Source organism: Sceloporus occidentalis, unplaced genomic scaffold, assembly GCF_023333645.1.
Source record: "Sceloporus occidentalis isolate IW3139 unplaced genomic scaffold, rSceOcc1.0.p SCAF_31, whole genome shotgun sequence".
Taxonomy (NCBI): Eukaryota; Metazoa; Chordata; class Lepidosauria; order Squamata; family Phrynosomatidae; genus Sceloporus; species Sceloporus occidentalis.
The window spans coordinates 4,567,341-4,628,528 of NW_028317011.1; the positions used below are offsets into that span (position 1 = coordinate 4,567,341).

A 61,188-nucleotide genomic window follows, 5' to 3' on the forward strand; every position below is an offset into this window, starting at 1 on the left:
AGCTAATATGCTAATTTTAGGACTTGCTCACAAAAATATATTTTTTATATATATATATTTATTTTTTTTGTCTTTTTAAAAAAAAAAATTTAACATTTTTTTTCAACTTGGAGGTTCCCCTGATAGTGACATCAGTGGGAAATTATTTTTACATTTTACTAGTTTTTTACTATTTTTTTCTAATTATTATAAATTTTATTTTATTTTTTAATTTATTTTTACTAATCACACTGTGATTAGAAAGCTGGCTTCCATTGACTTGCATGGTGAATGCAGTACCTGTATTCAACCTGCAAGTGGAGCCAAAGTTCTCTAGATGGTCTGGACTGTCTAGCGAACTTTTAAAATTTGTTGGTTCCTGTTACAGGGCAGCGGCCATCTTGCTTGATGGCGAAGATCACTGGCAGCTGCGGCTGCGGCTGCGGCCGCTCTCCGGAGCGGTCACAGCCCATCGAAAGGTAAGTGTTTGGTGTCGCTGGATGCCTCCTGATCGAGGCATTCCAGCGACACCATTTAAGTTTAGGAGGCAATCGCTGATCGCCTCCTAAACGCTTTTAAAACGGGCGTCCGCCGCCATACAAAGTATGGCGGATGTTGACGCCCCGTGGAGGGGCCAGAGATGGCCCCTTCGTTCCGATCGCGGCGTTGCTGAATGCCTCGAGGTCGAGGCATTCAGCAACGTTTTTTGGGTGCAGAAAGCGAAAACAGATCGCTTTCTGCACCCGTTTAAAGACGTGCCGGTCCTGGCACGTCAATTGTCGTAAAGCACATGCTTTTCCGTGTCGTGCCAGGACCGGCAATTGTCGTTAAGGGGTTAAAGAAAAAGTTTTTTTCTTTAAAAAAGCACCAAAAAAACATGCTGCCACTCTGTCCTCCCTCCCCGAGATATGCTACCACTGTGTCCCCCCCCCGAGATATGCTACCACTGTCCCCCCCCGAGATATGCTACCACTGTCCCCCCCCGAGATATGATGCCACTGTCCTCCTCCCCCCCGAGATATGCTGCCACTGTCTTCCTCCCCCCCCCGAGATATGCTGCCACTATCCTCCTCCCCCCCCGAGATATGCTGCCACTGTCCTCCTCCCTCCCCGAGATATGCTGCCACTGTCCTCCTCTGCCCCCCGACTTACCGGAGCTGACTCCCGGGTATCTTGCGAGGCCGGCGGGGGACATCTACGCAATACGCGTATACAACTTCCGGTGCCGGATGTGCCGGCACCGGAAGTTGTTTACGCGTATTGCGTAGATGTCCCCCGCCGGCCCCGCAAGACACCCGGGAGTCTGCTCCGGTAAGTCAGGCGGGGGGCCAGAGGTAAAACGCATCGTGCGGTTAGACAACCGCACGATGCGCTTAGACAACCTCCCGTGCCGGCACCCCCCCCCGTGGGAAGTGCTGGCAGGGGAGGCTGTCTGAGCGTATCGGGGAGTAGGATGCAGGTCCCCTGCATCGCTGCGGGGGATCTGTATCCTAACCCCGCTGCCTGCCCGGCAGGAAAAAAGTGCGGCCTATATTCGAGCCAATACGGTATATATATATATGTTTTTTCAGTGGTATGATTTAATGGTGGAAATTATTAATGCCCCTCCAGTTTGACTGTGGTATCTTGTGTGCCCCCCGAGTCGCCACTACATGCATGGGACTTAAATGAAGAACAGGACACAAGTTACTCTTGTTCTGACCCTGATATAGGCTCAATTTAGATGATGTAAAGTCTTATCTGAGTGGAAAAAAATTATTTTCATAGTAAATTAATAGAATGGATTCCTTAGAATTATGAAATGTGTTACGATTTCTCTCCTATTCTGTTTACCCCCTGGCATCTATTTACGGGAATTGAACCGGCATATCTCTCTGTCCTACGCTAACCTCAACAGATAGTTTCCCAGCGAATAATTACACATGAAAAGATATCAACAGGCCAGACTATAAGCTGTTGGTGTGCTACAGCCCCCATCACCTTAGCCAGTTTGTAGTAAAAAATGAGTTTTCCGTTTCCTGTCAAATTGGGCTAATTGATCATTTTATGGAAACATGTTTGTTCTGGGTAGTATTGATATAGAGATAATGATTTATCCCCAGACCCCTAGCTTGTTAAGCCAGACCCCTAGCTTGTTAAACCAACAGCTTGGCTCATTAAGCCTGACTCTTTAAACCATTACAGGAGCTCTTTGTGGTTTATGCACTATAGTCACAGTTGACTGGAGAGTTTATAGGGGAGTTGTGCTTCAGCTCCTTGACTTCACTATACTTTGAAAGTGCAACCACAGTGGGCATCTGCTGTAAGAAGCTTTTGGCTGGCCCTGTATAATCTGTAGGGCCAGCTAAACCCTTCACTAATCATTAATGGCTGTGTGTTGAGTTATTTTGAGGGGACAGCAAATTTACACTGTTATACAGACCGTACACTCACTACTTTGCATTGTAGCAGAGTGTCATTTCTTCAGCGTAGTCACATGAAAAGATATAATAAAATATTTTCAAAAATGTGAGGGGTGTACTTACTTTTGATACTGTACTATAAAAATACAAATGCATATACAAAAATGCATAAAATAAGAAGTATGACTCATAAAATGTACTGAATGGGGGGGGTTCCTCCAGACACATGGTAAAATGCTGGCATGAATAATAGCCATTGATTCATAATGTCCTTGATACAAATTCAAACACCTTATAAATAAACCGTATCACTTGTGTAAAGTTTTTCATTTGGAAAATTGTTGAATATGAGGATCCTGTTAGTTCTAAGCATTCTGTTGGTTCCAGCCTGGAACCAAAATCTCTATGTTGGGTAAGTTTTGTCTTTGATTTCAATGTCAGGCAGATAAGGGGGATCTTCACATTAAACCACTTGCTATAGTAATGATAGCTATATATATATACACACACACATACAGTACTGTAAATGTGCAAATCATTTTCAACAGGCATGAGATCTGTGACAACAAAGCATTTGTAGGTGATAAAATTATTTATGGAATAAAACCATTGCATATTAAAGATGATCCAGTTATGCCACAACCGGCAATACATTTTATTTGTCCCATCTAGTGCATGTGCTGATATTAAGTAGTCTGCAATTTTCTCGTCAACCAGCATATCATCAGTACAATGTCTCCTATACTCGTCTTCATTGGCATGGTGTTCTAAGCAAGATTATTGAGTAATTTTCTCACTTAATTTATTTTATCTAGACAAATAATTAATCTACGAATAGCAACAATCTTTCAATTGGCTGCATGCCAACAACCCCCCCAGTGCTTCCCGTTAGCAACTGCCTATATGAGAAAAGCTGCCTAAGATGCCAAAAGTGTTAAGCTTTGTACTCTCCCCCCTCCCACCTTTATGTCTGTATATTAGCACTTTATTGCACAAAAAACACTTTATATTTATTTCTTGTTGTTTTTCCCACAGAGATCAGGTTCTGCGTGTACATGCCAGAGACAACATACAGCTGGAGCTTCTAAGGCAACTGGTAGCCACCGAACATTTGCAGGTGCAAGCTTTAATCAATACTTTGATTATATATACCGTATTTTTCGCTCCATAAGACGCAGTTTTTTTCCTCCCAAAGTAGGATGAAAAATCAGCCGCGTCTTATGGAGCGAAGATGCAGGCAGGGAGGGGGGGGGGGCAACGATATACCGTATTGGCTCGAATATAGGCCGCACTTTTTTCCCCCACTTTAAGACTTTAAAGTGGGGGTGCGGCCTATATTCGGGGTCTAGCGCCCGACGCCCGGGACATGCAGTCCCGGGCGCCGGGCAGGCAGCGGGGTTAGGATACAGATCCCCCGCAGCGGTGCAGGGGACCTGCATCCTACTCCCCGATACGCTCAGACAGCCTCCCCTGCCAGCACTTCCCACGGGGGGGGGTGCCGGCACGGGAGGTTGTCTAAGCGCATCGTGCGGATGCGTTTTACCTCTGCACCCCCCGCGGACTTACCGGAGCAGACTCCCGGGTGTCTTGCGGGGTCGGCGGGGGACGTCTACGCAATACAACTTCCGGTGCCGGATGTGCCGCACCGGAAGTTGTATTGCGTAGATGTCCCCCGCCGGCCCCGCAAGACACCCGGGAGTCTGCTCCGGTAAGTTGGGGAGGGGGGGGCAGAGGGGGACAGTGGCAGCGTATCTCGGGGAGGGAGGACAGTGGTAGCATATCTCGGGGAGGGAGGACAGTGGCAGCGTATCTCGGGGAGGGAGGACAGTGGCAGCGTATCTCGGGGAGGGAGGACAGTGGTAGCATATCTCGGGGGGCGGGGGGGGGCAGAGTGGCAGTATGTTTTTTGGTGCTTTTTTAAAGAAAAAAACTTTTTCTTTAAAAAAGCACCAAACTTTTAGGGTGCGGCCTATATACGGGGGCGGCCTATATCCAAGCCAATACGGTACTCACCAAAAGTGTCCCGGACAGTCTCTGTCTCGCTTCGCCGTCCAGGGGAGGTCTTCATCTGGAGACCGCCGCCTCTGTCGCCGCCTCTCCTCTTCTCTGGTCCGTTGCGACGGCTAAGGGCGGACTGGATGGAGAGGACGGGGGGATTTGACGCAAGCGCCGTGTCACGTATGGCGCCGGCGCATGCGCAGTACGGCGCTTGTAGTCCAACTACACTTCCCATCATGTCTGACCAGCTTTTTTCTGTGCAGGCATGACGGGAGGATGATGTCCTTTTTTTATAGCCCATTTTTTAGCTCAAAATATTTTTTCCTTTTTTTTCTCCTCTAAAATCTAGGTGCGTCTTATCAGCAGGTGCGTCTTATAGAGCGAAAAATACGGTATATATATATATACCGGTATATATATATATATATATATATATATATATATAACACTCATTGCAATGTTTTTTTTTCCCAACGCAGATTGACATTTGGCGCAGCCCCACTAAACTTTATCTTTCTATGGACGTGAGAGTTCCTTTCACCAGTCTGCAGGGTGCGAAAGTGTTTTTGGAGTCCAACAATATTCCCTATTCCATTATGATAGAAGATGTGCAGGTACCTTATACTATAGAATAACACTTTTTGTAATTAGCATAACATTACTATATACCAGAGAGACTGAAAAAATGTTGGCTTACTTTAACTCAGTATGTATAGATGTATGGACAAGCATAGTTACTGGACAATTACTGGATCAATATAAAAACACTGGCACTTGTACTGGACGCAGACACTTGTGAATGTTTTTCCAATTCAACCATTTAAGTGGCAGGTAATATATATAATGGGAGGTAACATATTATAAGACAACGCTATATGCTACCTCAAATTACCAATTCTTGCATGTTTAAAATCCAAGACATTACTTTTATGAAACTCTTGACACATTTACAGCTACTTTAAAGCTTATGTTCTTCCTCAACTGGAGGTGCGAAGGTTTGCGTTGATTTGGTCGGGAGTGTTTTTGATGTAGAATTATCAGACTATAATCTATGATTAAGTTAAATATTTACATGCCTTTTGGCATTGAATTGACCCCAAGGTACCTTCTAGGCTGGTCGGGCCAGTGATAGATGTCTGTCGTATTTAAGAATCAAGGGTAAGCTTGTTTGAGCTGGGCCCATCTCACCTGTTGTTTCTGTAAGTCAAATTGTTCTGTACTTTGTTATGTCCTGTCTGCCCATTGTACAGCGCTACGGAATATGATGGCGCTACATAAAACAATATATAGAATAAGCCCCACTTGTTTGCTTTTTTTAATAAACCTGGCAAGAAGGGTGAGCTTAAGTATCAAAGCCAAGAATGAAAAAAAACAACCTGAAAACTCAGTCTCATACATAAATTTATCCCACGAACTCCACACTGATCCCTGACTGAATTTAGTAGGAATTGGCCAGTATCTCAGAGTCTCAGCTAGGTTACCAAACAGCGTTTGTCATTGAAATGCAGCTTGGAAACTAAAGCAATGGGACCAATGAAATGAACAGTTTCTTCATCTGGTTTCTGTAGGAAAATGGACCTTACTACAATTTTACACCAATCTGAAAATCCTATTTATACATTGCTTGTTTATCTCTTTCTTTCACTATTTTCTCTTGATTTGGTAACAGGCATTACTTGACCAGGAGCAGCAGGATATGAAAGCATCCAGGCTACAGGAAAGAAGAACTAACAGTTTCAGCTATTCTACTTATCACACACTGGATGAGGTTGGGATATAGTTATATGCAAATATGCCATAACCAAATATTTAAATAGTAAACATGTTAAGACCACCCTTAAACTTCATGTGAGGTCTGCCCACCTCCCCTATCTTGTTATACACTGTGGACCATACCACCCCCATGCCATGACATTGCAATCTGCATGCTCATATGGGGCATTCTATTGTTTGCTATGGTGAAAAGATCACTTTGCAAACATACCCCATGCCCACTATATACACTAGTCCTTATATTTATTTTTCTGCCCTGTATATGTTTTAGATTTACAGCTGGATTGATAACCTGGTGTCTGAATACCCAAAGCTTGTCAGCAAGATTAATATTGGTCACAGTTCTGAAGGTCGGCCCTTGTATGTCCTAAAGGTAAGAGAACCTGCCCTACACTGGTGCAATTCATGTCACTTTAACTGATCATATATAACATGCATTAGTATTAGAGGTGGGCTTGCTGGCTGGTGGCACAAAGCAAGCCGCGCCTGAGACAAGCCAGATTCTGTCTTGGCCCGTCAAGCCGCATGCGTGCCACGGTGGACTAAATTGCAATATAAGCATATGTTTGAGACAACATCTTAAAAGAATGAAATAGTCGGAACCAAGCCAGCCCCAGCTCGCAGTCCTCCACTCGTAGCCATTGCCAGCTTTACCAACTACAATTAACACAGAGCTTTATGTTATATGAGAAATCATAAGAAAATAAAACAATTGCTATCTATGTTCAAGTTAAAATAAGACATACATGTAACATACATATAACTATGGTTTGTTTCATCACAGCTCACTTTCTAATGTAGTGAGTTATGTTGGGTTTATATTAACTTGAATAGAATATAAGCATCAGCTCTATGTTTATAAGACTGTTGTCTTGTGTCTCATCTTGTAACTTGTAAGTATGATTTTTTTAACATTGGCAAAGTTGATGCTCCGTGCTAAAAATTTTGCAGTTATGAGTAACTTAAGAATTTGACACTACTATTTACTGGTTGTTTCAGTTCAGCACTGGAGACAATAAACCAGCGATCTGGATTGACAATGGTATTCATGCTCGAGAGTGGATTACACCAGCCACCGGTATCTGGACTGCTAAAAAGGTTATGAACAAAAGCCAGTGAATAGATTTGTTTTGCTAATCTCTATGCAATGTATGCATTTGTGATTCTAAATCACAATATATACCTAGATGTACACATCTTCCTAAAGTTTTTGGTTCAAAGCCCCAAAGCAATATATTTTTTTTATTGTTTATTACAGATCGCAAGCAGCTATGGCAAAGACTCGCTAGTGACAGATATTATAGAACAACTTGACATCTTTCTACTCATTGTCACAAACCCAGATGGCTATTCATATACTCACTCTACGGTAAAGTGTTGTCATTCTAAAAGAGACCTCTTTCTAGATTCAATCCTATCCTTCTACCCACCTTCCTCCCATAGGGATTCAAATGTTACATATCTTTTTGTCTTAATCTGCACGTTTCTGCCTGGAATTTTTAAAATGTATTCAAAACTTGTCTCAATTGGAATTTTTTTAAATACATATGTCCATATTGGCATAAGGGTGTTGTATTTGATATTGGTATACAACATACCATTCCCAAGAGCTACCATATGATCATTAACTAAATGGTTACAGCTGTGTCTTTGATGTTTATGTTCTTTAGAATCGCATGTGGCGGAAGACCAGGTCCATTAACGTGGGCTCTCAGTGTGTTGGTGTGGATCCAAACAGGAACTGGAATGCTGGATTTGGAGGTGCAACAATACAGTATATATATATATATATATATAATGTCCAAAATTAACAATTGCACACCAATCACCACCTTTTTAGCCCGGTGCCAAGTAGCTGCAACAGCAAATCATAAAACATCCAAAAATAGTTACCGGCACTCCAGGGACTTCTTTAAATAATCACTCCAGAAACTGCAGTTTTCCAATCAACGTTTCAGTCTATTTATTAGACTTTCATCAGGACATCCTGATGAAAGTCTAATAAATAGACTGAAACGTTGAGTGATTATTTAAAGAAGTCCCTGGAGTGCCGGTAACTATTTTTGGATGTTTTATATATATATATATATATATATATATATATATATACTTGTGTGAAAACCATAATCTTAATAGATTGAATAGGCTAGTGCAACAATTTCATATGTATGCATAAAATGAAAGTGTGTTTACCAGAAACTCAGAAAAGGCGATAAAGTAATAATACGATAGGAGTGATTAAACACTACTTTTTTTCTTTCACCAATTTTACATTTCACAATAATAACTGAGGAAATCACAGTTGAGGTTTGAAAAAGTTGTTGTAGGAGTTGTGTATGGGATATAATATTCCAATAATAGTATAACCGCATATGATATGGAAGTAAAAAGATCAGGTTCTACAGGGTTCTAGCAAACACTGTTTAGCTGGCAAATATGTATTTCTTAAACAATATAGCATGTATGGTATTTTTCTTGATCAGGTCCTGGTTCCTCCAGTAATCCATGCGCTGAAACATATCATGGAGCCTATCCTCACTCCGAGCCAGAAATTAAATCAGTAGCTGACTTTATTTTGGACCATGGGAATGTTAAGGCCCTACTCACCATCCACAGTTACTCTCAGATGCTTTTATTTCCATATGGATATACTAATTCACTTGCCCCTGACCATGATGAGTTGGTAAGAGTATGACAAGTGATATATTTCCTCGCAGAATGTTTGCACAGTTTAATCTATTTTGGGCATTGTAAGTGTAAGAACATCATGGGCTGTTACATAGACTGCGTCATGAATCTGCTTTATTAAATTCAAACACAATGACTGCTCCCTGCTACACAGACTCCAATATACTGATGACCACTCAATCATTTATATATCACGCTCAGCCTAACACACAGTATTCCTAATCAAAACAGATACGCAAACATACACATCTCTGCCACACACATAGACTAGATTTCCATTTCACAGCATGACCACTCTTCTCACTTTCTATGAAAATCATTTAGTCGTGTAACATAATCTGAATATATATATATATATATATATATATATACTGTCGATATCTCTTAGCACCACATGTATAAAACTAGTGTGTATTTGAGGGAATGGAAAGAGCAACACAATTCTATTCAATGTGTTTATCTTTGTAGCTGTAAGATTAATGATGGTAAAATATATCTCATATATATTTCCCCTTTTTGGAAGGCTTTGCCTATATTACTTTTTACATAAATTACATCTAATTAAACATATTCTGTTTACAGAATGAGTTGGCCAAAAAAGCAGCAACCGCTTTATCTTCATTGTATAGGACCAGATACACCTATGGAACAACTATAGCTACTATATGTAAGTACATACATATTCTATAAATATATTAATTAAGACTGTATGTAGCTAACAGGTGATGAATCTTCATCTTCCCAAAAAAAGAAAATGTTCTTATTATTTTTCGAAATTGTTAATGTATTAAATCTGTTGCCAATTATATACAGTGCTGTTCATATCCAGTATTAGTGCTTCCATTTTGACCTAGTCTGAAATACTATTTCTTTTCATTCTCTTATCCCATACATTTCATTGAATCTGATATGTCCAAGTTAATTAAGTAAATTATCGTGAAACAACGTATTAAAAGAAAAAGCCGGTGCAGAGAGAAAATAATCCTAAAATCATTTATCTATTATTGATGCATTTTACACAGTTTTAACAATCACAAAAATGTTGACCAGAGGACAGCCTTAATGACACACAAATGTCGATTATGTTGGCCATAATTCTGTCTTTATGGATAATGCTTTCATTTGACTTTGCCACTCTCTAGATCAAGCAGATGGTACAACCACTGACTGGGGCTACGATAACGGGATTAAGTACTCCTACACTTTTGAGTTAAGAGACACTGGGAAATATGGTTTTATTCTACCTGCCAGTCAGATCATCCCAACTGCTGAAGAGACATGGTTGGCCCTCGTGGAAATAATGAAACATGTTAAAGACCATCCATACTAACCGACCAGAAGATTCTCAGTTATGAAAATATCTTTTGAAAAAACTGTAGCACAATAAAAGAATCTATATTAATTTGTTGATTCATTAAGTATAACTTATTTTTCCTGATTTCTGTAATTGATCAAGCATGCATTCTAATATATTTCAAGCCCTTGATTGTTATTTTTGAGTAATGTTGTTTACTGAGAGGGTGGTGGATAAGTGCAACAGCATTCCAGCAGAAGTGATAGAGGCTAATACAGTGAGGGGATTTCAACATGCATGGGATAGGCGTATGGCTCCTAAATGGGCCAAATGGGTAAAAGGGAAAAATTCCAGGTACATTTTGCTACCAGGTAGGCACATAATACTGGGGACTGAGCTATATATCCCCTTTGTGACAACGGCTGATTTTATTTTTTGTACCCTTTGTGTTCGTGCTGTTTTAACATTTCTGCGGTGCTCGTGTTTAGCTGAACCCACACAAGTTATATATTGTTTTTTTCAGGACAAGAAGGGCTTTTATTCTTTTTTGATTGAATCATATAATTTACTATAAAAAAGTATTAAATATGGTGAAAAATTTAGAAAAAAATGACTTTACTCATCTATAAAAGCTCATGGAAAAATCTGCTAAAAAGATTCTACTGTTCGTCCTGAGTTTAGAAATACCCAATGTTTTTATGTTTTTTTCTGCACATTATGGGGCAATAAGTACAAGTAGCGTTTTGCTATTTCAAAAACATTTTTTCCAAATCTGGTAATTGTTCCCCCAATGTGCCATTTCAGGTATCTTTGAAGCCGGCCAATGCAATTTAGCCCATCAAACCATATATTTTCCATGTTGCAGACACAAGGCAGTTTATTTCAAACATGCATTGCAGCTAGGGTAAGCTCGTACTCATACATGTCTTAACATTTCCCCACATATCCTGACTCTCAGTCAGTCTGGTATGTTAAGCATCATAGAACGTGAGTACTCAACTGGAGTTCCAAAGGTAAGTTTTATCAATATGGATTGGCACTGCAACTGCTGTGGAATGAGAATCTCATGATTCTCGGCCATCCATTTGGTTGGCTGAACATCATGATAAATGTTATAACAGCACTTTGAGTGCCAAACGTTAGCCACAACTGCCGCAAAACTACTAAGATGAACACCATAGGAGTTATAGACTGGAATAGTTGTGGATAATCTATACCTACCCAGATATTGTAAACTATAATCTCACGTTCTCATGTTGCGCTACTACTACTACTACTACTACTGCTACATATACTTTTTCCTATTAATGGATAACTAACATTCGCCTCCCACCAGGAAACCACTCTCCTGAGCCAACAAAATTAGGCAATTGATAGGATGTAAGGGGGTATTGGGGTGGAAGAGGCGAGAAGTGAGGAGGATATTTTGCCCCCCCCTCAGATGCTCATGGATACACATCTCCTGGACATAAAACCACAAATAGAAGATGAGGTACCTTTTGGGGAGTTAATTGCTGAAGACCTGGAGGGAGGTGTTGTGAAAAAACACAGGTTTATCCATAACATCTTCATATGTAGGTTTAAGAATAAACAAGATTTTGATAGAGCTACAATCACTAGACATACACACATGAGGCAGCATCCTCTGGGAAAGTTTGATGATGGTGTTTCAGACCATGCTACTAATTTCAATATAAGACAAATACAACATTAGTAAAACGCAGAAGACATGGTTGGATGAGTTTGGCGTGGAAGAACTTGACCGGCCCTGACCTCAATCCCATTGAGCACCTTTTGGATGAAGTGGAACAGAGATTACAAGCCAGGCCTTCCCATCCAACATCAGTGCCTGGCCTCGCAAATGCTCTACTGGATAAATAAAAAAATACTTTTGTTCATATAGTGTACTTTTTCACAGCAATGAAGTTGTGTAGGTAAACAGCAGCGTTGCTGAGGTAATGGGAGTCTGAATACTCTAACAATACTGATTGAAAATAAACAGAGTAACAATGTAAACCTCTATACACTTGCCACATGTTGATCACAACGGAATTAATGGAGGCCATCATGATTATTATCATTGAAATAAATGCTTCTCTTTATTTAAGAAACAAAACATATGAGATGATGATGTCATCTTCAAATTCTCCTTTTAGCTGGCTGCTGGCTACTGTGTGTGACCTTGGCAGGAACTTGAGGGTCTGCGCCAATGTCACATTCGCAGAATAGGGGGAGGATTGTGCCTACCGCTGATTCGTCTGCTACCATACAAGTATCTCTCGTTCCAGGGCTACCAGGCTAAGATTTATACCATGGCGGTACTGCTGCACCCCCTTTGATGACTGTGTTTCTACCTTTCATGCACCAGTTGAATAAGGATCTATTCTCTGTCAAGGATGCTTGGTGGAGTAGGTGGAACAGTCATTGGTGACATTTTGTGTGGCTGCTGGTGTAGCTGTGGCAGAGGGTGGTGCATAGGTAGATGCTGCAGAGGTGACTAGTGGTGTAGCTATGGCTGCTGCTATGGATGCTGCAGAAGTGGCTGGTGGTGTAGCTGTGGTAATTGCTGCTACAGAGTTGGCTGGTGGTGAAGCTGTGGCTGCAACTGGGGGCATAAAAGGGAAAAGGTGGGAATAGGTAAGGTCAGTGGTCCATTGCCAAAATATAAACTACTTGCCATCTTGGTGATCGTTGCTCTGGCAGTTTACATCTGGCCTTTGGGTTCATAGTAGTGTAAGTCCTCTCCTACATCAAGGATGGACATGTGAGAGAGAGATTTGTGGCTGTCAGGCATGCTAGGTGGTAGCCACCCACATGACAGGCTGCTGTAGTGGTGGTGGTAATGGTGGAGATGCCCAGTTTCTGGAAACAGTTTAATTTACTGTTCAGTGCTCTACTCCTATAGCCACTGTGTCAAACCCCTTCTGTTTCTTTCTCTCTATCTAATTATCCTCGGATCCTTAGTCCTGTGTTGGAGCTCAACAAACACCCACACACAGGTCATTGTCTAACAGTTTTGCAGGATTTTTTATAGCTTATTTGGAAAGGTGGTTGCATGTTTCCCATCCCAGGATTGGATATAATCAGCATCTCCCAGGGCTGATTTTTTAGTTTTCCTTTAGTGGTTAAGTGGTTTGGCTGTTCTCACTGTGCACATTGTGGTATAATTATGTGGAAAGGTTGTTTACTGCCAGGGCCGTAAGAAGGGTGAGGTGAGAGAGGCACTCGCCTTGGGTGCAGCTGTGAGGGGGCGCACAGCCTCCTGACCAGCAGCTGCAGCCTGCAGGACTAGTTGAGAAGATCACGGATCTCTTTTACCAGCCCAACATTAAGGTAGCCATCTAAACGCATGGGTACACTGGGTAGTGAATTGCTGCCAGAAATATTTTTCACAACGAAGCCTCTATAAAAACAATAGCACATCTATAGGGAAGAGCAGAGAGACTGCCTCCCCTGGGCCGAGGCAGCTGGAGTTGTGTTAGGGTAGTGTGTGTGTGTTTATGGGCAGGTGTGTGTGTAGGCAGCGTGTATGGGCAGTCATGTGTAAGGGCAGTGTATGTGTATATGTGTGTTTACTGGTACACAATAGAAACCCTATTGGACAGGTTTCTAATTCATTCATTCATTCAGATTTTAGGGTTGAATTGCAATCTAAAGAATCTAGGGCTCAATTCAATGACTTGACAAAATCAATTATTAGTCTGAAAATACAGAACATAGCTCATTAAAATCTGAATGAATGAATGAATTAATTAATTAATTAGAAACCTGTCCAATAGGGTTTCTATTGTGTACCAGTTCATTTTGATGATTATTGGTGGATGTTGGTTGCCAGGTGAAGCCTGGTTATCTGTAACCAGAATGCAACACATTAGAGGGCGTGAGATGGTTCTTTTAATGCAAAATCCTATACAGTAAGGTTTTTTTTTGTTTGTTTAAAGATAATACATGTGCTGCAGGTTTAACGTTTGTCAAAAACAAAATTAAACGTTTGGGGCAAAACAGTTTGCTTGATTAGTTCACCCATAATAGTACTATATTAGATGTCTTATCTACAATTTGCACTCGTGTGGGAAATAAGCAAGTTGTGGCTTTGCACTTGGCTTGCAAATTCTAGTGGCCTTGTTACTGCAGGTCATGAAAACAAGTTACTAACTGATAAATGAATAAACCTCTTTAATTTTCCAATACAACATCTGCAATCAGACATCACTTTATGTCACAAGACAAAAGTACAGGGAGAAATCATATTGATTCATACCCTGTGAGTGATTGTTTGCTTAGAAGAGCAGATACTATGTGACCTCTGTACTTCACATGGGAACACTTAATGCTGTTTCTGTAAAAAACATGCCAATCATACCCAGTGTCACGGTCAGGACTACTTGCCAAGCCGTGACTGTGTGGAGGGCGTGGGCATGAAGGGGTTAATAGCACCAGGCCTCTGGATTTACTAACTTGACCCCTTAACAAGGCATAAGCTACACCAAATTAACCCCCAAATCCTGCCTGTATCCCCCCAGGTAGTCTGCCACCACGATTTTGATACCGGATTCGTGAGAAATCCGAATTAGAACCTTTGTCTCTCTATATATATATATATTAACCCACCCCGGGCAACCAACATATATATATCCCGTAGAACTTAATAACAATACGGTAACGTGTTATCCTCTCTTAGGGTTTGTGGATATCAATACTAGAGCCCAAAGACAGACTTGGATTTTGAATATTTTAATAACAAAAAGACAAAGATTACACGGTGCCACAATTACAAAAACAAGACATACAAAATAAAAATAAAACAGCAAACAGTTCTTAAAAACAATGGGACTTAAACACAGGACCCTCACTCACGAGGTCGCTGCATTGTCCCTAAATCAGACTTTTGCAAGCAAACGCCCCTCTGACCACATGACTGATTATATGACACCATCCCCAAGAATCGGGTCCCATCTTTGATGTGCCAATAAGTTATGGTGGGGTAAAGGTGATGGAAACCCCTCCACTTAAGATAGGAATGGAATTCCTATAACTAAGGATCCTTATCTGTTAGGCCATGAATCACCACAGGGGTCCTTCGGGGAGATGACACCTCTAGCCAGAACAGATACAGAGGGCATTCACAAAGAAACACATTTAATCAACCTCAGATTAACTCATTGAATGCTTAAACAAAGAAACTAACCACCTCTGCTGGGTTACCCTTCCATGCATCCACTACGTTATATGAGTTAATCATGACACCCAGTGATCTCAATGTTTTACAGCTAAAGTGGTATCTATGGTGGATGTGCAAAAAAGAAAATGTTTCTTATGCTGTAAACTCTTAGCTTTTCTTTCAGTCCCTCCAGCTGTTTAGAGTTTATGCCTTCATAGCTGTTCTAGATAAAATCCAACCCTAAAAAAAAAGATCATATTCACCTTGGGATATCACTTAAGGTACCGAACAGCACTTCATGTGCGGCAAACTCAGTGGTATCGTTTGCAACCGCATACCAGTACATTTTTGGGCCACATATAAGAGAAAGCATGCTTACTGTATGTGAGATTATTAGGAGAGATTAAATAAAATGTTCAACCAATAGTGTTACCAATTATATGTTCAGGGTTTTCATAAATCCTTTTCCACTTGTCTATGTGAACAGATTTCTCTGTCATAGTGCCTCGAACATAGTTTAATGGCCCTTCTGTTTGTTTACACAAAATAAATGTTATCTGCCACTTGGACATTGAGGCAGGTGCAAAAAAGAAGGTAGGGCCATGTCACCAAGCCAACATCTCCAACATTGCACTTAGTATCTGGTTAAAGAATTTTCACACAGGGTACCGAGTATGTGTCAACTCTCATAGAAATCGTAGTCAGGATGCTGGATGTTCCGCAACTATCCCTGTGGCCCCCATAGAATAGGGCTGGGGGATCTGGTGCTCATTGTAGCCCTTAATGGACACGTTTGTTTTCACTGTTTCTCTTTTTTCACATTGAGGCACTGAACTTGGGGCTTCAAAAACAAAAAAACAAAAAAGTGTCTGCTGTAATATGTCCTCAAATCCCGTCAGTTGGTGCTGGAGAACGCTTTCAGGCTACATTCCTGCTAATGCATGGGAGATTAGGATTTCAATTGGTTGGAGTCAAAAATGTATGGCCGCAAGCACATCGATTTAATGTGAGAGTGCTCCAAATGATGGGTATTTTAATGCCCAAACAAAGTTTATAAAGACCTCAAATGGGATATCTAGCCATAGTGCACTGCTTACAAAAATTAACAAATAATATTATTAAATTATTAAAAAATAAAGAAAAATGAAAAAATATTAAAAGTGTAAAAAATTAAATAAAAAGTACACAAAATAATCACCTGTACCACCCAGTACCCCTCCTCTAACAAATCAAGAACATATAAAAAATATTGCACATTTTTTTAAAATGCATCCCCAAAACATACAAAAACCTGTGAGGATCTATGAGCACTATTGGAGTTAGTGCTTCAGAACCCCAAATTTGAAAATATTATGCCCACTTTTTAATATTTGCCCTATAACTGACAAAATAAATAAAAATCTACATTTATGAGTGGTATCTCAATATATTTTAAGAGGTAAAACTGTAAAAAAATTATTTCAAAAGTTTTTAATTTTTAATATTTGTTTCATAGGAAATGCTGAAATATAAAGCTGAATATTCAAAAAAAAAAAGCCCTATTTGTCCTGAAAAATCAATATGTAATCTGTATGGGTATATTAAATGAGGAAGAGAGAAATTAAAGTTAAACAAGGACATAATAGAAAATAAATTATTGTCCTGTTTCCATGACAGGTGCAGAATTTAGCCAGCAACTTCCGTTAAATGCTTTCTTTAACAGAGTAACAAGAATCGGTATTTTGCATTCCTTTACTTTACGTAGATATGCCTTATTGGGACATTGTATTTGGGTTTATAAATAGGGCTCTGTACACATTGCATTATATGCAGTTTATTGTTAGAAAAGTTTGTTGCTCTTTAAAGTGATATTTATATTTAGCCAGGTGTTTTGCAGATGGTTTGTTCCCTACATAGTAATCAGGTATAGGTGGGAAAGTGGACAGATGTAGAGGAGCTACTATCCAATCATTGTAGAGAGTCACTGAGCACTGTGATTGAGGCCAGTATTTAAAGTTGTTCCTTCTCATTTAGAAATCCACCTTTTTCCAAGATGAAGGGCTTTTTGGTAATATTTGCCCTGGTGGCAGCTGCCTCCAGCATGGAGGATTTCAGCGGGTAAGTGGAACACTTAAATGCCAGACCTTTTCCTTCTTTACTGCAACAGGTCAAATCATCTTCCCAAGGTTAAGTTACTAAGACAAAAGGTACCAGGTCATTTGAATGAATTGCCCCACATGCTTACCGCTAGTCCGTGTTCAACAAGGTCTGATGCATGCTGAGGAGCACATGGTTGCCTCTAAGAGGAACCTATTTGTCTTAAAACCAATAAAGCATCCAGCCACAGTTAAAATAATAGATTCACAGAACAATCATTATTACTTATTGATTTATATAGCGCCATCATGTTCCGCAGCTCTGTACAAACAGATAAACAGAACATAAAAAGTAATATATCAAATAAAATTTGGGCATAGTCGAAAGATGATAAGCATGAGTATACAGTCTACAGTGATGCCAAAGAGCACCTTGCTCTTGTTATTGTACACACAGATATGACAGAAATGTATAGGGAGATAGGCAGGAAACATTTATGTAAGTTAATTGGTTATTTTTCTAGGACAGGGGCGTCCAACCTGCGGCCCTCCAGCTGCTGCAGGACTGCATCTCCCATCCTCCTCAGCCAGCCCCTTAGCTGAAAGAGCATTATGGGAGATGTAGTCCTGCAGCAGCTGGAGGGCCACAGGTTGGAGGGACCCTGTTCTAGGACATGCAAAACAAAGGGATAAGTGCAAAGTCTAGTACTGTATTCCACACAATTTTCTTTTATAAATATATTGCAGCCTATAAAATAATGTAACATTGAAATATATTATCTTTATTTCCTATTTTAGTCCCTAGTTCCTTTTATGAACAACTTGGCAAGGTTGATGATGTTTGTATCCATGCCTAACCTATCTAGATATAAACACATGCTCCTCGGGTGTATCAGCCGGCCATTACTGTGTATAGGACATCATTGATCAGTCGAGTATCCTAAAAATCCTAAAAATATGGAACTCGTAGTGAGATCTGGAACTTGGTATTTTTTTAGGAAATGATCCCTGTAACATTAAATACTACCTTTCTTTTTAGGGCCTGTGGAATAATTGTAAGAATGCTTAATGTTGGTCACTGATTAGATGTTATATTAGTACAATATTTATAACATAAATAGCCTTAATACTGAGATCAGGGTGTCATGTTAACACTGGAACGCACTACCCATAGAGGATGAGCTTTCACGTTCAATAGATGATTTTTTAGCAAAGAAGAACATACATGGATATACCGTAATTGATTACAAGTACATGATTAGTTATAGCTTGTTGATCCATTAAGATATTAGGATGCCATTTTGGAGTAAAGAAGGATTTTTTTCAAAATTGCTTTAATGTGGGTTCTTTTGGGGTTTTTTTGGCTTCTTCTTTTTAACCTAAATTACTATGTTACTACATGCAGCTTCACACCTATTATTGATATTCATTATTTTGCACATTATATACATTGTAATAATTATAAATCATAATAGTTGTTAGCTGAAACCCTGCATTTATTAGTGCATTGTTGCTTAATTAATGGGAAGAATACATTGCTTTATGAAAAATACATTGTTGCTTTAATATTTGGTCAATTAGTTTGTTCTCCAACTGACTACTACAAAACTGCCAATTGTAACACAAAGGATGCAATGGAAATAGAGAAGAGCCATGATTACTGGCCAACTTAATATATAACTAATAGTGGTAATCTAATAGTACAAATAATACAATGTTAGCTCATTAAGGATAGCGGTTGTCACTATGTATGTATATATAGCTATGTTAAGATTTTCTGTAAATGTTCCATAATTTCTATCTTTATAAAATAGAAACACATGGTGTCTTTCAACAATATCAATGAATACTTGCAATGCCCAGGTATGAATCCCTCTAGAATACCTGAATTTATTAAATAACCAGATTCTTTCTTTGCTTTGACATTTAACAAGGGAATTTATTTTAATGAGTACACATAAGGTCTATGTAACTTTTAACACACATTCCAATGTGTGGAGGGTGACTACTTTCTCTACTCTTTCATACATTTTACATATTACTTACCAGCACGTGTAAAGTGTTGTCCTGCAGCGTGTGATATGTATGTATAAAAGAGTACTTGGTTCCCTTCAGTAAGCTTGTACATCCCATGCAAGGCAGCATGTTAAAAAAAAATCAGAAGGAAATCGGGTTTTTAGGATATTGCACCAAGAAATAGTACAGAGTTCCAGCTCCTTTATATTTATTGAATTTGAAGCCTGCAAAAGATTCTATTAAGTATGAGGTTTAATGTATGCAGGTGATTTACAGATATCTTATGTACTTTCAGACAACAGGTCCTGCGAGTCCTGCCTGCTGATGAGGATCAGGTGAATCTGGTGCGAGAACTGGAAAATTTGGAACATCTGCAGGTAAAATCTCTGAAATATTCTGCTTCATATCAATTTATCCTTCTTTTTTGGCTATATGTTATAAGAAATATGGCCACTTACTCATAAGGGTATCTTAGTAAAATCTGTAATGCCTGTTTGCCTTATGGGAAATCCATCCTCTTTGCGTGGAGGAAAGCAAAAACAAGTATAAGGCTACCAATGTCATCTAGGCAGCACCTTACTATAGATGTTATAATGAGATAGAAGAAATGAACAGTGTTTTATAAATGAACTAATGATATTACCCATGGGTACTTTCAAAGGCTTACAATACAATATATAATACAACAGAAAACACTCTCTCTACAGTTGTGTTACCCAGTGAGCTAACTAATTTATGTTTTTTAGCTGGATTTCTGGAGGGGCCCCACAACAGCTTTCTATCCCATTGATATCCGTGTGCCATTCCCCAGTCTGCAAGCTGTCAAAGTCTACCTTGAGTCCAACAACATCCAATACAACATCATGATCCAAGACCTGCAGGTGATCAGCAAATTAACCTTTTTACATGAAGAGAGGTCTATTCATCTAATGATTTATGGATTTTTTAAATATATTTTTGGGTATTTGGGAGGAAAAGAGAAATACAGATTGCACAAGATTTTCATTGTTTGATATATGTCATAGGGTTTGCTGGAAGAAGAGAAACGGGAAATGAAAATTGGTCGTTCCATGGAGAATGCACGTGCTACCGACAGCTTTAACTATGCTACTTACCACACACTAGATCAGGTGACATAAGTGATATTAAACTAGTTCAATAAAGCGTCAAATTTTAATTATATAGTAATATGGCCCTTTTTTGTCCAAAACATAAATCTATAATTTTGAGCAGCATCTGCCTATCTTGCAGAAATTGGATTTAAATACCTCTTTGGCATTATAGTGGTTATTGCCATAAAAAGTATGTGCTCAGCACTACCATGAAGGCCTTTAATGCTCTGGATCCGCCAATGCCAGAAGAATATATAGGAGGTCACATGCAAGAATGCCTTTGTAGGGCGACAGTGTATTGTACATATTACTTGTATTTTATTAATATTACATGTAAAATAAATATTGGTCAATTCTATAGATTAACAGCTTCATTGACACTTTGGTGGCTGAAAACCCAGGTTTGGTGAGCAAAGTTGTCATTGGCAGAAGTTATGAAGGTCGTTCACTTAATGTTCTGAAGGTAAGCTGGATCTCATTGCTCAGTAATATCTTGCCATGTTTTTGCTTGTTTATTTCACCCATATATTGGTCAAGTATATTGTGGTTATTACAGTGTTAAGTTCCATAGTTCTGTAGAATTATTTATAGCATATTAGATATAATCAGGCTTTATTTAGGATAAATAGGATTTATGTTTTTTGTAATATACATTATAGAACATCAGTCTACACAGACCACAGAGGATCAAATTACAAAGATACCACTTTACTAAGACAGTGTCTTATTCTCTCTACAATAGTTCAGCACTGGATCCAACCGCCCAGCTTTCTGGATTGACACTGGCATCCATTCCCGTGAGTGGGTCACTCAGGCCAGTGGAATATGGTTTGCCAAAAAGGTATGATATAACTGTGGCTTACTTTGAGGTAAGACATCTATATGATTTCATTGCATTTTACCTAAAAACCACCAGCAGATTAGGTAACTTTGTTACAATGAGGGAAGTAGCACAAATGCTGTAATGCATAATCATTTATCACTTAGATAAAAAGGACATATCACTTATTGTAGATTTCCATAGAGCTACATCAAATGTTCCCCATATTTTGAGAACAATTAGTTCATTAGTCCAGTCTGGTAAAAGTAGCCCTTCTGGTAACAGATAATTAAACACACAAAATGTGAATTTATTTTCAAAAAGTAGGTTTCCAGTTTTCAACAGTAGGTTTTTGGTATTCATATATGATATTAACAATAAATATTTTCTTGATAACAGATTGTTTCTGATTATGGCCGGGATGCATCTTTGACTGCCACCTTGAATAAACTAGATATCTTTTTGGAAATTGTGACCAACCCTGATGGCTATGTTTACACTCACACTACGGTAATGTGAATTAATCTATATAATTATTATTTATTGTTTTATATAGCGCCATCATATCCCACAGCACTGTACAATGGGTAGACAGGACATAACAAGCAGTATATAACATAACAATTTCACTTACAGAAGTAACAAGTTAGGAGGGCCCTGCGCAAACAAGTTTACAGTCTAGATGATTAAGTCTGTGCTTTGCTATCATATGCATATAGATATTTAGGTGAAATCATCCTAGGTTGGATTTGATTTTCTAATACTCCTGTAACCCCTTAATGACAAAGCCTGTACATGTACAGGCTCAAAATGCATTGTTTTCAATGGGTTTAGGGACCACCCATTGTCCTTAAGGGGGTAAATAACATATAGAATTATAATTATCACAGTTAGGAACTCACTGGGTTTGACCCAGAGTCTGCAAGGAAAGCCCTGCTTACCTGGGTCTCTTGGTAAGTTTCTTCTTTCTTTGGGTAGAGGAGCAGCATTTGGCCATGCTGACTCCCCATCCACTAACCACCCAAAAAGGCATTCTGAAGCTACCCCAACCCCTTGATGAAGTCACTTTCCTTGAAGTGAGAGAGTTCTAGGTGGCCTAACACGGAAGGTTCCCAGGTATAATAATCACTTTTGATGAGACAGAGGTGTGTTGACTAAACTTACATTTGTGGGCGAGTAGCATTGACAAGAACATTTTTACAGGGCAAACTTGGCCTAGTTCCTCCTAGGACTGGCATTTCATGTTTAGTGTTTCAACTCACTGCAACACTGTACTAGAAATGCCTAGAGACTGAAAGGGGCAAAACGTTTCTTTGCATAAAACTAATTTTTTATAAAGTCCACCAGCGTGGAAGTTATACACCATGTATAAAGCCATTACTGCAGTTATCTTTTTTTGATAACCAGAATATTCTTCATTATCTAAATGTGTATAATGACATTTAAAAACAAAACAAAAAACAGTGGATTCTAATTCAGGAATTATTGCATATGACATTAACAATCTAATACATTTTACACAATGATAAGCCATGAAAACAAATTTCTGAAATAATAAATTATTCTTATTACACCTTACAGAACCGTATGTGGCGTAAAACCAGATCTCCCAATACTGGTTCCACTTGTGTTGGTACAGACCCCAACAGGAACTGGGATGCTGGTTTTGGAGGTAACATCTAACAAATTATGAATATTGATCAATGTATGACGTATCAATGCTAGATGTACAAATTAGTCTGTATACATGGTTTGCTTTAATTGTAGGGAGCATGAGGAATCCCAAAGAAAGAACAGTTAGAAATGAAAGCATTTTGGTGTGAAAAGGGATTTTTCCCCTTTTTGAGGCACAGATGGAAATATCTTTAGTGTGAGGGTTTTGTCTTCTTCTGGATTTACAGCAGGGTTGAACTTGATGGACTTTTTTTCAGCCTGAATTACTAAATTACCATGTTACACATCTAGGTATTTATAAATCTTTAGTCTGAACCAGTAAATTACTTTTAGGGAGTTTAAAATCTAGCAAACCTATGAGACTTGATGCCACATGCCTGAATGACGTGGAGCCATTGATGTTCTGCTTCTTTAGTTAGAAAACAGCGATAGGAAATGTACCAAGTATCAGTATGTCTTTGTTTTAACTTTTAACAAGGTAACGAAGGACTTCTGATATCCAAAACCCTTTTAAAGTGTCCCACAATGTAAATGTAAATGTAATGTATATTCAATGTGTATTTTGCCAGGTGCTGGATCTAGCTCAAACCCCTGCTCTGAGACCTACAGAGGACGTGCTGCCCACTCTGAGCCCGAGGTGAAATCCATTGTGGATTTTGTCAGAAGTCATGGAAACATTAAAGGATTTGTCTCTATTCACAGTTATTCCCAAATGCTGCTCTACCCATATGGATATACCAGTGCCCGAGCAGCTGACCACGTTGAACTGGTAATATATAACTATTATTAGTAGTAGTATTCTATTAGTATTACTGATACTCAGTTCTATATGTTTGAGCTATAAAACATATTTTTCCCCACAAGGACAATCTGGCCAGAAGTGCAGTAAACGCCTTGACTTCCCTATATGGTACAGCATACACTTATGGCAGCATCATCACTACCATCTGTAAGTATCTAACTTCGTACACCAGTCATTTCTGCTTTGTCATTAAAGTGAGTAACTCAAGAAATCTTCCACCATTGGGCTTGATGTTCGCACTTACACACAATTTTATATACCTCAAATAATTGAATTACTACCATTATGGTATTTAACTTAAGATTTCTGTCTTGTTGATTGTTTCTCACAAAATTCTATAGGCTGCTATAGAAACTATTAATCTTAGTGCATTCCTTTTGTAGACCAAGTTATGTTTTTTTTAATTGTGTTTGTGAAATTCATTAATAATATTTCTTTATTGTAGACCAAGCTAGTGGTGGCACCGTTGACTGGACCTACAATCAGGGCATTAAGTATTCTTACACCTTCGAGCTGCGTGACACTGGACGTTATGGCTTTGCTCTCCCTGCTACCCAGATCGTACCCACCGCCCAGGAGACCTGGCTGGCTGTCACTAAGCTCATTGAGCACACCCGAGACAACCTCTACTAAGCCCTGTATTAACAAAGCTTGTTACTTACATTTAAGATATTTTTCTCACACATTCAGTATATAATCTGTATCGATGCTCCCTTTGCTCATAATTAATGTGACTTAAATGTTAAATCAAAATAAATTAATTTACAAAATAAAAAATGATAAAAGATAGAAAACATGAAGTTATTAAGCAGACCATTAACATGTATCACCGATTTGTTTAATTTTACATCTAAGGTATGAAAACAATCTATCAGCCAAATAATTCTACAAAAATTATGTTGCAAGCAAGACAATTTTTCCACATTTTTAAAAACTTAATACGTAAAAAGTGCAAGAAGTAGTGTACTCCCCTGTACATGCGTCATCGGCATGTTGTACAGGAAATCACCTAAGGAAAGTTCTCACTCTTTAGCCGTGACAATACATGGAAACTTTCTTAATGAGCTGACCCTGAGACTCTTGAAATATTAACCTTTAATAGCCAATGATGAGTAATAACCCAAACGGCTCCAATGATGCCCCCCCATGGACGTCATGGAGTGAGTCACCTGCATTCTAGAAGGGATTTTTTCCATAACATACCAGTAGCAAAAGCACAAATTTGGAGTCTTATATGATCACATCAGTGTAGGATAATAAGTAGTAATTTCCTGACTATGTGACCCTGTGAATCTGCCCAGTCACCCAGAGATTGGGTCGAAAACCCTGAGGGTCAAATACTAAGACACGGGTGTCCAAGTTTTTTCTGCAGTGGGCCACTTCATCAGAATTGTATACGTGCGAGGGCCGCGTGAAAATATGGCCTTTAATTAGATATGCAGATTAAAATAAAGTAAATGACACAAAACCTTTACTTTTCCTCTCACTGATTTCTGGGCCTAGAAAGTTTTGTGACTACAAATTCAGGATTCTGGATAAGTTAAAATAAAATAGTTCTATTTATTTTATGGATACACCGAAATTAACATTTTGGACCAAAACCGAAAATTCAGGGTTCACTTAGCCAAAACTGAAAATGACCCCCCCCACATACTTTTAATAAAAGTAAGTTGCACACTAAAATTGTACCAAAAAAATTATATATTATGATTGTTAACAGCAATCTCAGGCATACCCAGATTCTAGCATGTACTGGTTGGCTGGGCATTGTACCAGTAATTTTTGTCCAATTTTAGTGTGTAACCACGCTTTTATTAAAAGTAACACACCACAATTGGACAAAAAAAAAATTCAACAATATGACTTGGCATGATAGGAGTGTGATTGCTAACAGCAAACACACTCTTTTCATACCCAGGCAACCAGTAAATGCTGGAACCTAGGCATGATGGGACTGTGATTGCTGTTAGCAGATTGCTGTTAGCAATCACACTTCTATCATGCCAAGTCAGCCAGTACATGCTGGTACAGGGTGGCTGTAAGTGCAGACCCCATACTGCTGGCAGCATCAATACACAAGGGGGGCAGCTAGCCAGGTTTCAGCATGTACTGGCTGACTTGGCATGATAGGAGTGTGATTGCTAACAGCAAACACACTCTTTTTATACCCAGGCAACCAGTAAATGCTGGAACCTGATGATGGGACTGTGATTGCTGTTAGCAATCACACTCCTATCATGCCAAGTCAGCCAGTACATGCTGGTACAGGGTGGCTGTAAGTGCAGACCCCATACTGCTGGCAGCATCAATACACAAGGGGGGCAGCTGGCCAGGTTTCCGCATGTACTGGCTGACTTAGCATGATAGGAGTGTGATTGCTAACAGCAATCACAGTCCCATCATGCCTAGGTTCCAGCACTTACACACTCATTCATTCATATACTTATTCATTCACACATTCATTCCCTCACAGGCATACTCATTCAAACAACCTCCCCCACCCCCTTACCTACTACAGCTCTCTCGATGCCGCTCACAGACTTCAGCAGGGGGCGCGGCCTCCCTCGTTCTCCCCACAGAGGAGGCAGGACTGGAGCAGAGAATGGACCGTCCCACAAGTAAGCGGCAGGGCTTGTGATCCTGGCTGCCGATCTCACGCGGGCCGCATTTGGCCCGCGGGCCGCATGTTGGACACCCCTGTACTAAGAGTTTGTAGGTATGGTGATGCATTTAAACATGGATGGTACCGTATTCTGTTAATTTGTTAAATGCTAATGTCTGGTATTCTTGGGTTGTCAAACAGTAAGTTAGGAAAGAAATCAGTTGGCTTCAGAGATAGTTCTGAGCTGTGGTGCACTGCGAAATGCTCTGGATATAACCATGGGCAGACTAGATAGGCCGGATTAGGCAAACATATGAAACATCTATGGTACCTGACATGAAAGCAAGTTTCACTGAGTTTGACCAAAAAACGCATACAAATTGTTCCAGTGATAATAATTTGAAAAACAAAATGATACTTGGAGACCTCATAATTTGCAGTATCTACACAGAGACAGAATACTGAGGTTGTTGCCTTGCTTAAGTGCACACACAGGAACGCCTGAGATTTCATACCTACTAAAGCACTTAAACGCAAAAGGCTCAGCTGCATTATGCTGCCCTGGTTTCAATGACAAAGCAGCACTTGGTCTGGAATAGAACCACAAGATCATCTCAAGAAATACAACCAAGTTGGAACACATAATTGTACATGCAATAAAACAAACAGCCAATAGTTATCAAATATCAGGAAATATATGTGTAAAAGACAATTTATAGAATTGGTTTGTAAGAAGAACATTTGGCTTAATATGTAAAAAAATGTTTATAAGGTGGATTAAGATGCAGTTTTACCTTTCATAAGTATTTACCTTTTCATAAGTGTTTTACTAATTCCAAATTGTAAGCTTGTTTGAGCACGGCTCTCCTTACCTTTTGTTTCTGTAAGCCCAAAATGATGTGATGCATCACTTCTGTTTACCAATAGTGCAGTCCTGTGGCATATGATGTCATCATATAAATTAATAAATAATAATAATTCCCCCGACAACATTTCCAGCACACTCTGGGTGTTCAAGATGTAATTTGCAAATAAAGCCATCGTCGGCATAAGTTGATATTTTGAAGAAAAGAGGACCAATTACAAAGGATTAGACAGAGGAGCGGACATTTAGAATTTTTTTTATAACGCAACCTGTGCACTAATGTCACCAGAACTCAAGATTCTATATCAGCTAGCCACTGTACACAAAATGCGTTGTACTGTCAAGTGAGGAATCAGCTTCTGTACTGAGGTTTAGAGAAAATAATAAAACTATGGCCAAAGCCCCAACACACAATAGAGTGCTGTGTTCTTTGTTGAGTGGGTGGGGTAAAGTGGTTGGTGGCTACATTGGTGGCCAGATATAGTTATGATGTATATTGTTGTGTTGCATCTCACGTATTATTATTATTATTATTATCCTTTATTTATATAGCGCCAACAGTTTACGCAGCGCTTAATACAATACATAAATTCAAGGGATATGACAAGACAAGAATTGACAGACTAAGACAAACCGATACATTTGGTGGAGAGAGCCCTGCTCGCAAGCTTACAATCTTACAGGATAATTATCTCCGGGACAGACAAGACAAGTTAGTATTTATAGGTTAACAGTCATAAATCAGTGACTAAGTCGTGTTTGTTAGGTTTGTTATATCTTTATATTTTTTGTCATTCTTAAAAAAATGTCATGTATTATGATGGTTCGATCTGGTAATTTTCATGCAATAGATCGTTTTTTTCTGTTTCTGCATCATGATGAGCAGGAGGTCTTACTAGTTCTTGTGTAGGTTAGATGTTTATCTTTCTTTCACAGAAATAAAACAAGGACCTGCTCCTATTTCATAAGGTTTGTGGTTTTCTGCATATGACCAGTGTCTTAACATGAACAACTCATCCCTCTATGCCTTCAGATTGTTACTAGTTATGGCTTGACTGCAACCCTAAATAACTAGGCATATTTATAGGAACCAATCCTAATTGTTATGCCAATACTCAATGGCCACACCATGGTGCCATAAATCCTCAAGTTCTTCAAACTTCGCCAACCAAATTATCGAGTTGTCCATTGTAATGTCCATTACCAACTACTGCGGTATAAAGTGTTTCCTTAGAAGTGCTCTATACTTTAACCATTACCTAAAATACCATCGATCTGACAAACGAAACAGATATTGAAATATGGAATGGACCCCTCAATGGACACTAGAAGATAAATAGGAAATATTGCTGTATATAATGTAATTATGTTACTTTATCATAAAATGTTTGTTTGCCTGGACCTGCAATATTTAAATAGATATTTTGGTTGGTAACATAAAAAAGTTTGGGTTAGATTGCACCTTTTTAAAGTCTTCTGTAAGCATACCTTTTCTGATATTTGTCAATGACTTCCGTTAGTCATTTTTATTATTATTTTAGGATCATTATTGACCCCACAGAAGGGTTCTGTAAACTTTCTATTGCCTTATAAATTTAATACATCTGTAGTGCTGGTAACACCATAAGACAACAATAAGAATGTTGGTGGTTTGGTATTGATTTTTTTTAATTATTATTTTGTAAATTTTTTTTACACTTTTTTAAATCAGAAAAATGGTTGGAGTTTATTCTTGATGGCTTTGCCTGATTCCTTCTGTAGAGCTGATGGACAAAAGTGTAAAAAATAATACTAAATAATTATCTGATTGTAAATATACTTGGTGTTCAATATTTATCACAACTATATTGGTTCAAACGCAATCGTAAAATAAAATAACAAGGGATTCCTGGTTGTTGATGAATAAAATGCGACAAAACAGTACATCTAACCCTTATGTGGGCATCTAGAGACATTATTTAAAGTGGAGCAAAATATTAGCCATGTCAAAGGGGTAATATGGGGTGGCCCCTATATTAAATGGGGGAAGGGCAAGTTCTACTGCTTGCAGACACAATATTTTAAAAGATGTCCTAATTCATTTAATTGCTTAAACTGTAGCCATGATGCCCTGCTAGACTCATACAGGTGCATATTGTTAAATAACGGTATGGCTTGAAAATGAATGTGGGGCATTGTGATATATCGTACTGTATAAGTCCATCTGGGTCACCAGTTACCTTTAAACTCCTAAACCAGACAACTTGAATGCCAATTGAAATGGCTTCATATAAAAAAACCCCCAAACCTCTCAGGCTGGCGGGAACCGGACTAACTACCCGCACGAATGGACACGGCGTCCATTGTCGCCTAGCAACCACTGCGAACTGTCACCAAATCACCAAGACACACCCCCTACTCAAGTAAGGGCAAATGCGATTGGTTTTATATCAACGGTCGACCAATCACAGGATGGATTGTTTGTGGATGTGTTGAAGCTGAAGCGGCAGAGCGGAGGTGAAAGGTGAACGGTGAGCTGTGCGGGCTGAGATTGAATTAAACAGATCATGTCAGCAAGGAGGAACATCGGGGACCCTGAGGTGAGACGTGGGGTCAATTGTGTGACTGCCGTCCCCTTCCCGTAATTAGAGACATGTTTGTATTTGATGGTTAATGGTCGCCACGCTTCCTATTAGCTTGTATGTATCGGTTGTTATGTGCAGTACATTAGAACTTAGACCAAGATATATCGATAATCCCCCGTTTTTTTTCGGTTGTGTAACTACCGGATACGTGATCATTGCATATACGCAGTTTCACATCTGCTTTTAATTCAGTATCCTTTGTTGATACCATGGAGGGTAATATTGTTTCTGTATTTACTTTTGTGGGCAAAAATATATGTTAGAGCCTTTCTTATATGTTTTGTAGAAACCCAAAGTTTTTAAGATCCCCGCACACAAGAGGGATTATTAGTAAACTTGAACTATTAATATTCATTTATTGTATTATGTGACTGAAGCAGACGTTGCATTGGGATCAAATATTATAGGTTATTGGGCTTAAGGGCTGCTGTTCGGTTCTAATAAAAACAGATAATTGTCATGGAAAACAACAATTAGAATCCCAAAATAGGTAGCGATGATGTGGAAGCTGCTACTAGCTGAAACAAACCCTAAAGCATTAAGTATTTTGTTAGGGGTCACTCCAACCATCATATCCACTTTAATGCATATGATGTCTGGTGTCCTCCTTTCAAATACATTGGGGTAGAGTCCCCCTATATGCATAGCTATTTGTTGTCCAGGAGATGTGTTTTCTATATGCATGAAATATTCTTACCACCGGTAAACTATAGCGGGGCTCTAAAGAGACCTCTGTGAGCATCTGTGGTAAATGTTCCCATTGATTTCATTGAGAGTGTTTTCTGCCACCAATTGGCTGCTTCAAGCAAACCCTTGGACAGGGATCTGCAGCTTCTCCCTAAGGTATTATTATTTTTTTTGCCGATGATAGCAGTTAAGTGGATATACAAAGTACTTTTGTTGTTCAGGGGGATTCATGGGATAGTGGAGTATGCCTTTAAAGGGGAATACATACCCTTTTTATATAATATCATCTTCTTTATCAGAAAAAGTTAGTTTTTGTATAATGTTTTTAGACATTATTATTATTATTATATAGAGAGGTATGACAAAACTAGAATTGACAGATTAAGACAACCTGTTCTGCTCATTATTCAGGACCCTGTCCACAAATTTACACTCAACAGGGAGTGGGGTATGGAGAAAGGGGGGGATAGTGCCATAGATGGATGTTTGGGTTGTAGCAGCAGCATCTGTAAAGATTGTTTGTGTCTCTAAAGAGTGGATTTTGAGGTTTTCTTGAATATTGAGAGGGAGGTTAGGGATGCAGTATTATGAAGGGCTTTATATTTTAGAATTATGTAAAATGTAATTTATTGAGGCAATAGGTAGCCAGTGGAGGGCTTCATAAAGTGGAGAAGAAGAGCGACATGCAAGGAAGATAAGTCTTTAACCACTGGTTTAACAATGAGAGTAACAAACATAAATAAAACAAACAAAAAATAAAAAAACAATGTTGAAAACTGGAATCTGCTGTAGTCCAAATGAAGTTCTGTTGATAGTAATGGTGCTCTATATCGGGAAGAGAGAACATCATGGATTCTACATTGCAATTTATTTATTGCACACCGTATCGATTTTACTGGGGGGGGGGGCAGTGAAATTTGACAATAACATTAACACATTAAGACATTGGGGCAGAAAGAGAAGAGGGTCCTGCTCTTGGAGCCTTTTATGTAGGATATGCTGTTTTTTTTATTTATTTTGAATGATACAGATCTACTCTCTACTGATCTCTGGATGCAAATTACAATGGAATGAATTTCTATGCAAAAAAAGTAAACATTGATATTTACCCTTTGTTTTCAGGTTTTGAAGAAGAAAATACCCCAGAATCCTAAGTACCTGCATATCAAATCAAGACTTGATACAGGTCAGTAGATCTTCAATATTATGGAAATTAGATAACCTGATTGTTTCTTGTAATAGCTTTAAAGTGGACCTTACATGTAAAATGTATGCTACCTGTATTTTGTATTAACATTTTAGACCTACCATATGGACAGTGCTTTTTTTTTTATTAAGAAGAACAGGGGCAACCCGGATGAGGCATTCCGTGGATTAGTGTTTCACTAGAGAGAATCATCCTGTCTTTAAACTTCTCTCGTCTTTGGTACGGACTCCCTCTTTCCTCACTGTTGAGAAAGCATACATAAACCCCTAGTGCTTCCCACCGGATTGAAATAAGATGAAAGTTCAGCTACTGGTATTCAATGTTTTGGAGCTTGATAGGCAGGCTCGCAGGCAGTGTGAAACGCTGGTGCTTCGTACACGGCCTGTTCCTTGTGCACATGGGGGCATTGATTTAGCCTTTAGAGGTTCCAGCAGGGTGTGGAGTGGTATGTTTGAGTATATGTTGGAGTGCTCGTTTTGAGTGTTCATCGGTAGACGTGGGAGTGTGGTCTGTGTAGTGAGATGTGGTTGTCGTTTTTGAGGCTGCATCAGTGTGGCAAAGAATGGTCATCATAAGTTTGCTTCAGTGCTGGTAGTGAGTTGGTCTTCTTCCTTCTTTTGGGGGGGAAGCTATAAATTCAAGGACAGAAGCCTCCCTTTTAAAGGTTAGTGAATGTCAGGCGCTGATCCTGTAAAGTGTGATCTTTTAAGAATCCAGTCTGAGAAACATGGATCAGTTTCCGTTCTGCTTGGTTGAAACCTTTGTGGGAACTGCTGTTGATGTTTTCTAATAGTCACTAGTTACCGTTGCTAGTTTAAATCATTAAAGAGTCCTGTAAATGGGGTATAACTGACTGCAGAGCAAAAGTACACATATCCTACTTAGCCTTTTATTGTAGGATAGCTTCAGTTCTGGAGTTTCTGCCAACAAGTGACTTAAGAAATGATATCTCTTCGGTTCAGCTTTTTGGCTCCTAAATAAAGCACCTGTTGTTTGAAATGTCAATACAAAGATGTTTCTTTTCTTACTGCGGGTGCCGGATAAAGTTCTGTTTTATGGACTTTGTATGTTTAAAGTGGGAAAATGTTTGTTGCTTGCATAGAAAATGTAGGAGTACAGCGGCATGAAAAAGTATCATATAGACACACACGATTTCCTAAAGCCTTTGGAATTTTGTTGAATGCATTTATATAATGTCTTCATTTTAAGGTAACAGCATGACCAAGTATATGGAGAAGATTGAAGAGATTAAGAGAAGTAAGTGAATCTATCCACAATTTTCATAAGAATCCTATACTGCTTGAATTGTCTCTAAGAAGACCTTTTATTATTTAAACCTATTGGGGGGGAAGCAATACATCCCATGGATGGGAACCATTTAAAGGGAACAAGTTAACATGGTCACCTGGCTGCAGATTGTTCTAGTCAATAAAACTAAAAATCCATGTTTTTGTTTTTTTCTGAAAAATATACTCTTCAATTAGCAATTCAATTCCCAGAGCACAAATCCATGCGCGCTGAGCCAGCGTGTCTCAGAATCACAACGCAGCGATTTCAAGTGGAAACTATTAAGATAAAAGCAAACCAATAACATCAAAGTAATAGACAAATTAAGTTCAAGTTTGTTAGGCTGTAAAAATACGTAGAGCTTCTCATTGTCAGTCTTGGGTTTGTTTTTTTTGTTAGTCCTGTTGTTAAACCTTTTAATCAGAATTTAAATTGTAATTATACTGATTGGTGATGATTAGGTAGCGCAAAGATGAAGCTGATACTTATACTATGATTTATTGTCAGCAGGGTAATAGCTAGCGTGCCTCCTTCCCTGGTTCCTCATTATACAGAGCCTGGAATGGGAGACTGGCTATATGGTGCTGGGTTCTTGAAACCAGTTGCAGGGGAAACTCAGTGGAAGGGCATGTAATATACCTAGCACTGCCTAAGTTTGGTGTATTAACTATTCATTTCATGACTCCCAATGTCTTGGAATCTTCCAGGTGGTCAATGATCAGTGTCGCTGTAATTTAGACAGGGACAGTGGTGCACACATGGTTTACATAGAAACATAGAATGTGACAGTAGATAAGAACCATTTGACCCATCTAGTCGGCTCATTTTTCCTGATGCAAGTCATTAACCTTGTCTTAGATTCAGGTTTTATGCCTATCCTATGCATGTCTAAATTCCCTTATTGTATTAGCCTCTACCACTTCTAATTGGAGGATGTTCCATGCATCTAGCATCCTGTCAATTAAAAGGGTTTGATTCTCTGATCCCATAATAAATAAATAAATAAAAAATAGTGGCTGTTCCCAGTTGTATTCATAGGATACATGGCAAATGGAATTTTTTGGGTCTTTGTACCTCAATGAGAAAAAATATGAAAGGCTGACATTTAGTGCTTTGCTGTGTGATTGTTGGCCATCTTGCTCGGGCTGCTACTTGAGGAAATTGCTGAAACTTGCTGTGCTGTGGGACATTCTTGAGTGCTGAGCCCGTGGATGGGAAGCTTCTGACTGCCCATTTATTTAATTGAACTAGATACATAGATACATCTATAGAATGAGGCATGTTGTATGTGTTTTATTTTTTTTCTCTTAACGCGTACAACATTTTTATGACATTCTCCCTTTAAGGTATCATTTCAGTTAATTGTTCCTCTGTTTATTTTGCCAGACTCTTGGTGAATCTCCCATTAGTTCTCGCTTAACAAATGATGTTTTGTTGCTGTCCAGAATCTAATTCCCCCAGGGCTCATCCAATCTCCTTTTTTTCAATTTTGGTTCAGCAGTAGACACACAAATCTTTGTCTTTTCTGTTTTCGCATTATAATACAGGATCTCTGGACCTGCTAGAATGGGTAATTTTGTACCTATTGGTTAGGGTTCCCCATATCTATGTGAAATCAAACCCCTGGTACAGTTATTGTCTTTTTTTTTTTTTTTTTTATGAACACCTCTGATAATATGATGTCTAAAAGTATACGGATCTGATAAGACTGAACAAAAGACCCTACTGTCCTTGGGTATGCCAGTATTTGAGAATCTGGGACAATTTTTAGATCGTTCACTAGACTCGTAGTTGTGAGGACTTCTCTGGGTTTTGACTGTTCATTAGGGTTTTCTACACTTTGCAATCAACCATTAAAACTAATCTATGATGTCCCAAAATGCTAAAGAAGCTTCTGGTCATGGAGAACCAGGTAGGAGTTTACATTGGATTAATTTTTTTTAGACCAGTATTCAGACTGTTGGCTTTCCTTTTCAGTTGTGATGGGCTTAGTTGTTTTGTTATTGTTTTGATCCGGCGGTAGACTGCACTTGGACAACTGCAGCTCACATGTTTCTTAGACAACCTTTGGCTAGGCACAAGCTGGCTAAGGGTGCTAGGTGTTTTAGGTGTGTGTGCGTGTATGAATGTACAGTGATACCTGATGACTTAGTATTCAGGTTTAGTTCATTTAAAGATATTCTTCAGTGTAATTCAGTCTTATTTATACCAGTCTTGTTAAATGAATTATATTTTTGCAAAACACAAACACGAATAATGCCTAGTGCTCAAGGGCAATGCTGTGGGTGCTGTTAAACACATCTGTCCCCCTCTAACAGATCTTACTATGCTAACCACAACTCGAGTCAGCAGCACTCATGATTAAATATATATATATATATATATGTATATATGTCATATCAATGTGCTATATTAGCCACACAACTAGCAAATCTGCAGTTCCTTAGCTTACACAAACAACATTAGTATCTGCATGCATCATGCTTTGCTCTGATAAACTCAGTTTGTGTTCAATAGCTGTTTTCAATGTTTGGTGTTCTCACTGTGGAGTGGGGATCAGTAAAGTCAACTCACCAAGCTTTGTGCTCCTTCCCATTCTCTATGCATGAACATCCTTGTAATAATAATTCTCCTCCTTGGTCTATGAGACCATGTCGATTAAATATCATTAGTTTTCTCAGCAAATTATTATCACTGTTAATATTTTATTGTTTTATTTATGCAGATTATAGGTACAAAAAAGATGAATTGTTCAAACGGATTAAAGTTACTACTTTTGCCCAGCTGGTAAGCATTTTTGTTTTGCATCTGTCTGTCAGCAGGGTATCAGCTATCTCGTTTCTGGGGTCATTTTACTGTAATGAAACTCCTAAACATATGGTCCTGTTTGGGTGAAGACCCATGTTATTTCAGCCCCAAACAGTGGAGTTGACTACCATAATATAATTCTATGTATCGGGTTAAATTGGAGCTGAGCCACTTCTGCAGTTTATGTCAATTCATTTGAAGCATGAATAATCTTAAAATTGCTAACCTTTCTTAATTGCAGTTCTAGTGCTGGGTGGCAGACCATCCATGGGGATTTTGGCACATTAACAGGGGCAATTTGGCACCAAGGGCAGATCTTGTATGTACCCCCCCCCCAAAAAAAAAACCCCCAAACTGTATGTCAACTGGAAAAAAAAACTAGTAATCTGAAAAAATAAATTGGCTTATAAATTAAATGTTTAAATAAATAACATTTACTGAACAGATATGGTACAGTATAACTCCCATCACTATACACTCAGACGTGGTAGGTCTCTGCCCTCTAATCAGCCAGGCTGTCCCATTTCTGCCCCTAAACACCCATTCACTTTCCCGCACCCCCTTACCTCTCTTGCAGATTTCACTGGTCCAGGGGGCGGCCGAGCATCACCGGGGCTGTGCAGATGTCTATGCGGCCCGAGGGCTGCCTAACACTGGCCTGCAGCTCACTGCTGTGGCACCCATGCACTGTGTGATGAAACTCATTTCCCACGCAGGGGGAACAGGAACCTGGGTGGGAAAACCTTGCTTGCACAGTGTGTGGGTGCCACGGCGGTAAGCTGCGGGCCTGAGTTAGGAGGCCGGGCCACCGGGCACCCCATTGATGAGTGGTACTTGGAACAGCCCGCCTGGCCCCCTTTAGGTACACTACTGCGCAATAATATCGGGGACACTTCAAGTGGGCTCATGTTCGTGAAATAAATTGGTGTACGCAGATTCGTAAGCAATGATAGGTGATTACAATGCTTTTGGCAAATGAGAAAAGGGGTGCTTTACCATAATCTGCAGTTTTCACCTTGTCTGTGTCAATGCTGCTTTAATGTATTTTACAAACAATGGGACATTTATGTTTGAGACAAAAATGCATGAAAATATATTTGGAGATGACCCTCATTCTGTTATATGCAGGTTCTTCAAGTTGCATCTGTGTCTAATGATAGTGATCTAGCTGAAATGACCAGTGAAGAGCTCCAGAGGCTGGAAGGTAACGTTTACCTGATTGTTAGTAGTGTCAGCCACCAAGTCTGCATGGAAAGTTCTGCCGTGAGAACAAAATGTACTGTGAGGATTTGCAGTTTTGTTTTACTGACAGTTTCTCTGTTTATAGACATTAGTTTGGAGCCAAATCAGCTTTAATGTTTTTATACGATTATTTAATTTGTTTAAATTATGTTTTAAGCATGCAATCTCTGAATATGTCTTTAAAACCAATTAGCAACAATGAAATCCTTTTACATCTGTAATCCCTGCCTTCATTACTAATATCTTTTATGACCCTCTTTATTCACGTTTATTCTGTCTTATTAGCCACATGCCCCTCCCCTGCATGTTATATTCATTCACTATCTTTCACAGACAGTAACTCAGTCATATCAGAGGCTGATACAGATCTTGTGACAGACAGAAGCAATGGGACAGGAAGCCCTAGCAGTGTACCCATGGGTGCAGTCCAGTTGCTTGATAACATCGGAGATGGGGAATCCGTACAGTCTGCACGCTCTACTCTGCATGGGTAAGTAAACCAAAGGGAAACTCACAGCAACATTGTGTTTTGGACACATCGCTGGATGCAGATGATTTGTAATATTACCATTGATAATAAAAAAAAAATAAAAAAAATCCAGATTTGCCATGGACTTGAAGGTGCATTATTTGTAACCCCCCCGCTTTTTTTTTTTTCTGTATCCTTGACGTGAAAAACAGACAACACCAAAAAGAAAAAACTTGAAATAAAAAGTTTAAAAAAATAAATAAAATCCATTTACTGACGGTATTTTATTTTGCTAATCCAGGCCTTTTTATGGTTTGTAGAAATATATAATAATTTTTACAAAGCAATAATAATCATATCATTTTCTGATTGCCAAAACACCTGCACAAGTATACCTTTGACGCACAGACAAGCCTTTGACAGTGTTTCACAAAGTTAAAAGATACATTTTTTGTGTGATATACAAAAGCAGGTTTGGTAGATGCAGGTAGATCATAAAAATAACATTCTCTCTTCAAACCATGCAATGCTATAATTGGAGAAACAAATTGGTAAATCATGCTTTTTAATTTCTGTGTAACATTATTGAGATGTTTTGCATTTCATTGGACGGCCTTTTTATTCTAGAATAACATCTACATTGCTTGTAATTTCACAAAGAGGCAATTAGACATCTTTTTTTATAGCGTTTGATGTGCAGATGCGGACTTCTATTTCATTTAACTGCATTCTTCCTCCAGTGTAATAAGTGGTGTGGGTGAAATGGATTTGGGAAATCGTCAATCAAAAACATCTGTCCATGACTCCTTACCAAGTCCAAGGTCTCTGGAAAAACCTTACCCTGATTGCCCTTACCTCCTCCTTGATGTGCGAGATAGGGACTGCTATGACCAGTGCCATATTATTGGAGGTCAGTGTTCTAAAGTAGATACTAGCCATACTAAAATTGACGTAGACTGCTATGTAAACAGTGGGTATTCTGGAGGAGGGCAACCCTGGAATATAACTGACTAACAGTGTTTTAAAATGTCTTCATTTACAAGGGTCATATTATGGTAAATAGGTAACTTTTTCATATTACAACACATCCACAGTGACCTGCACACATATGGCTTTCTAATCATTTTCAAGTGATTCTATTCTACTATCTTGTCTCCGCAGCTCACAGTTACCCAATAGCAATGCTTTCCAGAACTATGAATTCATTCACCCATGAAATCTTGGAGTTTGTATCCTTTATGCAATACTAAGGGAAGCACTTACAATGTACCGATTACCAGTAGAAGACTTCTGTCTTCCCTCTGGTTGGTTTCATGCCCTGTCTCAAAATGAGAACATGTGATTTATGGTGCTCAAGCTCCAGTATAGGTTCCATGCATCCAGACCTGTGCTCGGTCCATCCAGACTGCAAGCTTTACTAATCTAAATCTAATAGTATATGCCACCATAACGTATTTCACAGATTTGGTATCTGGAGCTCCTACTATCATTCCCTCTAATAATGAGTTATATTGTTGAGTAGGCGATGGGGATATGAGGTTCATATAAAAGGAGTGGGTTTTTTGTTTTTTTTTAATCATCCCTCTCCAGAGCCGAAAGGAAGACAATCCAAGTTCTATAATGCTGTTGAATTAGAATGGGAAATGAAAAGTGGATGAACTAAGGTGTCGTCAAGGCACAAGGGGAACCATTCAGCTTTGTAGACGGTTTGTAAAGCAAGAACAAGTTAGGAGAACTGAGAGATTTAAGGAAAGTAGACACTATTGTTCAAAATTTGTATTTCTATGTAACAATCTGTAAACAATACAACAATGCTGCATGGAGTTATTTTACACAAAACAAGTAAATGAAAGCAAATATTCCACTTAAATGTAAATTTATTGTCCTTGATCACTGGAATTTAGAAAAACTCTCATGGTAAAATTATTATACTGTATGATGAAGATGAAAGGATGGCAAGCCAAGCAGCCACTACTATGTGTGAGAGAGGATTTGAGAACCTCTTTATGTTGTCAGGAGGTAAGGACATTTTGCTCTTATTATCACATCTGTGGAACATTGTTGCTGAGCTGAACTATAGGTTAAATAGAGCAATATAGGAGTATTCACTTTCTAGACTTTCTCTGGGATAAATTGCCTGTAAGTGATTGTAACGATTATAAATAAAATGAATACATGCAAATATAACATATAATAACTAATGATAGATTATCTGCCTGTGGGATTGTGAATCCGTTTGGCAATTCATAAAGTTTGAGGGTAAAATGTGAGGATTGTGAGTGATTTTGGTGGTAGCAAAACGTATGTTTGATGAAGTGTGCTCCAGATGCTTCCAGGCCTTTAATACAGTTGGTTTCACATATTTTACTGTATAACTGGAACATCAATAAATCCATCCTGGTTAATGTGTCTGTTTTGTGTAGGTTTGAAAGTCATTGCACAAAAGTTTCCAGAAGGCCTGATCACTGGTACATTCCCCATCACATGCCATCAACAGCCAACCCAGATTAAGTCTGGCCGTAAACGGGTTACCCCAAAAGAGATTATAATACCTGCTGAGAACAAGTGGAGATTTTCCGCTCAGGATCTGGAAAACATAGAGCAAGACCTTGAAAAGTTGCTTCTGCCGACTGACGCTGCTAGTAAGGATGATTCTCTTCATTTATTGCAATTTATGCAACACAAAGGGATTATACAGTGTTGTACATTATATACAATTAAATGTGAATATCCTTTTACACTTTTACACTTCAGTTGGATTTTCTTGTCCATGTAATATGTTTATTTTAGAAGTTACCGCATTTGGTGTAGGGACCTCTGTGGTCCATTTTATTTTTTTTTTTAGAGCTTGGCAAAAAGTCATATGTTCTCACAACATGAGTATGTGGGAATACCTTGTAACTTTTGAACTTTCTATGAATCCTTTCCCAAGAATGCAGAAAACTATGAATATCTTATTTACAACGCTTAAAATTGCATAGTGTGTACATCTGCTAATGGAGACACATGCATGTTCATTGTTACATTCTAAAGGCCACCATAGCAAGTTGTTTTAATAGCCAACGCAGAAATGTTCTATTGATCAAGGCTAATGTAGGTCCAATAGTTAGTTCCAGGTTGTGTTTTTTAATTAGGATTTCTTTGACTTTTCTCAGGCCGACTCAGCCGTCTATCAACTGGAAGACTGGACTCAAAAACACCCAAATCCAGAAACGGCCAATTTCCATCATCTGCCATTTCAGTCAGCTCTAGGTCCATCCGCAGCACCAGTCCTCAGTCAAAGCCGTGGAAATAGACCAATTGCTTGTTACTCCCCATAATGAACATTACTCCTCATTGGACCCATATCTGCTTTGTTCCGTAGAGCAGTTTATCATTCAGACTCCAACAGTATTTCTAGGCTAGACAGTTATTCCTTGTGGGGCTGAACAACAAGAAAAGTAGAATATTGTTTACAGAATATTGAAAATATGTTTTCTGTTTTTTTTTTTGCTGTTGTGTTGTGGGTGTTTCATATGTAGAAGCAGATTGCTGCTTGATTGTACTCAGAGATATTTGAGATTATATGCGCGGCCACTGACATTATCTGTAATTGGTTACTGCATTCTAAACATAGTTCTTGGCTATAAATGCTACACTTATAGCGGGAGAGATCAAAGTTGCTTTGAGGAAATACTCACATTTAATGTTATCTTTTTTTTCCTATCACCATGTTGCAAATCGAGGCTAATTTCAGATGTCCGAGACATTAACAGATACGGAATTTGTAGTGACTTCTTTCTTTTTTTTTTTTTTTTTTATTCTTTTGAGCTTTAGTTCAGATGTAAGCTTGAAATCAAAACGTATTTTTTATCTTTTCACATACCTATAGAGGGATGTTGTAATATCCTTTTATCATTTTTCATGTGAACAAGGAACTGTTCGTTAAAGGGTAGTTTAAACCCTCTACTGTGAAGTATTCAGAGGAGGAGAATGAATCAGAAGAATATAGTAGTACTTGGTAACTAGGTTTCGATCATAGATTAAACGTGTTTTGTGTGGATCTACACATACATACTTTCATAAATCTCTAAAGAAAACTATAACATTTGTGTTTTGGGGCAGTTTTGAATATTATTTGAAACCAAAATCTGTGTGTTTATTTATTTGCTAGGTTATACATTTTTAGTTTTAATATTCTCTTGTCCTTCCCGAAAAAACTTTTTTGGGGGTCTACTCCATGTGATTTCATGTGCTTCGTGGTTATCTGTGCCTATCTTTGGCAATGTGATGAGATCCTGTAAACATTTTTTGTTGAGGAATGATTATAGGACATACTAGCTCATTGTGTAATTTACATTTCTGGTGTAAATCCATGTCGCTTTTTTTTCTGCTTTGTTTTGCGTAACGAAGATTTGATCTCCCGCATTAAAATTGTGACCACAGTCTACTACCCTGTGGTATACTGTGATTTTTCATGAATTCTGTCTTTCCAGTACAAAACAGATGTACTGTGATTCCCATGTGCCTTTTTAACCCTCATATAAAGTATACGTCTTGCTTTCCATATACATTGACTTTAAAAGGATGAAAGTTATGCTTTTGACATTTCTTAAGGCTACCCAAAGAAAGGTTGTCCATCTTTTTAAAAATACCTACAGCCAACCTCCTGAGCTTATAGACAATCTTTATCTACAGTTCTGTCAGCTAGACTGCATAGGAAAATCAGCATATGTTTCTTCAACAGTGCTGCATTTCTGCCGACTTTGGACCTGCTAGTATGTTTTGTTACTTCATAAAAAATAAAAGAAATGTATTAGACATTTGGAGGGGGGGTTGCTTCCATAATATCACCTAACACATTTGGTCTACTGGTGTAAAGGAGTGCCAAACTGCCCTGGGAATGTACATGTAACATACTGTCCCTTTAATAGTGAATATCTTGAACATGGTTAAACCATTCAAACTTTAGGAACATAATTATGTTCCTATAATGGTAGAGTTCTTGTTCGCTATTATTTTGTGCTTTAGGTTTGTGTGCCAATATTGACATCACCGTTACATTGTCAGTTCAGTGAATCCTTATTGAAGTATGTTTCCCCCAAAAGCAGTAAAGGCAATGTATGTACTGTCTCTAATAAAAACAATTAAAATATTTTAATAAAACAATTGTCTTGCGTTTTTGGATCTGAGCGACTTTGACAAGAGCCACTTTGTGATGGCTAAATGACTGGGTCAGAGCATCTCCAAAACTGCAGCTCTTGTGGGATGTTCCTGGTCTGCAGTGGTTAGTGCTAGACTTTGGTGCCAGCCAACTCTTCGCGTTTGTCTTCGTGGGGAAAAAAATCTTCGTATTCCACGAATATTCGCCTCTTCCTGTGTTCGGTTCGGGCTAATATTCGTGTACATTCTTCGTGTTTTTTTTTTTCTTTGGTTTTTGTAGAGGGTTAATACGGGGTTAATGCGTTTCGCACTACGCAGCAGCTTTGGCACTTCATTGGTTGATGGCAGACGAGCCCCCTTGCAGGCAACCAAAGTGGTCCAAGGAAGGGAAAGCTGTGAAACGGCGACAGGGTCATGGGCGGCCAAGGCTCGTTGATGCACATGGGGGGTGAAGGCTGGCCCGTGGGGTCAAACCAACACACGAGCTACTGTTATGGCTGATCAGTGTATTAAGTTTTCCTTAAATACTGGTTCCTCTTCTGAACAGCAGGTGCCAGTAATGAACCACTGTTTTCTAATCTATAATTGTATGGTTCCAGTGCCCATTTTTCTCCTTTTTTATTCTGAAAATACTTTGGCTTGCTTAGTGTTCAGTGCCTCTTTCTTGCCTATATTCACTTTCCTCAACTAGTCAAAGTTACCTTACAGATGCAGGCAACAGGTTAACACGATTTCACATTAGAGATTTTCTGACTGATGCTGAATAGAATTTCTTCCTGTCATGATCTTAAAAGGTAATTATATGAGTACTTCTAGACAGGATTGGATCTGTTTGTCACACAGTTGCAATTACATTTGTAGCTTTGAAACAGAGGTTATTGATAATCCAATTTATATATTGTAGGCTTAACCTCATTCTGAAACTTCAATGAGTGAAGGAATTCAAGTCCACCTTGATCGGGACAATTCTATTATATAGTACACTGAGTAATTTTCCTACTCACAGCTGTGATCCAAGCTTTTTGCCTAAAGGTTATGTGCTTACATTGGTACTGAAAAAAACCCAAATTTTATGCCTCAATTAAACTTTTGTGAATTTTGTGAATCTATTTTTTGCAACAGTCTTTTTTCACTTGGAAAAGTACCGTGAACCTTTTGTCCAGTTTATTTGAATTGTCGCTTCCCATGGAACTGATAGATGATAGATAGATAGATAGATAGATAGATAGAAAGCATAATGGAGACAGCAGGAGGGTGCAACATTTCTATGGATGAGAGCTGAAGTTGTGTGAGCAAGAAGGATATTAATGGAACAGCCTGAAGTAATGAGGCCAGGAAGAAGACACCAAAGTAGCACACTTCTACTTCACAATTCTTCTTCTGAACCACATGGACCCCTGCTGCTTTGGCCCACGATACCAACACGTATGAGAGAAAAATAACTTTGTTAATCAAAAATGTTTTAGGGATGTGGCTTCTATATTAAGTAAGGTGGTTATGAAACTATATCCATTCATAGAATATTCTTGTGACCCTGTAACGGTGGTCAAGTGGTTCTCATAATGGTCCTTTTGGGGGACATTACTTTTTCGGGAGGTAAATATTCAGAATTTTGGCACATTGGACTTTTTATTAACTTTATTTCTTTTTATATTTATGTATTTATTTGGCTGCTGGACTTTGATTGAGAACTTCTTTTGAGACATCCTTGAGCAGTTTAACCCCTTAATGACAATTGCCGGTCCTGGCACGGCACGGAAAAGCATGTGCTTTACGACAATTGACGTGCCAGGACCGGCACGTCTTTAAACGGGTGCAGAAAGCGATCTACTATCGCTTTCTGCACCCAAAAAGCGTTGCTGAATGCCTCGACCTCGAGGCATTCAGCAACGCCGCGATCGGCACGAAGGGGCCATCTCTGGCCCCTCCACGGGGCGTCAACATCCGCCATACTTTGTATGGCGGCGGACGCCCGTTTTAAAAGCGTTTAGGAGGCGATCGACGATCGCCTCCTAAACTTAAATGGTGTCGCTGGAATGCCTCGATCAGGAGGCATCCAGCGACACCAAACACTAACCTTTTGATGGGCTGTGACCGCTCCGGAGAGCGGTCACAGCCGCAGCTGCCGGCAATCTTCGCCATCAAGGAAGATGGCCGCCGTCCTGTAACAGGAACCACAAATTTTAAAAGTTCGCTAGATAGTCCAGACCATCTAGAGAACTTTGGCTCCACTTGCAGGTTGAATACAGGTACTGCATTCACCATGCAAGTCAATGGAGCCCAGCTTTCTAATCACAGTGTGATTAGTAAAAATAAATTAAAAAATAAAATAAAATTAATAATAATCAGGGGAACCTCCAAGTTGAAAAAAAATGTTAAATTTTTTTTTTAAAAAAAATAAAAAATATATATATATATATAAAAAATATATTTTTGTGAGCAAGTCCTAAAATTAGCATATTAGCTTAAAACAATTCTCGCATGGAAAGAGTTAAAATACTGGCATATTAAATGCCCGTGGGGTGTCTACTTTTAAAAAATGTATGATTTGATGGGGTAAATTGAATGGGCCAGGTTCAACAACGTCCCAATTAACACGGGGGGGAGGATGGCCACACATCTAATTTCCAGTTAGAAAAATGCACACGTACCAAATGTGGCCTTTTAGTTCCCCCCAAAAATGACACACCCATGCATGTGGGGTATCACTGCACTCAGGAGATGTTGCTGAACACATTATGGGGTGTCGTGTGACAGCGGCATATACCAGGAGCTGTAAATTCATACATAAAGTAGGTGTGTGTGGGAAAAATACACACACAAAAATATTACTGCAAACTTTGAAAAAATGCTGGTGGTAAAATATGTGCATGCAAAGAGTTAAAATACCAGCATTTAAAATACCCTGTGGTGTCTAGTTTTGAAAAATATATGGTTTTGTTGGGCACACTGAAATGGCCCGGCTCAAAGATGTACCAAATAGGGCATGGGCAGTGGATCCCAAATGCCAAAGTTCAACATTGAAAAAAGCGCATGCCCCAAATGTGGCCCTTTTGCCCCAAAACAGCCAGGCAAAATCATTCATGTGAGGTATCGCTGTACTCAGGAGATGTTGCTGAACACATATTGGGGTGTTTTGTGATAGTGACATATACGAGAACATTTTAATTCATACCTGAATTAAAATGTGTGTGGAAAACCAAATGCAAAAAAATGACTACCACAAAGTTTGACAAAGACTGGTGGTAGATATGGTGCATGGAAAGAGTTAAAATACTAGCATTTGAAATACCCTGGGGTGTCTAGTTTTCAAAAATATATGGGTTTATTGGGCACACTGAAATGGCCCGGCTCAAAGATGTACCAAATAGGGCATGGGCAGTGGATCCCCAAATGCCAAAGTTCAACATTGAAAAATGCGCATGCCCCAAATGTGGCCCTTTTGCCCCCAAACAGCCAGGCAAAATCATTCATGTGGGGTATCGCTGCGCTCAGGAGATGTTGCTGAACACATATTGGGGTGTTTTGTGATAGTGACATAAACTAGAACATTTTAATTCATACCTGAAGTAAAATGTGTATGACAAAACAAATGCAAAAAAATGACTACCATAAAGTTTGACAAAGACTGGTGGTAGATATGGTGCATGGAAAGAGTTAAAATACTAGCATTTGGAATACCCTGGGCTGTCTAGTTTTCAAAAATATATGACTTGATGGGGTAAATTGCATTGGCCGGGTTCAAAGATACCCGAAATGGCACATGGGGGGAAGAATTACCAGATTTGGAAAAAATGGCTTTGAAATAGCAAAACGCTACCTGTACTTATTGCCCCATAATGGGTAGAAAAAAGCAAAAAAACATAAAAACATTGGGTATTTCTAAACTCAGGACAAATAGTAGAATCTATTTAGCAGGTTTTTTCATTACCTTTTATAGATGAGTAAAAGATTTTTCAACTAAAAGTTAGAAACAGTCATTTTTTTCTAAATTTTTAACCATATTTTATAATTTTTTTAATAGTAAATAATATGATACAATCAAAACAATGTCATCTAAAGAAAGCCCTTCTTGTCCTGAAAAAAACAATATCTAATGTGTGTGGGTTCAGTAAACGGGAAAGAAGAAAATTACAGCTAAACACAAGCAGCGCAGAAATGTTAAAAAGGCCATTGTCACAAAGGGTACAAAAAGTAAAATCAGCCTTTGTCTCGAAGGGGTTAAAGGACCTGTATAGTACAGGAGCACTGTATATAATGCTTTTATATATATGTGCAAGTTATCCTGTAAGGGCCCCACATATCTATATATAGTGCTGCAATCAATCTACTGCGCCATTGGTGTGGTTTTGGTTTAGCTTGTAGATACCGTGGAAGTAAAGAACATGCTTTTATTGAGCCTTCCTAATCCAGTCTGCTTGTGAGTGGACCCTATATATTATATACACTACCTATGTTTGATTGAACATTCTACACCTGTATTTTTTTTTTCATCCTTCTGCACACAAGCGCCCCATTGCATCTACGATGGTGGAATCAGCACATTATAAACCCAGGGTTGGCAATTATGTTCAGAGCTAAAAACTTAAGAAGTCTTTAGGGCTATTCACTAAAAGGAGAATAAGCAGGAAAGTGGGGGTTTCAACGACTTGACTTCTATGTGCCCCAGTGAGCTTCACCAGCAAGGAAGAGCTTGGCAGGCACTGTATAATGTATAGTACAAACATAAAGACTTCAAAGCCTTGTTTCCCCATTTCAAAAGCACAGACCTTTTACTGGAAAAACCTGCCAATGTTGAACCGCCATAAACCCTCTCTTTAGTGAATAAACCCCGTTGTTGAAAAATTAGCCGCCTCTAAATTGCTTTTAGGAGTATGGTTTCTAACAATGTCAAAGCACTAAAAGGCCCGCACACTCGGAAGATTGGGGGGGGGGGGGGACGACAAAAAGAAGCATGAAATAAGAATGTTTTAAAGTCTATTATACCTATTATTATTATTTAAAGTCTAGTATACCTGAATTTATTCAAATATATTACGCCCTTCCCAATACGTATGCTTGACCTGCATGGACGTTTCATTCGTATAATCCCTCACACAGAACGCACAGCCTCCCAGCGGATAACAGACCTTTGATACTCTTATAGCTTCCCGCCTGAAAGCGGGAATTCTGCCAGGAACAAACATGTCCGCCCGCTCGCGTCGTGCACGGTCTCCTGGGTCGCGCCGGTGGTAGGCTCGTGCACGTCTATTATTCATTAATCGTGTACCCGCTTGAGTTTTGCCACACGGGCACTGGGGTGCAGGTAAGGGCGAGACCGGAGGTTTACCGTGTTAAAAAAGGTGACACGCTGAATTTCCCTGTGTAGAATGTGAGGCCGGCTGTCCTACCTGGATTTTCGCGGGTAGGGTAACGGAGGGGTACGAGGTTCATGGTGCAGAGTGCGAGGGGAATACGGCAGGTGTCATTGAGCAGGGCGAGAGGACGGTGTAAATTCCTACATGCCTGAGTGACAAGAGGCGGGTCTGCAATCCCTGAGTGACAGCTTTGGAGGGGAAGGTTAACGAGTTTGGCTGTTGCTGTAGCGGGGTAGGTGCATGTGAAAGGGTTCTTGGTACCTTACTGGAAGGAGCAGGTATGTAATGACATAGAGACAGCCAGGCTTTGGATACTATTAATGCCTTCTAATCACTGCACACTCTGCACAGGGTTAAGTGACGCTGAAGAGATTTATTAACAAAGGATTCTCCAAGTGCCCTGATCCAGGGGTAAATGTGACCTGTCACTACCTGGATTAGGAGGCAAAGGCGAGATTTAGAGCTCGTTTTCTACAACTAAAAGCTCCAGGTCAGCAGAGTTTCGGATTTGCAAAGATTTACTTGTTCACAAAGAGATCTCACTTGGATCAGGGAGAAGAGAGGAGAGATGACGGAAGCATTTCAATACTTCAAGGGATTTAACAAATTACCAAAGAAAAATTATGAGAAGAAATGTTAGAAACAAGAGGTTGTAATCTGAGATGTAATTTAAGGAAGTTTTACTTTGCTGAGAAGGTGGTGGATAAATAGAAGAGCCTCCAAGCAGAGGTGATAGAATAATATGAGAAAGCATGCATGGCGCGTAAGGCTCTCCAGAATCAAAAGGACTGATTAAGGTCTGAGTTTTTATTTCAGAAAAAATGGGCAAACTAGATGGGCCAAACGTTATGTTTCTCTGTCACTTGTGTATTTTGCTCATTAAGGTCTGTAAAACCTCTACCGGATTGTTCGTAAAAAGGAACTGGGTTGCCATCTTGGAATAACCTTCTGGAAATCAGTTTTGCCTGATGTGGGCTATTGGAGAATTCACATGTTCCTCGAGATGGAGTCAGTGGTCCATCGGAGATTACTTGGCTCACTTGCTGCAGTTCCTACAGGTCTTGATTATGTGTGTGTCTAGTGTTTAGTGAATATGCCTTTTGATTTCAAAGCAGATACAACTCAAGAGGGTCATCTTGGATGAGTTGAAGGTATTTCCCATATGGTTCCAAAATAATTAGCGTGGGACCCACCCAATGGGCTTTGTGAATATCCTTGCAGAAAAATGGACTCCTCTTTGCCCTTTGTGAATTTGCACCTATTTCTCAGTTCCTTGTGCCATTTCCAGGATTTTTTGTTAATATAATATCTAGCTTTGATTGGAAAATGGGGTGTTAAAGCATTTGGCTAGTCTAGTGAATTAATTGTTCAAGAAATCGCAAAATTTGTGTATATTTTTTTTAAAATATGTCACCATGGTGTGGTAGCAAGGTACAAAAATATTACACAGTAATAATAATCTGCTTTGACGCAATGAAACATCGAATGTGACAGCAGATAAGATGCGTTCAGCCCATCTCCGACCGTAATCAGTCCTTGGTCTTGTCTCAGATTGCCGATAGCTTTACGCCAATCCTACGCATGTTTAAATTCCCTTACTATATTCACTCAAATGAACTCTGGTAATGATTAATCCCACAATTCAGTTCAAGTCACCGCCAAGAACATAAATGCTTTAGTATACACTTATCAAACGTGAAAAGAATTTTAGAAGTTGGGTGAACAGTTATTGGAAGTGAGATTCTCTTTTCATGCATCAACAATAAGGCGTCCCTGATATAAATGGACTAGTAATGAGAGAAACGCCATCTCTAAAAGTCTAATTTACACTCTTACGTGCTGTTAGAGACAAAAATAAAACATTTTAAAGCTGGAAAAGTGCAATGTTTTTACGGTAGGATTATAACATTGCCGAATACTTTTTCAGCACCGTCCCTTCTATAACCTCGGCGTTTGTGAAGTTGTGTTAAAACAAGTTTTGTAAACTCAAGAACTACAATCAGGTCCTTATACCATAACACTTCAAAAAAGACCTTTTTTAGTTCACATGATGAAACAAAGCCATTTTCTCTCTTATCCTTCCAAATCGTACACAAAGCTGATTTTTTTGATGTAGCCATTTGACATGAATTGGGACTCGTCTATAAACATCTATAAACTATTGCTAATGGGGTATCTCGAGTATTCCTCGAGATAGAAACAAAACCCCACAAACTTTGGAGGTGGAACGCACGGCTAAAGCCACTTGGCTTGTGTAGGGCAAGCATTTATATCTGGTGATTATGTTTAAAAAAAGAACAAAATCATGGATTCATATTTATGAAAAAATGGAGTAAAATGACATCATAGAAATTAAAGGATGTCTTGTGTTCATCAACATCCTTAGCTTCTTTTCCATACCAACAAACACCAGATGTCACTCCTGTTTGGTGCTTAGGAACATTACAAAGGCAACCCAGAGCAGTAGTAGTGTTAGTGTTTTTTAATGTAAATGATACATTTTTTGTAATAAATTGAATTACAAAGCAGCCAAGGGTGAATATTTTGTTTAGTGAGCAAAGTCATTTTTATTATTTTATTTCAGATGACAATGGAAATCATTATTTTTTTTTATTTTTTTTTCTCATTTAAAGAAAAGTAGGCTTGGGTTTACATTTCCCACAGCTGAATTACTTAAGATTAAATATCTGTGTCTATTAATCTCCTTTTAGCCATTTATAGGTGCATCCCCATTACTGTTTTCAGAAAGCAAAATTACATTTTAAGTGGAGGATGTTCTACTGACCATGATTTGTTGAATTAAATATGTTAAATTGATCTATTTGTATTATCTTGTGTCAAATTAAATTGGAATTACCCATTTTGGCCATGTTTTTTTTTTATTATTATAAGATAGCTCTTTGAAATATATTATTTATGACGCTACGTGCAGGAAAAACAATTGTTGGGTAAAGGAACGCTGTAAACATGTAATGTTTAACAGATATAAATTAGTTTATGATCTTATGATCCTAGCCACTTGTGAATATATTTATCAGGTTCATTGTGTCTGCCTGTCCTATAGCCTAGTAGAATATACTGACAGATATCCATTATTTTGCAGTTTCCAGTATGCCTAAAAGCTTGCTTGTTAATCGATGTTAAATAAGATGCACAGGAAAGACATTAGACTTTTTACTGCTGAGCAAGAAAATATCCTGATATAAATCTATGTTGGAAAGCAGAGGAAGAAAGCAAACAATTTGAGCTTTCTAAGCATAGGTTTTACTGATCTGGGATTTACAGCTGCGCAGGCAAGACAGGAACATCTGCTGGTGAACATGTGGATCAATATACAAGTACAAATTTCATTACATTTTGATAAAAAAAAAAATAATAATAATTCTACTTCATTTTATCTCTTGAGGCTCCAGTTGGATGATTTATGAATGTATTTATTCTTTGTCTCTTGGAGTTTATGCATTAATAATCTATGTATACATCACTTGTTGATAATTGCCTATAGTATAAAGAAGAAATGAGAGGGAATAGGTAAAGAACAGTAAAAATACTATTTCGGAATTAAAAAATACTAGCCGTGTATTGTTAAAGCATTTAAGAATGCTGTAAATATAATAATGAAGAATGGAAATGCACTTAAATGTCGCTGAGTCTGATTAGATGCTTTTTCTAATGTTTACAAAAAAGTGTGGAATTTAAAGTTATCACTCTCTAAATATGTTCTCCTACTCGTACATTTTTCAAGTGTCTTTAAATGTGTTTAATAATTCATGTATATAATGAATTATTTGCCAGTGCTAAATAAAATATTATCATCCAATATTTTGTCGCTGCAAGATGGCTTTATTGTTCCAAGGTTAGTGGAAAAGTCACATCAACACCATAATACAGACTTTTGTGCTCTTCTAATTAGGCATGTGCTTGTTTACAATTTATAGAATGAAGGAATGGTGGATCCAGGTTGGGCTGCTGACTGTCCCCCTCCTGGCCGTGTATCTGAATATCCCCCCTCCTAACCTCTCACCTGCTCTCATCTCATGGCGGTCAACTGGCATGTTCTTCACGTTCCAAGGGCAGCGCATCTTTTACAGAGGTGAAGTTTAACTTTTTTTTCAAAATTCATACAAAGCTGGTTAAATGATCTAGTCAGAATGAAGTTGATATCCAAGCAGTCCTCTCCTCGACCACGAGGTTGAAAGCTAGCAAGAGCAGGGCCTTCTTCTCTTTTGTTCCAGTTAGTACGATTGTATTTATTGTACATTTTTACGAACTCCAATTGTAAGAGCGCTACAGAATCTGCTGGTGATATGTAAACAAATGTAATGTAAAATATAAAAAAAAAATAATAATAAAAAGTTAATTGAGATCCAAATATATCTATCTTTATAGTAGGTTATAATAAAATTATACACACAGGAAGGGGATAACACCCTATTGTTGTCTTTCATAACATAGTATAGTATGGTATTTTTAGCAATAATTATGTTTGCTTCCCTGTAGTATCTATGTAGTTATTGTATATGAAATAACATTTGCAGTCACAATGCATGTTTTGTTTTCCTAATCAGAGTCCTGGGGAGTTGTTGGCAGCTCTGATGTTGTTGTTCTTTTACATGGCTTCCCAACATCTAGTTATGACTGGTACAAGGTAATCTCTGTCTTACTACTTATCTGTAGATATTTTTTTCGCTTATATTTAACCCCTTGATGACAATTGCCGGTCCGGGCACGTCACGGAAAAATGAGTGCCAGGACCGTCATTTGTTAAAACGGGTGAAAAAATTGTTCCGTGATCGATTATTTTATTTTTTTTTTTTATTTTTTTTTCACCCAAACGGCGTTGCTGTAATGCCTCGACCTCGAGGCATTCAGCAACGCCACGATTGGCACCAGGGGCCATGTCTGGCCCCATTACCCGGGGCGTCAGCATCCGCCATACAATGTATGGCGGCGGACGCCCGTTTTAAAAGCGTTTAGGAGGCGATCAACGATCACCTCCTAAACTTAAATGGTGTCGCTGGAATGCATCGATCAGGAGGCATCCAAACAATAAAGATGCAAAAGTTCGCTAGAAGGTCTCCAGACCCTCTAGAGAACTCTGGCTCCACTTGCAGGTTGAATACAGGTACTGCATTCAACCATGCAAGTCAATGGAGCCCAGCTTTCTAATCACAGTGTGATTAGTAAAAATAAATTAAAAAATAAAATTAAAATTAATTAGAAAAAAATAGTAAAAAAAAACAGTAAAATGTAAAAATAATTTCCCTCTGATGTCACTATCAGGGGAACCTTCAAGTTGAAAAAATGTTAAAAAAATATATTTTGTGAGCAAGTCCTAAAATTAGCACATTAGCTTAAAACAATTCTTGCATGGAAAGAGTTAAAATACTGGCATATTAAATGCCCATGGGGTGTCTACTTTTAAAAAATGTATGATTTGATGGGGTAAATTGAATTGGCCGGGTTCAACAATGTGCCAATTAACACGGGGGGAAGGATGGCCACACATCTAATTTCCAATTAGAAAAATGCACACGTACCAAATGTGGGGTATCACTGTACTCAGGAGATGTTGCTGAACACATATTGGGGTGTCGTGTGACAGCGGCATATACCAGGAGCTGTAAATTCATACATAACATAGGTGTGTGGGGGAAAAATACACACAAAAGAATACTACTGCAAACTTTAAAAAAATTCTGGTGGTAAAATGCGTGCATGCAAGGAGTTAAAATACCAGCATTTGAAATACCCTGGGGTGTCTAGTTTTCAAAAATATATGGTTTTGTTGGGCATACTGAAATGGCCCGGCTCAAAGATGTACCAAATAGGGCATGGGCAGTGGCTCCCCAAATGCCAAAGTTCAATGTTGAAAAATGTGCATGCCCCAAATGTGGCCCTTTTGCCCCCAAACAGCCAGGCAAAATCATTCATGTGAGGTATCGCTGTACTCAGGAGATGTTGCTGACCACATATTGGGGTGTTTTGTGATAGTGACATATACGAGAACCTTTTAATTCATACCTGAAGTAAAATGTGTGTGACAAAACAAATGCAAAAAAATGACTACCACAAAGTTTGACAAAGACTGGTGGTAGATATGGTGCATGGAAAGAGTTAAAATACTAGCATTTGAAATACCCTGGGGTGTCTAGTTTTCAAAAATATATGGCTTTATTGGGCACACTGAAATGGCCCGGCTCAAAGATGTTCCAAATAGGGCATGGGCAGTGGATCCCCAAATGCCAAAGTTCAACATTGAAAAATGCGCATGCCCCAAATGTGGCCCTCTTGCCCCCAAACAGCCAGGCAAAATCATTCATGTGAGGTATCACTGTACTCAGGAGATGTTGCTAAACACATATTGGGGTGTTTTATGATAGTGACATATACCAGAACCTGTTTATTCATACCTAAAGTAAAATGTGTGTGAAAAAACAAATACAAAAAAAACGACTACCATAAAGTTTGACAAAGGCTGATAGTAGAATTAGTGCTTGGAAAGGGTTAAAATACTAGCATTTGGAATACCCTGGGCTGTCTAGTTTTTAAAAATATATGACTTGATGGGGTAAATTGCATTGGCCGGCTTCAAAGATACCCGAAATGGCACATGGGGGGAAGAATTACCAGATTTGGAAAAAATGGCTTTGAAATAGCAAAAGGCTACCTGTACTTATTGCCCCATAATGGGTAGAAAAAAGCAAAAAAACATAAAAACATTGGATATTTCTAAACTCAGGACAAATAGTAGAATCTATTTAGCAGGTTTTTTCATTACCTTTTATAGATGATTAAAAAAATTTTCAACTAAAAGTTAGATGTGTGTGGGTTCAGTAAACGGGAAAGAAGAAAATTACAGCTAAACACGAGCAGCGCAGAAATGTTAAAACGGCCATTGTCACGAAGGGTACAAAAAGTAAAATCAGCCTTTGTCACGAAGGGGTTAAGGTGTCCATGATAGCTTAAATGTGGTTTATTCACTAATGATCAAATTAAAGCTTAGGCTCACAGCACTCTGAACTTGGTTCGGATGCAAGCTCGTTACACTCTAAATAGATTTTGAATGCATTTTATGTATGATGCACTTTTATTTCTAAAGGACACACTTCAAGTGGATTCTGTTTACTACATTCAAATATATATTTTGATTTAGTGATGGTCTCTAGTGATAATATAGAGTAATGAACAGGACCTCTTCTGTTTTTGGCTACTATAGCACTTATACATGATAACATACCAAATTCTGGGAAATATTTTTAATATAAATCTTTCACGTTGAAATGTTATGATAGGCAAGTTCCCGTTCTTAAATGTAACCTATAACCCTTGTCCACTGCTGTCACAGGTTTGGGAAGGTCTATCTCAGAGATTCCACAGAGTCATTGCTCTGGACTTCATTGGGTTTGGTTTCAGTGACAAACCAGTAAGTGCATCGCTTCACAATAGAGTATTTCAATAAATGAGCATCGTCTCATTGGGGGTTAGGGCTGGAGTGGGATGAGGTACCCCCTTTCAAATTGCACATAGCACAGGTACAGATTATTAAAAAAAGATGAGCCGAAGATCCATGAATCCAATGACTGCATTGACAAATGGCACTATATTATCAGTGTAGAACTGAACTCAAGCCTAATGTTGCCTAAAGAAAATATTCTAGATTCATGTGTGTCTTTAGATATAGTGTACTATGGCTAGTATTATATTAATAATGCTATTATACAGTTGTAGTAATGAGGCACTAGAAAAATATGTCACCGCTACACGCTGAATGATCAGTAACATATACATTTAAAGTCTAAACTGACCTCGATACATTCTCTGAGTTCTATACAAAATACTGAAAAATAGACTACTTTGTCTTTGCAGAGGTTCCATCGCTACTCCATATTTGAGCAGGCCAGCATTGTGGAGGCTCTTATTAGTCATCTTGGATTGAGGGACCAAAAAGTGAACCTCTTGTCTCATGACTATGGAGATACTGTTGCCCAAGAACTGCTCCACAGGTCAGACTTATTACTCCAGCATGTCGTGTGAGAACACAAAGTGCTCGGAGGACCTTGTCATGTTACGTGGTTGAAGTACCATATGCTCACATCTACAACCATGCTAGATTCAATATATTCTGAAATGTTTTTCGTCACTTGGTAACTCTAGGGGTAACTGTTTGAATACATTGCAGAAATTCTGTAACAATCTTGTCTAATCATAAATAAACAAAATAATGTCAACAGTCCTCTTATATCTGATTATAGTAGCTTTACACAGTGTTTATAAAATTGTACTATTTAATTGACACAATTGTAATCATGTTAAAAATATTTATATCTCGTATTTTGTTTATTTTTATACTATATTTAACTTACGGTTTCTTTCCATTAGGTATGAGCACAAAAGGACAGGACACATTAATATAGGCAGCTTATGTCTTTCAAATGGAGGTAAGTAGATGACTTCACAGTGATGCTTTACAGTAGAAATGTAGCATTGGCGTTTAATAAGATCAATCGGTTAGAAATATAATAGATGAGCATACACTAGAACTGGACATACTGCTGTACAAAACTTAGTCTAATTCAACAATTGCCTGAAAAAACATACTTTGCCATTGCAGGTATTTTCCCAGAGACGCACCACCCCAGGCTTGTACAGAAGGTAGTTCAGTTATTATTAATGAATAAAACTATATATATATATATATATATATATATATATATATAATATTTTACTTAACATTTGTAACATTTACTTAATTAGGACAAATTTGTTTAACATGATATTTTCTTTGCCTTCCTTTTGTCAGTGTCCTTTAGTCCATATGTTGTCGACCCCCCCCACCCCCGAGTGTTTCTTGAGGAAAGAATTGGATTCATTTGCCGTTTCACTTTTTTGTCATTTTGAATAAAAGTATGTTTGTGGGTAGCCTTTTCCATAATGAAGTTAGTCTAATCATATAAATTCATCCAATACAATAAGAATGACATAGCTTTATTGTTACTACTGTGCATGGTTTGTCTGTCACTCACAACTTTGCATTTTCTTATTTCTCATATTTCTTCCTTTAGCTGTTGAAAGATGCTGGTATTTTTTCACCAATCCTCACAAGGCTGATGAACTTCTATTTCTTTAGCAAAGGGTGAGGCTCACTTTTGGGGCATGTATTGGTGTTGATAGTATGAGACATAATAGTACATTTTTGAAGACGGTCCCTTGAGGATGTCATGGATTATTTCTCATTGATGGGGAAGTCTCCCTGCCGATGCGTAGGAGAGCAGGCTATCATCAGGCACCAGTCATTCTCCAGTATCACTGGACACTTAGATTATTTTCACGCTAAATTATTTAATATTATATTGGAATGTATTTAAATGAGTCCTACCTGCCACAGAAGCAAAATATATAATTTGTGTGGGTATGCTAAATGAGGGGTTGCTGATGAATAAAGACAAAAGAGAAGTTTGTTTTTGTCCTCAAATGTTTAAAAAAAATCTTTCACGTTTATTTTATTTGTTAATACTTGATTATGCTATGTGATTGCTTCATCAGAAGCAGATATCCAGCTATTCCCCAGCTCTGACTACAGTATTATGATTGCTGTTAACAGAATCAGTGAGGTGTTTGGACCCTATACGCAGCCATCGGAAGCAGAGTACTGGGACATGTGGACTGCTCTGAGGAGTAATGAAGGGAACCTGGTGGTGGACAGGTAAAGTAGATGTATCTGGACAGTCCGGTGCACTATTAGAGCATCACAACATCCCTGACAATGCACTCAGCGGGTTTAGGATACATTATTTCTGTGGTAGAATGAATATGAAAATTAGTAAATATATGTAATCTGTCCCAGTCATGCATGCGTTTTACTTGTTTGATTACACATTTGGGAAATCTGTGGCCTCCAAAGAACAAGGCTGGGCACCTCTTGATTGTACAGACATGTCTATTGTTAACCATAACATGGTCCTTCAGTATTTTGCAGTATATAAACCAGCGAAGGAAGCATAGAGATCGCTGGGTAGGAGCCCTGATCAATGCATCAGTTCCATGTGAGTTTAACCATTGGTTTTTCTTAAACATGTTGCTAACCTTATTTAATCAACATTTTCAAGTTTAGCATTTAACTGTTTCAGGAAAGGTACAATCTTAAATACACACACACACACACACACTCTCACTCTCACTCTCTCATATGTTGTAGGAGTGAATACACTGATGTGAAGGATAATTGCTCCACGCCTATATTTCCAACTCTGAAGGAGCTTTGATATGTGTGTGTTTTGGCAAAAATCATCTGACTGAAGTATCATGGGAGGATTTTTATTGGATATTTTTCTAATTTGCATTATTATTTTCTAGTACACTTGATTTATGGACCGCTTGATCCTGTAAACCCGCATCCTGCATTTCTGGACCATTATACGTAAGTTTGAATGAGCAACAATATTGTGGCCATTGTAAATCCACTTAACAGATTAACAACTTTCAGCGACAGGAGTGAGAAGTGTATCGCAGGGTAGGGTGCATGGTGAAACCAACCCTCTATTTTTTAGCATAGATTTAATCATTCTATATTCAAGCTCTACCAAAAACATTGAATTTGGTGGCATCCTACCAGATTAAGTAATAGCTGTCTACCTTAAACACTTGGAGCCCCAGTTTATGTTGAGCGTTAACGTATGAAAAACACAGAACTGACTTAGTATTGATTTATACAACCAGTTTGCTACTGCAGACTTCCTAACTCACAAGCACTCATGGTTTTGTGAATAGAGGCGCATAACAGGATACAAATGTTTCCTACATGTACATTAGTCAAAGACACAGTCTCAGGGTGCCACTGAACAATGAAAGGACTTTGTAAGTATAAACAAAAGTATTACTTTCCTTAGGGAGAAAAAGAGCAGAAGCATATATTTTGCAAGAAAAACACCAAGTAAACTTATAGGGCCCTTTAAAGCTATCTTATGCATTGAAGTGCACTCGAAGGCTGGAACGTCCCTTTAATTTTACGCACAAAATGTATGACACACACACCTTTGCCTTTTTTATCTTCCCACTCACCTACCAAGTTGTTTTATTTATTTATTTTTACCATGTCTGTCTTCTGCAGGAAACTGGTTCCCAAATCAACATTCTCTGTCCTAGATGATCATATCAGTCACTATCCTCAGCTGGAGGATCCCACTGGCTTCCTAAATGCTTATCTGAACTTCATCAATTCATTCTGAGGATATGAGATCTGCTTTTTTATTCCATGTGTGGTCAGTCACCAGCTCTCTACCTGTTTCTCTGTCTTCAGAAGGAATATAAGGAACCGAAAACCTCAGGGAAGACTCTTCTCAAACCCAGTTTACTGCTGGAGAGTATTTTTTTTTTATTATTTTACTCACTTCAAAAGCACCAGCAATTTCTGTAGCACTATTACAATGTGTTTGGAATACACAATAATGACGTGAACATACATAAGAGCTACTGGTACAGGAGAAGAGTCATGCTCCTGCAAGCTTACAATCTACATCAAGATACCCTTCTATAAATGGTCTCCCTTTTTATGTTCGTGAATAGCGAGCCATAGATAACCTGATATATTTCAGTTCCATCTGTCGTAGATGATGCACGGTTGTTCCTTAAACCGTAGCGCTGCAAAGACTGAATTTATGTACTCAAATGCTTGGTTCTTATTAACCAGGAGGTAACAGAACATTTTATTTTCAGCAATGGAATATCTTTCAACCAACGACAGAGCCTTAGCACTAGCTGTATTAGCATGCGGAATGTTTCCTTGGCAAGGTTATTCTATAGACCCTATTTTTCAGTCTAAGCAAGTCAGAGAATGACACAGGAACAGCGGCGCCTTTTTTTGTTAAACAGTAGCCTTTTACATTGGTGCATCTGATTTTTCTTCTTAACAGTATAAGTGGATAACTATGGTTATATCAGCCTTGATGAACTAAGTAGTTGAAAGCATTTTGCTTCTTCTTCCATGGAAATAAAAACATGAAATTATGGATGGAAGTTGAAAACTATTGAATTTTGTTAATCATACCAAGTAGAATTTAAATAGTTTTTTTTGGTTTTTTTTTAAACCCAAAACTAAAAAGCGCTTAAAGTGTGGTCCTGTTCTTAATAGGGCTTTCAAATGTTATAGCATCCCTTATAAAAAGCAGACACTAGTACATTTGAAGTAGTGTACAGTTCAGTTTTTACCAAATATTTGACATTCACATAGTGGTTCATGGCTGTATATCATAGCTTTCACACCATGACATTTACCTAAAATGCACAGGACAGGCTGTTTATATTTAGTGCCTAGGTTTCTTCAGACATGCTGGCCTAGCTAAACTAACACAAAATGCCATGAAAACTAACCGATAAATGTTACATTTGTGACATCAGAAAGTAGTTTGCAGCCTTCAGCAATGCCATTTGTGCCTCACAGGTCCAGTTAAAGGCATATAAAATGGAAAATTCAAATCAGCGGGCCAGGAACCAGCGAGGGAAGTGTACAAGCGATCATGATTACAGTGGTTACATGTACCAATTTATCTCATCAATGTATCTGTAAAGGCTATTCTGGTTCAATGGCTTATTTCTGGGAGTATCCACTGATTGATTGAAATGTCAATAGATACAGAAGTATGCCATTGAACCAGAATGCCCTTTATGAAATGTCCGTCAACAACTTGACCTGCAGGATGTCATTGAGTCTCATATTCAGAATGACTAAAAATCAACCTAATTCCTTCAAAAATGGCTGCAATAAAAACCTGCATAGCTAATGCATTTGTATTATCATTATAAGGAAACAATCACAGTCATGGATATTGGAATGTTTATTTTAATAAAAACATGACAAAAATAATGAAGACTGCAATTAATATCCAGAAACAGTCATATCCAGATTCATCTGCAAGCAACTAGATTGAATTTGTTGTGTGTCTGAAGAGGATGCATGAAAATGTGATGGGTGTTGCAGTCCCTCAGCCAGCCTTCAAAGCTGGTAGCACAGAAGTCTCACTTGGCTTTTTTTATGGCCAAGTTTACATATACTTTTCACTCCACTTAACTAACTTCCTACGTACCTCAATGATTCCTGGAGTTAAC

At 38.5% G+C, this 61,188-nt stretch overlaps 4 protein-coding genes across 5 annotated transcripts; all 4 read left to right on the plus strand.

Moving 5' to 3' along the window:
- The first annotated feature begins 2,728 nt into the window (after positions 1-2,728).
- LOC149298754 (carboxypeptidase A1-like) lies at positions 2,729-10,170 on the plus strand. The gene is made up of 11 exons (XM_089487155.1): positions 2,729-2,793; positions 3,417-3,498; positions 4,859-4,993; positions 6,049-6,147; positions 6,424-6,525; positions 7,152-7,250; positions 7,411-7,521; positions 7,823-7,913; positions 8,636-8,835; positions 9,423-9,507; positions 9,983-10,170. Exons 1-11 carry the CDS (start codon positions 2,729-2,731, stop codon positions 10,168-10,170), a joined length of 1,257 nt encoding a protein of 418 aa, XP_089343281.1.
- A 7,157-nt stretch (positions 10,171-17,327) lies between these two features.
- LOC149298755 (carboxypeptidase A1-like) lies at positions 17,328-24,427 on the plus strand. Its single transcript, XM_089487152.1, has 11 exons — positions 17,328-17,392; positions 19,682-19,763; positions 20,133-20,267; positions 20,412-20,516; positions 20,860-20,961; positions 21,241-21,339; positions 21,718-21,828; positions 22,900-22,990; positions 23,562-23,761; positions 23,857-23,941; positions 24,240-24,427. Exons 1-11 carry the CDS (start codon positions 17,328-17,330, stop codon positions 24,425-24,427), a joined length of 1,263 nt encoding a protein of 420 aa, XP_089343278.1.
- A 5,380-nt stretch (positions 24,428-29,807) lies between these two features.
- Positions 29,808-40,880, plus strand: LOC149298756 (centrosomal protein of 41 kDa B-like). Its single transcript, XM_089487232.1, has 11 exons — positions 29,808-29,840; positions 31,695-31,758; positions 32,989-33,036; positions 35,792-35,853; positions 37,003-37,078; positions 37,450-37,606; positions 38,326-38,495; positions 38,747-38,814; positions 39,490-39,604; positions 40,009-40,227; positions 40,741-40,880. Exons 1-11 carry the CDS (start codon positions 29,808-29,810, stop codon positions 40,878-40,880), a joined length of 1,152 nt encoding a protein of 383 aa, XP_089343358.1.
- An 11,143-nt stretch (positions 40,881-52,023) lies between these two features.
- LOC149298757 (mesoderm-specific transcript homolog protein-like) lies at positions 52,024-59,312 on the plus strand. 2 transcript variants are annotated; one of them, XM_089487229.1, is made up of 11 exons: positions 52,024-52,177; positions 52,653-52,732; positions 55,433-55,510; positions 55,954-56,090; positions 56,467-56,525; positions 56,699-56,739; positions 57,150-57,220; positions 57,689-57,790; positions 58,054-58,130; positions 58,441-58,504; positions 59,195-59,312. In XM_089487229.1, the coding sequence occupies exons 1-11, from the start codon at positions 52,024-52,026 to the stop codon at positions 59,310-59,312; spliced, it is 981 nt and encodes a 326-aa protein (XP_089343355.1). The 2 variants fall into 2 exon arrangements, with proteins under 2 accessions (XP_089343355.1, XP_089343356.1); XM_089487230.1 differs by lacking the exon at positions 57,689-57,790.
- Positions 59,313-61,188: the final 1,876 nt, after the last annotated feature.

Bases quoted from the DNA above. Each gene is read 5' to 3' on its own strand.
- LOC149298754 (XM_089487155.1), top strand. From the start codon at position 2,729: ATGAGGATCCTGTTAGTTCTAAGCATTCTGTTGGTTCCAGCCTGGAAC. The intron at 7,914-8,635 runs GTGCAACAATAC...TTTCTTGATCAG, and splicing joins CTGGAATGCTGGATTTGGAG to GTCCTGGTTCCTCCAGTAAT. The intron at 8,836-9,422 runs GTAAGAGTATGA...TTCTGTTTACAG, and splicing joins CCCCTGACCATGATGAGTTG to AATGAGTTGGCCAAAAAAGC.
- LOC149298755 (XM_089487152.1), top strand. From the start codon at position 17,328: ATGAAGGGCTTTTTGGTAATATTTGCCCTGGTGGCAGCTGCCTCCAGC. The intron at 20,268-20,411 runs GTGATCAGCAAA...TATATGTCATAG, and splicing joins TCATGATCCAAGACCTGCAG to GGTTTGCTGGAAGAAGAGAA. The intron at 22,991-23,561 runs GTAACATCTAAC...GTATTTTGCCAG, and splicing joins CTGGGATGCTGGTTTTGGAG to GTGCTGGATCTAGCTCAAAC.
- LOC149298756 (XM_089487232.1), top strand. From the start codon at position 29,808: ATGTCAGCAAGGAGGAACATCGGGGACCCTGAG. The intron at 37,079-37,449 runs GTAACGTTTACC...TATCTTTCACAG, and splicing joins AGAGCTCCAGAGGCTGGAAG to ACAGTAACTCAGTCATATCA. The intron at 38,815-39,489 runs GTATCCTTTATG...ACTGGAATTTAG, and splicing joins CCCATGAAATCTTGGAGTTT to AAAAACTCTCATGGTAAAAT.
- LOC149298757 (XM_089487229.1), top strand. From the start codon at position 52,024: ATGAAGGAATGGTGGATCCAGGTTGGGCTGCTGACTGTCCCCCTCCTG. The intron at 52,733-55,432 runs GTAATCTCTGTC...CTGCTGTCACAG, and splicing joins CTAGTTATGACTGGTACAAG to GTTTGGGAAGGTCTATCTCA. The intron at 57,791-58,053 runs GTAAAGTAGATG...ATGGTCCTTCAG, and splicing joins GGGAACCTGGTGGTGGACAG to TATTTTGCAGTATATAAACC.